This window comes from Argopecten irradians, chromosome 11 (assembly GCF_041381155.1).
Source record: "Argopecten irradians isolate NY chromosome 11, Ai_NY, whole genome shotgun sequence".
NCBI lineage: Eukaryota > Metazoa > Mollusca > Bivalvia > Pectinida > Pectinidae > Argopecten > Argopecten irradians.
The window spans coordinates 14,399,488-14,471,576 of NC_091144.1; the positions used below are offsets into that span (position 1 = coordinate 14,399,488).

Below are 72,089 nucleotides of genomic sequence, written 5' to 3' on the forward strand. Positions count from 1 at the left end.
CATGCTCCATCCTTCCAGTCCATTTTTAAAACAATTTACGAGTTTCCGTGTCAAGCTCTAAAGCCAGGCCATGCTGAGTAATCAAGATGATCCCACTGTACACTCCTGTAGTGCAGGGCGATCGAGCCAGAAATTGTGTGGTATACTATAAAGATAGGGCTTACAATACACAAACTTCCAAAATGTTAGTGACGTCCTCTTTTTTGCAGGACTCAGGTGTTCAAAAGGTCATAGGTTAAACACATACGTATGTAATTGACAAAACCTGTAAACATATATTGTTTTAAAAAATCAATAAGAAATGAAACAATGGCATGCTTAAGATTTTTCACTATGTTTGGACTGCCTTTTTCTGTTTTAGTTAGTTGTGTCCTGATTAATGCACAAAATTAAAGAACTAATCCGATTTTGCTTAACTCGTATTAAACTTTCATTGTCAGTAAATAATGTTGTATATTAATCAAAATCACATGAATTCGCAGGTAATATCGGTCCAAAATAATATCAAATTATAAGAAATAAAATAATATTTTTATTACATGGTCCATCGTGTCGGATTCTAAAAATCTTAATATCATCATATAAATACCATTTACACACTAATTTGCCTCCAATTCTGTAACGAAACAAAACAATTAATACAGCATACCAGTTTTAGTCCATATCCTTTAATCTGAATTACCTGTCTTCTAAATTGAGCCAATTTTACTGTTTTGTTCATTGATATCATTTTTAAAATGAACATATCAATATAAGAAAGTAAACATGGCTCAGTTTAGTCCCTGACCTCTGTTTATATGCAAGTACCATTGCTTTTGGAACCTATGATATGGTATTGTTTTCCTGTCAAACGCACGTATTTATTTCGTAGTTATTCAGGTCCAACCCATGAGTATTCACATTTTTTGTTTGTTTGTATTTTAAAGAGAAAATTTAAATGATAATTATGAATTTCCATTTGCTGTTCAATACTTTAGAAAGTGTCTGCTTGCTGCCTTGTACACAATTGACTATTAGTAGCTCAAACATGTCCAGTAGGCCTCTATGGGCATGACTTGGGAACTGTTTTTTTATAATATTTATCTATGATCTGTACCAGATTTATTACAATTAATATGAGTCTACTGGCGATTATTTCTGGGTGTCCAAGCAACTTGGGTTCCATTGGGCGAGATAGGCTACATTTAGTGTTTGTTTTTTGTACTTATACTAAACTTATGTCAATAACATACAACGTATGCTTTACTAAAAATATTTGCCCTACCCATTAAAGGCCCACTACCTTTCCGGAGGAAAACATAAAGGTTTCTTAAAAACATTAATAACATCAGAAAATATATACCAATGGCCTAAGATGAGGTTACAACACCAAACATATGCAAGATTTCCTGCGTAATGTTTGATAACAGTGGAGAGTTATTTCGCTGTTTTGCCGTCTGGCGCAGTGATAGTCAACTACCGCGCGGTATTTAGGACGACGGCGGGAAACATAAGACGACCCGCGTTATGAAAATTAACATTTTATTTATTTTAATCAAATTGTTTAGAATGTGATGACACGTGTAGTATTAACGGTAAGTTAATAACTTTAGCGACTATACAAAAATATCGATCTCGTTTTACTTTCCCATTTTAGAAACTAAAAGCCGTTTCGGAAAGGTAGTGAGCCTTTAAGCGAATTAGTATGCACCATATACAATATAAGATTACCATTTAATAAACTCGACGCTAAAACAAGATGACATAGTCTTCAAACGAAACAGAACAAAAAGAAACGATAAGGAAGTTCGTAGTACGTGGCCGACAAATATAAAAGCTTTGGATTAAAATATACAAGTTTGCCGTATACCACTGACATAACCTCAAAGATCAACAGTGCGTTCACATAATTACTTGAAAGGTAAATCCTGTATTTATAGATTGATAGAGGACATCGTATCTCCATATCTTAACAATTTCATAACTACTCCAAACTACTGTGTTCAGTTCATACGATACGCTGAATTAAAAAAATGTTATTTTAGAATTATAAAAAATTGGTTTTAATTGTAGTAAATATAGCAACAGAATAAAATGGAGATGAAAACATGAATATTGACAAAGGGAGGGATGAAAATGTTCATTTGATTTTAGGAAACACAAGAGTTGATGATATCCATAGGAGATCTCCACTCTAGATACCACGAGGCGATATATTATCCATCCGGCACAGTCCCTGCAGTACACGTATATGAAAAGGTGAGGTTGTTTGTTACTTTGAAATCCTGAGTTAAAATGATAAAAATTTCCATCTGAATGACTGGTGGATATTGACTTCATATGGATATATATATATATAACGTCATTTCCAATCTTGACGTCGTTTACTTTGCATTCAATGTCTGATTTTTCATAAATGTATATTTATATTATAAGTAACGGCTATTCCCGATTGTCATCGATAATCAATCCGGTTCTACTTTGTACTGTACTTCAAAGTAGTTCATGTCTTTCGTTTTTCGTCACTTTTGAAGTTCTGTTTGGGGAATCCTCATGATATAAATGACGTCATCAATCACCGATCACTACGTGAAGAATCATCGACCCACGGCTGCAGGTTCTGTAGCGCGTGTAGGGAAGAGTTACTCATGCACAATGGGTCACGAATGTCATAGATTGTCTTATTTGCCTCCGCCTGTAGACTTATCATTAAGCGGTTGGCCGCCTGACGTTCAGCCTCTCGTTCCTCAGCTGTCTGACGTCTGTAAAACAAAAGAAACATCATATATCGTATTGGTTCAAATTGGTTAAAGAAATATAAGATAACGTCATTTATCTCCTGGTACTTTTCATTATATAGGTTGGAAGAAACTAATTAATACAATTACCTTTTATTGCATATGTCCTTTCAGTTGTATGCATATTCGACTTTATATTTGAAGTTCAAATTAAACATCAGATAAATTGAAATGTTGTCTCCAGAGTAAGACTGGTGTTAGTTATGAACATCTTTAGATGCATTTGATAACACACTTATTTATCGTACATTCAGAGCTGATACCATCTCGCCTTTAATACACATAGATGTGTATAGAATTATGTGCTCATTACGCTATTAATGGCAAACATTCTGCATAACATCGTTTCAATTAACCAGCAGTGCAAAAACGTGTTTAAATAAGTGCGTATTTAATTAGTTTATGACGTCGATGTTTATATAACATAAAATTCCATTTTTTTAATCATTACTTTTCAAAGAAACTTTCGTTTTTATTCTCTGAATTAATTTAAATTCATAAATCTGTTAAGTTGTCTTTGCATTCATATATATGTTTCATTTAATTTTGTTGTGCTATCAGCATTTCCAAAAGTTTCAGAATGAATATATAATTTATCGATTTCAGGTTTTGTTTAATGGTCATTTTTCTATCCCAACAAGCATGATCTCACTAGAGTTTCGTTTATAAATTAGTATATTGTAGGGGATAAATCAGATACTAGTATTTATCCGATGGTCATTGCTAACGATTGTTTAAATAAGAATGTACGAATACTGTTTGTGATAATTTGTTTAATTAACCTTAATTATTTAGATTTCACTGAATTAAGTAATTCTTGACAAAGGTATTTAGATATCAAAAGCACTTTGAAAATTGCTCGCTGCGTCAAACTTCCCGAAAGTTATAACTTCTATTCCACTATTAAGATGTTAATTTGTGCGAGTGGTTGAATCAGCAACAATGTGATTAAAGCCATACCTTTGATATCCACGCCGTTACGGTAAACCTATAGAGTATGTAGCGACGTGGATAACAAAGATATGATTTAAAATAGATCAAAGTAGCAGCGTTTGGCAAAACATACATCTGACGTCCACTGCTATTATCGTTACACATATTTCTTACAATTAATTACTTTGGTTTACTTACATAAATACGACATATTTGGTATATGTACTATGTAGTTATTTTAAAATGTTTTCTTTTCCTGAATTGGAATGTTGTTCATGTCTTAATTGAAATGTAATTAAATATTACTTGGTAACATAACTTCTCGTCCAGCTACTTGGCAGAGAAATGAAAAGGAAGCTGTTTTATTTTAACTATAAAGGGAAATTACAATGTTTAAAGCGAATACATATTTGGTTTTATTTCGTTATGCATGTACGTCAATACAAACTTTCTTCATAATCGCAATGCCCTGATCATTTTCTGCTGACATCAGTTTAACATAGAGTGTATGATTAGCCTTGCCACAACAAGAGGCAAGCTAAGAGAGTTAATTATCGAATTACTGAGTTGTTAGATAATTTTCATTCAGGAAAATCGAAACAGTTTAATGTTATAACAAGCAATTTCCTCTACGATATTGATACATAATAGGAATTCTTGTAAATGTGAATTACTGTCGATAATTAAGCCCTGTCAGACATTGAACCAATATGGCGTCACAGCGGGAGCCCGGGTCCTTGACTAACGTGAAACAATACAAAGACCGCTCCCGTTTAAATATAGATGAGCCGACGCGTGTCTTTAAACATCACCCATCCGTCGAAGACATTGTAAAAAGGAAACGGATCCGTTCGTCTCAGCAGGGATGTAAAGACATCAGCGACATCCGCAGATAATGTACGAATTCAGTTCCTCACATTGGATTATACCCCAAAGGGAGTAAAGATTTGAAATCATCGAGGCCCTTACCATAGTCCATAAATAACGATTTGCTACCAGCGTTGAAGTAACACTCTTTGTTTGCTTTTAAACATTCAGAGCACGGCCAATACATGTACCGCCCCATTATTTATGTTGCTGACCTGTTGATGGATTAAAACTACATCGAATGTGACTTACACCACAGACACATGAATTCATTAAATAGAAATGCAGACATTAAGCAGTTTATGTATCGGTACCTGGTGTGGTTATGATATTTCATCATATACGGAATACTGTATCACTAGGCATTATTTACGTTGGAATTAAAATTTGGTCTAATGAATACAGCTGTATTTTCAATACAGCGTTCCATCTTGATACAAGACTTTTTAAGATTGCTACCACATTATACACTATAATGAATGTCGAGGAAATAACAAAGTAAAATCGAATCTATGGAGTTAAACAGACAAACCGAATCCTTCTCGTGCATTAAGTTATGCCCCTTCATACTACCCAAATAGTACGCTGATATTAATTTAGCCTGCTTCTTCGTGCGATTTTCGTTGCCAAATCATCGTCTTTTAATATATATTTTATGAAGAATCTCTGTTACAATGTTTTATTTTGCTTAGTGTTTTACGTCTTAAATACATCCTTATTAGGGTGTTATTTGAACTATATTACATAGTACCGTAGTATGTGATTAACTATGCTGTGTATTGCATTCGGCGATGAATAGCAGCATTTTAAGCTAATCATGGTAATCTTACCTCCATTTTTTGTCCGACGGTTTTGGAACCACGTTTTCACCTGTGCATCTGTCATTTTCAGCGCCTTTGCTAATGCCGATCTTTCAGCCGAGGCGAGGTACTTTTGTCGATGGAAACGCTTTTCAAGTTCCATGATTTGAAGCCGTGTAAACGATGTCCGAGGTTTTTTCCGTTTTGGAGGTGTTCTGTTCTGATATGGGTGTCCTATCCGCCGGGTAACTGAAGAATATGATTAAAAAACTATATTGTACATGGTAACCGCATTGACAGATATAAATAATGAAATAGAATCTTGAAGTATGACATTGGGCTTACAGTAGGTTATTATGTAGCCGTCGATAGAGACGCTTCATCTCCCGCATAACCTGGTCCTATACCTCGCTTATGTTCTGTAGAAATGTTTCTGCTAGTCGTTATTTTGTTACGGTTGGTTTAAAATTAATATCTAAAATTACAAAGAAACTGTTTAAACTCTGTATAATGTTTAGACAAGGTAGTACTAACAGTCCCGCGAATGATGCAATGCTTTCCTTAAATGTGATATATTCTATAACTACGTATGAACATGATTTTTTTTTCATTGAGTCTCATATTTATTAGTAAACTCACAATATTAATGTCTTCATAATATATGCACATGAGATATTTTTTTTTTTTTTTTTTTTGCAGACGTTTTGCAAAATTTGACTTCATAAACATTTGCTACAGGAAGGCAAGCTTTTAACATCCAAGGATAGTAATGTTGATGTTATTTATAATATTCGAAATACCTGAAACAGGAAAATCCAATCTTTATTTGTTTCCTTTCATAACATTTAATGTTTAATATAAAACAAATAAACCGGTAGAGTATGTATGTATATTTAACAAAGTACACGTGCATAAGGCCTGTTTGCCCCTTTTCCTATTTTGCTGGTAACATATGAAAATATATTATTGACTCCTACCTCTGCAAACATTTAAAAATACGATTTCTCGTTATCTTGCTTATAGGTGTTCAATGACAATACCACCTTTGGTGATATAATTGGTTTTGTCCATATCTTCGACAATAGATACAGCATATTTTCTCAGTGAAAATCCTCTTGCGTAAACTGCATGCGTGAATATTTTGACAAGTGCTTAATTTTACGATTTGGATTTAGAAAATTTTCACAGAGTTGTTATTTTCGCGAAAGATACACTTTCCGACTTTTAAGAACGAAATTCATTCATGCACAAAAATATAACGCGATGGGAATATTTTCGCGATCAAGCGACCTCCGCATAATTAGAGTAAATTTGCCCTTCGCGTAAATACCCAAGTTCACAGTAACTAGTAGTGTAGCCGTGAAATGTTGGACACAATTTGCATTCACCTTAATGATAATGTTGGTAGTTGTCAATATGTAAGGAAAAATTTTAGAAAATATTTTCAGTGCCAAATAAACAAAAAGGCCATGTTCTTTAATTTGTTGATCAGTTACTATATTGTATATTATGTTCACTCGATTTATACCGTCAAAATCAGTAACAATTATTTTGAAATGTTAAGTTTACTTGGTTAAGCCGTTAATCACCGCTTTTATTTTTCCACAAGATGTACTATTTACAAGTATTGTATTGATTCATAGGTATAAAATAAACGAATTACCTGCCATTTCTGTACATTAATGCCCTCATGTAGATAAGTTAGGCACAGCATATCGTCAAGTCTACAGGGACCTTGTAATTTTATACCAATGACTCCAGCATCTTCGTCTCATGCACCCATAGCAGATGAGCCAACATTAATGACTCCAGCATCTTTGTCTCATGCACCCATAGCAGATGAGCCAACATTAATGACTCTAGCATCTTCGTCTCATGCACCCATAGCAGATGAGCCAACATTAATGACTCTAGCATCTTCGTCTCATGCACCCATAGCAGATGAGCCAACATTAATGACTCTAGCATCTTCGTCTCATGCACCCATAGCAGATGAGCCAACATTAATGACTCCAGCATCTTTGTCTCATGCACCCATAGCAGATGAGCCAACGTTAATGACTCTAGCATCTTCGTCTCATGCACCCATAGCAGATGAGCCAACGTTAATGACTCTAGCATCTTCGTCTCATGCACCCATAGCAGATGAGCCAACATTAATGACTCCAGCATCTTCGTCTCATGCACCCATAGCAGATGAGCCAACATTAATGACTCTAGCATCTTCGTCTCATGCACCCATAGCAGATGAGCCAACATTAATGACTCCAGCATCTTCGTCTCATGCACCCATAGCAGATGAGCCAACATTAATGACTCCAGCATCTTCGTCTCATGCACCCATAGAAGATGAGCCAACATTAATGACTCTACCATCTTTGTCTCATGCAGCCATAGCAGATGAGCCAACATTAATGACTCTAGCATCTTCGTCTCATGCACCCATAGAAGATGAGCCAATGTTAATGACTGTAGCATCTTCGTCTCATGCACCCATAGCAGATGAGCCAACGTTAATGACTCCAGCATCTTCGTCTCATGCACCCATAGCAGATGAGCCAACATTAATGACTCTAGCATCTTTGTCTCATGCACCCATAGCAGATGAGCCAACATTAATGACTCTAGCATCTTCGTCTCATGCACCCATAGCAGATGAGCCAACATTAATGACTCCAGCATCTTTGTCTCATGCACCCATAGCAGATGAGCCAACATTAATGACTCTACCATCTTTGTCTCATGCACCCATAGTAGATGAGCAAATGTTAATGACTCCAGCATCTTTGTCTCATGCACACATAGCAGATGAGCCAACATTAATGACTCTACCATCTTTGTCTCATGCACCCATAGTAGATGAGCAAATGTTAATGACTCTAGCATCTTCGTCTCATGCACCCATAGCAGATGAGCCAACATTAATGACTCTAGCATCTTCGTCTCATTCACCCATAGCAGATGAGCCAACATTAATGACTCCAGCATCTTCGTCTCATGCAGCCATAGCAGATGAGCCAACATTAATGACTCCAGCATATTCGTCTCATGCAGCCATAGCAGATGAGCCAACATTAATGACTCCAGCATCTTCGTCTCATGCAGCCATAGCAGATGAGCCAACATTAATGACTCTAGCATCTTCGTCTCATGCACCCATAGAAGATGAGCCAATGTTAATGACTCTAGCATCTTCGTCTCATGCACCCATAGCAGATGAGCCAACGTTAATGACTCCAGCATCTTCGTCTCATGCACCCATAGCAGATGAGCCAACATTAATGACTCTAGCATCTTTGTCTCATGCACCCATAGCAGATGAGCCAACATTAATGACTCTACCATCTTCGTCTCATGCACCCATAGCAGATGAGCCAACATTAATGACTCCAGCATCTATGTCTCATGCACCCATAGCAGATGAGCCAACATTAATGACTCCAGCATCTTTGTCTCATGCACCCATAGCAGATGAGCCAACATTAATGACTCTAGCATCTTCGTCTCATGCACCCATAGCAGATGAGCCAACATTAATGACTCCAGTATTTTTGTCTCATGCACCCATAGTAGATGAGCAAATGTTAATGACTCTAGCATCCTCGTCTCTAGCATCCTCGTCTCTAGCATCTTCGTCTCATGCACCCATAGCAGATGAGCCAACATTAATGACTCTACCATCTTTGTCTCATGCACCCATAGCAGATGAGCCAACGTTAATGACTCCAGCATCTTCGTCTCATGCACCCATAGCAGATGAGCCAACATTAATGACTCCAGCATCTTCGTCTCATGCACCCATAGCAGATGAACCAACGTTAATGACTCTACCATCTTCGTCTCATGCACCCATAGCAGATGATCCAACGTCTCTTGGATCTTTGACCGTAGATGAGGAGCCTGGATCTTCAACTCACAGGTTTTGTCCTAGAAATATGACATTACCAGATTCTTCTGACTCATCCAAGGTTTCAGAAAATGAAAATGATTCTACATATATCCCATCTAATGATGAGATGTTTTCCCATGTATCTGACTCTTACTCCTCTGAGGAAATAGAATATCAAGGTGCCCCAAAAATCAAGAATGTTACTACAGACAGTGATGATGATGATGATTGTGTGGTCTCTGGCAGCAATAAACTTAAAGAGAAAGATATTGTGCGGGATAAGAAAATGTCTGGTATTTATATGAGAAAACATACACACAAGGAAAAGGGGTCATGTGCCAAACGGGTTTATGATAATTTTCATGCATGCTTCTACTGTGGAAAATTGGTGCTACATATTGCAGTACATATGAAAATACATAGAAAGGAAAAGGAAGTAAAGGAAATCATGAAAGAGGAAAAAAAAGATTTCACAAATCTTAGAAAACGCGGAGACGATAGGCACAATAGAGCGGTGGTTAAATCTGGAATGGGAGAAATGATTCTGGCAAGGAGGCCAAGTAACAACAAGTTCGATGTGTCGCTGTATGGACCATGTCCACACTGTTACGAATGGATTCTTCTAGATAACATAAAGGAGCATCATCGAAAATGCACAGAGACACAAAGGGGAAAGACAATGTATACTGAAAGGAAAAGAGATTTAGTTGTAAAATCGTCAATCATTGCTGGACACTACAGATCAAAACCTTCAGAAATGATGGCAAAAGAAGTTTTTAGTTCCATGCTGAAAGATACTGTGAGTGAAATTGCTCAAAATGACAAACTGATTGTATCTCTTGGAGAAAGCTGGCTGCGTAGAAACCTGGATAATGAGGCAAAACGGAAGTATTATGCCAGCTCAAGAATGCGTCTTTGTGCAAAATTACTGAAAAACCTACGAGAAAGAGATGCAAGTAAAAAGACAGATGGCAGTGAAAGTGATGCTGAGAGTGATCATGGTGAAGCTGAGTCTATGTCAGCTGAAACTTCGAAAAGTCTTTGGCAGTACTTAACAGTCAAAAAATTTGATGATGTCATTGTAGCAGCAATCCAATGTGCAGCGCCATACATGGATGATGAAGAGGATTTAAGATCCCCATCAAACGCAATAAAACTGAAATATGATATTAGGAGATTAGTTAATGCAAAATGGGCATTCATTGTTAAAAGCCAGGGAGAGGCCAAACTAGCAGAGGAATGTAAAGTCTTTCTAAGTCTGATGGATATAGAATGGGCAGAGAAAGTCACTAAAATGGCATATTCAGTTCTTCAACGCAGGAAATACACAGAAGTGAAAGAAGTCCCATCTCCAGCAGATATCAAAACCCTAACCCAACATCTTATGCAGGAATTGAAGGCCATTAAGTTGATTCCAGAGAATTTCACTAGAATTGCTGTCTTGTGTTTGACACGACTAATGATGTACAACAAAAGACGTTCTGGAGAGATCGAGGTTGTGAAGTAAGTAAATTAAAGCATACATTTTGCATGTATTTAATGAGTTGTTTTAACCTCAAAATATTATTATTTTTCATTGATAAACTATTTGTAATTTGAACATCCCACACTTCTTATTTTTATCAATATGTTTGAATACATTTTTTTTTATTTGTTTCATGTATTTAACATTTAATAACTTTCTGATTGAAGAGAAAAGATGGAAATAAATAACATTTATTATCCTCGATGCCATTTTTCAAAAACTATCAAGAAGTTATTGACTAATTGAAAACAATTTTGATGCTTTTTGTTTCTAAAACCTTGTTTGAGCATAACTAAAATAATTTAATCATTTCTTGACCAGAATTTCTTACAGTTGGTTCAGTTACAATCTAAACTTGAGATGATTCAGTGATAATATTATCCATGGTTATTTTAGGCAGAGTAGCTATGCCTCAAGAATTCAAAACATGAGTGATATGGACAAATCTTTGGCAGAAGACCTAACAGATGTTGAGAAATACCTGCTTAACTCGCAAGATTTGATGACCGTGCGCGGAAAGGTTTGTAATTGATCCGTAATTTAATTTCCAGATATTAATGGGATTTATTCTATACACAATGCAAATATGTCATTAAAACTTGAAATATGTAAATATCATAAAAAGAAAGTACCATAGATGTATATAAACAAATGTAATGTAAATATAAATCTATTAAGTTGATATTGTGTAAAAGTATCCAGCTACAGACTGATGCATTTTTTTGATCTAGTAATTTTTCTATTGTTGTTTCTTGCTTGACCATCTCTTATGCATGCCCAAACATTTACCAATCTTATTATGATATCCTGAGTGTCATTTTAAATCAATTTAATGAAAAAGACAGTGGTCTTGTGTAGTAATTATTGATTAAATTAGACTAATGTTGATGCAATTTATTTCAGCGTGGAAGACCTGTGCCTATTATTGTGCCATCAGATGCAAAGAAACCACTGCAGTTTCTGTCATCCAAGGAAATGAGAGACAAGGCAAGGATTTTGCCATGCAATGACTTTCTGTTTCCAAATTCAAGTAAGTAACAGTAATAAGTAGGAAAAGTCTTGCTGTCATTTTAACAGTACATACACCCATTTCAAAGGCATTCTTTACTTATCTCTATTTAAGTATGTTTTGCATTCAAATATATAATTGTTATTGCCGGCATAGAGAAATGAACATAGAAGGGGCTTGTAGAATCATTTTGGCGTTGACGTCGATGTTGCAAGGTTAAAGTTTTACCACTGTTCTATCAAAGAATATCAGTTTACTTGATCTTGATTTATCACAATAAACTGAGAGAGGCGAGCTATGCTTTTCTCAAACATTGAATCTTGGATATTAGGATGAACTCTGTGAAGCATTAAAATAAATTGGAGCACAGTATGTCTTACATTGATATTTGAACTGTTTTTCGGGATGCTGTTCTATATCAAAATAATTTTATATTTTCAGTGAAGTCATACATAAGGGCATATCATTCCCTCAAAACAATATGCAATGAGTGCAGCTTGTCAACACCAAAACAAATTACAAGTGTGTCTCTTAGAAAATATACGGCCACACTAACTCAGGTATCAAGTTTGAATAAATTATATCTGAATCAATTGTCAATCATCAGATAGGTCTCTTCATTCAACATCCTGCCATCATTAACAATGAATTATCTTTTTCGTGTGTGATATGTGAACAAGGTACATGCTAATGAAAATAAGTAACATATTTTTACACCCCAACCACGAAGGAAGGGAAGCGAAATATCATGTCATCGATGGTCATCCTGTCCTTTTGTTTCCTATCCAATTCTATTATACATTGTATTAATTTAATTATAATAATTTCATTTTTCAGATGTTTGACTTAAGCAAATACCAGCTTGAGTGGGTCTGTAAACATTTAGGCCACACTAAAAGAGTGCATAAAGAACATTACCAGCAAACCAGTAGTTTGCTGGAAAGAGTCCATGTCTCAAAACTCTTACTGGTCCAAGACCTTGGACTTACGTCCAAGTATAAAGGCCAAAGTTTGGAGGATTTGGATATTAGAGGTATACTTAATACTGCCAAATATTTGCCTAGACTTTTAGCATGATAAATCAAGACTGTAAAAGGGTTAAATTATTTCATTTGGAAATATGAAGTCTTGAAGATATACTTTACCTGGTAAGTAATATCTTGTAAGACTGTAAGTTTTATTCATATATTTTAAAATGTCATTAATTTTTTCATGACAATGCTTCTAAATTAATGTTGTGATATCTATGAGGTGATGTAATGAATATATTGTGATCACAATTTTATTTTGAATTTTTCATAGAAATTGTGATGCCAAGTGCTGGTGACTTACCTGATTCCAGCAGCAGTCGAACATCAATTGAAGCATCAGTTGAAGCAGTTGAACCATCAGTTGAACCATCAGAACAGAAGAGGTATGTGATTCAATTTTGCTTATACGTTCAGCTTAATTTTTTTATGAAATATCTGAACTCATTGTTCTTGGCACTTTAAGAGGATCCTTACGATAAACTAACTATCCACTGCTAATAAATTCTTTTAAGAGGTGAGTGTGAACACACAAGGAAAACTAATTCAATTAATTGACTATGTCACATATATTCTGTTCCAGTCATGAAAATGTTAGAAATTAATATATTGCTCAAATATGATGAACATTATTTTAAACTGTTGGTGTACAGATGATTCCGCTTATTTGAATAAGTCATTTTCCAGAAGAAAATATGCAAATAACCGGAGTATTCGAATAGGCGGAGATGGCATTAAGCACCTCCGTTTGACCCCCTACATATCCATGTGAACAGGCAGATAGATATCGTTTCTTCTAATGATAAATACGTAAATCATTTACTCTTAAAACGAACAATAGGTGATTATTTTTGAAGTTGTAAATCAATTTTAATTGTTTCATAACAAAAAATATTCCAATATTAGATTCTTTTTTACGCTAGATCGACACGTGAATCTTTGAGAAACAGCTAAACGATCGATATCAAATGCAATAACTAAACACGATTGAATTTGTGTCTGCAATTCTGAACCTAAATAATAAACTAATTTACATACATTTGCCCGGCAAAATGAGCTTACGATCATGATTAAACGATCAACTAGCAGTGTTGTTTTGACACTTGGGTATGAATTCGAAAATGGCGGCGGGTGATGAAGCCATGTGTTCCCTGGACCTAAACTTGTTTTGAGAATTCTTCCTGTAATGTTGATCGATACGGCGAATAGCTTGGTAACATTTCAGAAATTAATGCATATCCAAGTAGCAATGAAACGAGGTAGCAAGTATCTTTTGTATCCATAATATTACATACAAAACTTGCAGTAGTCATTGCACGCCGACTTTGTATGCTTTTATGTCTCGTTCAACGAGACGCTTGATACACACATGTCTCGCGTAGTCATCAAGACTCTTCTGGTTGAACGAGACTACTCATAAATGGCGATTGTTGTAGGGAAGCATGTTTTCTCCAAACGATCGCCAACTAAGGTACGTTATGTTAATAAATAAACATATTTGAAAGTGCAAATGCTTTAATTAGATGTTTGAGTCAGTGATTATTTTACTAAAGTAATGATCTACCTCTGCTGATGTAAATCGTAACAGCGTTGAATACCTTTGCAGATTCATGCATAAAATAACAAGCCATACGATAACATTAATCTGTCTCCATGATGATTTCTAGTAAAAGCGAAGTATCTTGAAACATATATCGGCGAATTTCACTAAATATATATTACAAAATTGATAAATATTCAATTTTATTTTTAGAATTTCCCAAATATTTTATTCGAATAACTGGAGGTCATGTAAAAGTCTATTCAAATACACGGAGTTGAAAAACAAAGATAAAGAAGGAAAAAAATCTGGACCGCAGAATTTTATGTAAAGAACCGAAATATTCAAATAACCGTTATTCGATTATGTGGAGTCCTCTGTATATTCTTTTAATTGTATGCAATTATGAATGCAAAAGGGGCAAGGATGACCTAAAGCCATCATGTTTTGTCTGTCGTCATTCTGTTATTTTCCGGATAGGTCCAAAATCCAAGATGGTCATCAGGTCCACCATTTTGAAAACACATTTTAAAATTATTCTCCAGTTCTTTTGTCGGATTGAGCAAAGTCTCTTTGTATGTTTTGTCTGTATGTTCGTCATTATCTCCCTCATTATTCAAGCTTTAAACTTGTATACAGATGATTGTGTTTTAAAAACACATTTGTATATACAGTCTTACCCACTTATATTGAACTCGGGTATATTGAAATCCTGCTTAACAAGTATACAATCCCCTTCCACAATGCCATATAATCTATGTATTTTTTCCCGGTTAAGTTGAATTGGCTACTATGAAATCCCATGTTGTATGAAGTCTTGTTTGTCCCAGTCACCACTTTTTCAACTAATTTTACCCGGATATTGTGTAAACATTTGACTGATATGAATCGGTGGCTCAAGCCAGACATAGTGTACATTGTTTAAACAAAGGCGAGAATGGGCCGTGCCCTGTATGAATGGAAACTTAATTGACCTTGAAGTTGAGTGTTCACAGATGAGTTTTGATGTTGTGAGTAAAAGTCGTAACAAAAATATAAACCAGTCGTGGAACAAGGACTAAACCTAAAACACAAATAACGAAGGAATTTGACATCAAACCCAGTACATTAGGTGAGATTTTGAACTAAAAGATAGAATAATAGAGACATGTGAAAGAGGAAAGTTTACTCCGAAACGGAAACGGAAGCTGTGACAGGGTCGAGGTTGAGTCCGATAACCCAGATTACCTGATTCCATTAACGAATAACATGGGTATGGAATGTAGTTATTTCTGTAGATAATTACGTTTCTATGGATGATAACGTCACCACAACCACAACATTATCAGATCTATGTACTAACGTCGACATTGACTAGGATGACGATGATGATTAAAAACATGACTAGGCTAATGCTGAGGCACGAAACTGCTGCATCACTAAACTAACAACTTGAAGGTACATTCAAAAAAACAAAACGTTTTTAAAATATTTTTGTCAGTCTTGCTTGCAATAGTTTTATTTGTCAGCAACAAATTTGTTGACAAATAAGAGACAGTCTCGCAAAAGCAATTTCTTTCAAAAATGACAATAAGGCTTAATTACCGGAGAACAGACTGCAGTATCGAGGGTATGATATATTGTAAATGTTAAATGTTTAATGAAATCAATTTTATAAAAAAAATTATGTAAATTAAAACAAATGATTCTAAAATTAGTTTATTAAAATATTTTGATTTTCTTGTTGTCGTTGTTGATGGTCGGATCTACGTCTAACAAGGGAAGTAAACTCGAGATGTCCTACGAAAATGCCAACCCGGTTATATAGAAACCCGCTTATTATAAACAAATTCATACGGTCCCCTGAAATTCATTATATACAGGTCAGACAGTATTCCTCATGGTACAGTAGTTAGATGACCATTAATGCCCTTGTTGTCATCCAGTAGCCTTTTACAAAATTATAATCACAAATTTCAACTCGGGTTAATTTCAATGTTTACAGTTTAACTTGGCTTTAGAAGAGTTTGGAATAATTCTGCAGTATTCACAACATCAATGTTGTAATTTAAGTCATGTTCTGACTGAAGGGAAAAATCTTTAAACAGCGAAAAATGCAACATTTTTTTTATATTGAAAATGTAATTTATGTCTATGTTGCAGTGATGATGAAAATTAAACAGCAAAAAATGCAACATTTTTTTTTATATTAAAAATGTAATTTATGTCTATGTTGCAGTGATGATGAAAATGACAGCTCTGAAGATGCATCTATCTTCAAATCAGAGAGTGACAGTGGTGATGAGGATCATGAGCCCAAAGAAAAAAAACAAAGAAGAGCCCGAAAAACATGGACTCAGCAAGAAGAAGATGAAATTAATCTCTATTTTGAAGACTACCTGAAAGCAGGTATTACTCCAAGGGGTCCTGCGTGCGAAAAGGCTAAGTTAAAAAGCAAAGCTAACAAAGGCCAAATCCAGTTTAGGCAGAACCATTTGATAATAAAAAAAATCAGTGCAATGAATCATAAAAAAAGATTGTGAAGATTGTGATTAAGCATCTTCATCTCTAGAATCTTTGTCTCTAGAATCTTCATCTCTAGAATCTTTGTCTCTAGCATCTTCATCTCTAGAATCTTTGTCTCTAGAATCTTCATCTCTAGAATCTTTGTCTCTAGAATCTTCATCTCTAGAATCTTTGTCTCTAGAATCTTCATCTCTAGAATCTTTGTCTCTAGCATCTTCATCTCTAGAATCTTTTCTCTAGATCTTCATCTCTAGAATCTTGTCTCTAGCATCTTAGAATTTTGTCTCTAGAATCTTTGTCTCTAGCATCTTCATCTCTAGAATCTTTGTCTCTAGCATCTTCATCTCTAGAATCTTTGTCTCTCTAGCATCTTCATCTCTAGAATCTTTGTCTCTAGCATCTTCATCTCTAGAATCTTTGTCTCTAGCATCTTCATCTCTAGAATCTTTGTCTCTAGCATCTTCATCTCTAGAATCTTCATCTCTAGATCTCTCTAGCATCTTCATCTCTAGAATCTTTGTCTCTAGCATCTTCATCTCTAGAATCTTTGTCTCTAGCATCTTCATCTCTAGAATCTTTGTCTCTAGCATCTTCATCTCTAGAATCTTTGTCTCTAGCATCTTCATCTCTAGAATCTTTGTCTCTAGCATCTTCATCTCTAGAATCTTTGTCTCTAGCATCTTCATCTCTAGAATCTTTGTCTCTAGCATCTTCATCTCTAGAATCTTTGTCTCTAGCATCTTCATCTCTAGAATCTTTGTCTCTAGCATCTTTGTCTCTAGCATCTTTGTCTCTAGCATCTTCATCTCTAGAATCTTTGTCTCTAGCATCTTCATCTCTAGAATCTTTGTCTCTAGCATCTTCATCTCTAGAATCTTTGTCTCTAGCATCTTCATCTCTAGAATCTTTGTCTCTAGCATCTTCATCTCATCTTTGTCTCTTCATCTTCTCTAGAATCTTTGTCTCTAGCATCTTCATCTCTAGAATCTTTGTCTCTAGCATCTTCATCTCTAGAATCTTTGTCTCTAGCATCTTCATCTCTAGAATCTTTGTCTCTAGCATCTTCTTCATCTCTAGAATCTCTTTGTCTCTAGCATCTTCATCTCTAGAATCTTTGTCTCTAATCTTCATCTCTAGAATCTCTAGCATCTTCATCTCTAGAATCTCTAGCATCTTCATCTCTAGAATCTTTGTCTCCTAGCATCTTCATCTCTAGAATCTTTGTCTCTAGCATCTTCATCTCTAGAATCTTTGTCTCTAGCATCTTCATCTCTAGAATCTTTGTCTCTAGCATCTTCATCTCCTAGAATCTTTGTCTCTAGCATCTTCATCTCTAGAATCTTTGTCTCTAGCATCTTCATCTCTAGAATCTTTGTCTCTAGCATCTTCATCTCTAGAATCTTTGTCTCTAGCATCTTCATCTCTAGAATCTTTGTCTCTAAGCATCTTCATGTCTCTAGCATCTTGGTCTCTAGCATCATTACATCTCTAGAATCTTTGTCTCTAGCATCTTCATCTCTAGAATCTTTGTCTCTAGATCTTCATCTCTAGAATCTTCGTCTCTAGCATCTTTGTCTCTAGCATCTTCATCTCTAGCATCTTTGTCTCTAGCATCTTCCGAAAGCTGCTAAGGAAACTTGCCGTCTCCTCCAGGTTCAGCAAAACTTCACGCCCAGTTTTGTACACAAGTGTTTGGGTGCATGTGAACGTACACACCGTGTCCTGGCTGAAAAGCTTACACCGTACATGAATCGTGCCAAGAACAACTGGGAAAGCTTATTGCCGTCCATCATATTTGCCATGAATGCTGCAGTCAACCGTATGTCAGGATACTCACCTTTCGAAGTTGTGTTCGGTCAGCGCCCAACCTTTCCATTAGCTGGAGTTCCAGTGGATATGTCGACTATACCGGCTAGCATATCTACTTATGTTGAAGATCTTCAACGTCGTTTGGAGGTGGTTCGGTCACACATGAAGGATGCAGTCTTATTGAATCAGGACAAAATGGTTGCCCAACAACTTGGAAATAACAAGGAAACAGTTCAGACGGGAGATTATGTTTTATTTACAACAAACGCCCACAGGTGCTGGACATAAACTTCAGAACATTTACTCAGACGTACTAGTAGTTAAAGAAAAGCTGTCTGAACATTTAGTGACCCTAAGTGATCCTACCACAGGGAAAGTTGGTACTCGCCCTGTTCACTTAGATCGACTAAAGCCAGCTCATATTCGCGCCCCAACACCCTCAAATTATTTCCGTATTGTTTCAAACAACAGAGTTGAATGTGGTGTCCAAACTGAAGACTTTAGCCCTATCACTTCTTCATCCTCTAACCGCGAGTCTGCTAGTGACTTACAGTCAGATATAAATGAACATTTCCCGCAGATTAATGGAAGCGACTCATCTTCACCGATATCCTCAAACCTCGATTCTTCCAGTGACTTACATTCTGATGTAAATGTATCCTCTCCGCAGGTTGTAGGAAATGACTCATCTCGTTCGATGTCCTTAAACCAGGAGTCTACTAGTGATTCACATTCAGATATTCATGCGCCATCTCCACAGGTTATAGAACGTGATTCCTCTTCATCTACTCCATTACCTGTGTTACCTCAAAGACCTAAACGAACAATAAAAAAGCCAGTGCGCTACCGTGATTCTAGCTTTACAGCTGATTCCGACATGTCTTCGTCAACTGGACAAGATAAATTCTATAAAATCAAACGTGTTCTGGCTCAAAGAGGATCTGGAGCAACGCTTGAATATCTCATCCAATTCAGAGGAGAACCATCACAAAATGCCATGTGGCTGAAACCACGGGACTTGAATACTCATCCTCGGAAAACATGCCTTTTGAAGCCACCTAAAACTGTGTTATAGAGAATGTATTATATGTAGGGGTGCATAATTGTTGTCTTATGCACAGGTTCAGTACTTGTTGTTCTATTGACTTTTTGTATGAAATTGATGACTCAAATACTGATTTTATGAAATCCAATTATCCATATGTAATGCAGTGTATTGAGTGTTTTCATTATTTGATGTTTAAGATGAGGCCGATACTTTTTGCCATAGTTAGATGTTTTTATACTGAAGGACTGTATTGTAAAATGATGACATTCATGTTTTTGTATGGTTTTCATATTTTATGATTGATTTTGAATTGATGATTTCCTTACAACATAACATTTCTCACCTTTTTTTTTAGATTTTTTTAATCAAATGAATACATTGATATATTAGACAGAACTTTGCTATGTTGGAAGTGTGCCACTTCTCAATATTCCAAATTATGTATTGATGCTATAGATTTTTTCATAATGTTGATCTCTGATTAAGAAAATTCATGTTCTATATTTGTTTGTTTGTATATTTTTTGCCATTCCCCATGTCTGATCAGATGACATCTTGATTGGAAATTTATTGATGCAACATAAAAGAGTCCTTGACCAAATATCTCTTTTTAAATTCTAGTCAAAGTGATGAATACCTATAACTATTGATAATTAAATGCACTGAATTAAAGATAATAATATGAGAATCTTATTCTCATGTGAATGATATATTTTCCCAACAGTTTTGTATAGTATGTATTTCATGAATGGGTTTGCATATGAATAAATTTAGATTGAGTTTGATATTTGACATGCAATAATCATAATTTGATATATTCTGATAATGAAATGGATATTACCATGATATTCATTATATGAATTTAAACTTTGACATTAATATGGATTTCTGCAATGTATGGTGAAATGATTAGCTCCCATGTATAGCTATTGCATTGAAATGTTGTGGATTTTTGATAATTGACCATGCACACTCAAATATGTTCATGTTATGTTTATGCATTTATTGTTCAGAGATTTTGTTTTATTGTAAAGGTATCACAATATTACTTATTTGTGAAATAGAGATTTTCAGTGTGCCAATGCCCTAATACTAGTCAAAATATCTGTATTTTTCGCTGTTGTTATTACAACTTATTCCATTCTTATTTTCTGGAAAAATTTCCTTACAACACCTAGAACTCAAAACCAGATTTTAAGCAAAGTTACTTCTATGTAATAGGAAATGCTATGTGTCACGTTACATTATACAGGCCAGAAACTCTCTTGTGCATGTTAAGTATTACCTTTTAAATGGAAATCTTGTTTGTTCCAAATGTATTATTGTAACAGTAGGCATGGTTTAGTCATGCTAGTAGATCTTGTAACCAGACAAGGTCATTTCTTTTTACAATATTACTGTGAGGGTTCATAAACACATTTTTCTGTTTTCCTCTTACTTGCACTTTGTTAAATGTGTCACATTTGAGGATGTTTTCAATATTCTCCTGGTTAATGTAGAGTGCTCCTTTGTTTAAGATGATGTTTGTGATAGTTTGGTGCATTTTGATAATATGCAAAAATGTTAAAATTCAGATATCACTCTATTTCTGTATAATATTACACGTATGACTTGCATTCCTGAACTATGGTTTTGATCGTATTTATTAGTATTTTCTTTGACATGTCGTTTCAAAATTGTATGCACAATTTTTGTTTGGGGGGCGGGGATGTCGTATACGTGTATTTGTACATGTCAAAGAAAATATAAATTAATCCGGAATATAAAAATGTTATATGTTTGGTTCTAATTTTACAATCTCAATTTTCCGGAATTGTTTCTCCGGGTTTCGGTTATTATGTTACTTATGTGAAGAAAATGAAAATAAACGAAGCAGGCAGCAGAACAGAAGATTTTGTCATTGTTTCGACCCTTATTTTGTATGTCTGACGTCGCCTTCACAACAAAATCCTCTCACAAGCCTTTCCCGGCGACGACACTTGACAGCCGATGGGTGCCGAGAATGATAGGGCAGTAGGATTCAAAATTGTACAAATGATATGGGGCTGACCCTCGTGCCCTGTTTGGCGGGCCCAAAAGGGGTCAAATTGGCTATTTCATAAAAACGACTTCTTCTCTGAAACTAAGCATTGCCGGACAGCACTCATAATGCAAATTCAGTGGTAGCATCCTTATAGGGTAGGGATTCAAAACTGTACAAATGATGTGGCTGACCCCCAGGGGCCTGTGGGGTGGGGCCATTAGGGGTCAAATTGCCTATTTCCTTTAAACGGCTTCTTCTCTGAAACTAAGCATAGGATAGCCCTCACAACGTTGTAGGGAAACTTACCATCTATATATGATATGGGACGGCGTGCGCGACCAATCAAACGGCGCGTTTGACCTTGCCCTAAAAGAGGCTATTTTCAGCAACAAGATGGCTGCAGAGTCTGAAGCGATGACCGGCGAATGGTATTTATTTAACACTCTTATTATATATTTCCGTTGTCCATACTTTGTTTTAGTCTAAATATATACATATTAAGAACATGCAAACCAGTGTAGAAAACTAGATGCTCTTTAAAGAGTGTGTTTTCCGCGGAAATTTAAATGAAACACTTGCCCTATGACCAAACCTATTGCGATTTAGGTAGGCTAGGCCTAGATACCACCCGTACTGTTCGATTTTCACCTCGATGTCTTGTAGGAACATGTGTTTAGGATATCAAAAACAAATTGGTATTTTGGAGGCTTCCTAATAAGCAGGAAGCAAGATATCGTTTTAATAATGAAATATGTTGGTAACCCCCCGCCTCCCCCGCACACACAGATCTAACACACTCATAGTTAGGCCTATTACAATGCCGGCACATGATCTTGCGCACCTAAGAGTTTCATAGCCGATAGATAATTCATTAAATATTTATTTATTGTTAAATTATGGTGTCAGCAAGGAACAAACATTTGTTTTTCAGTACCTTCCATCAATAAATGATATCTTTTCAGTTTACCAAAAATAAACGAAAAACATTGACCTTAACAGCTGTTATCCCATGTTTGAACTGTAAACACGGCACATGATCTTGCGCAGTACACTATAATCCAATTTTAATCATACTATGATATTCAATTTATTTAGCTGACCATTCTAATTTCAATGAAAAACAAAATAATTGAATTATAAATCAGACTGCAATTTTTAAAAATGTCAAATAAAAAAACCAATGGAGACTTTTTAAATCAGGAGTCACTTTCCGCCATTCTTCCACTATCGCCCCATTGTAACACGGTACGTCTGCACCTTAGACTAAAAACTGAGATTGTATCAGAATTTACATTGCCATTCTATACTTTTTATGTCTGAATAAGTTTGTTACTTTATTAAAATTAGCTGAATTAAATTACCAGTGCACAAGATCATGTGCCGCGCAAGTAGTCCGCTAAACCTGCCTATATTATGTATATATTATATTTATTTTTAATTTATTTTATTATTTTTTTTTTGCCTAAGATATTAGGCAAAAAAAAAAAAAAAAAAATTAAAAAGCCTAATAATATAGGCAGGTTTAGCGGACTACTGCGCAAGATCATGTTCCTTTCCTGAAAAAATAAACGAAAAACATTGACCTTGCAAAAAATGCGAAAGTTTTTCTCTTTAGCAAATATGAATTTCATTTAGCAAATTGTGAAAAACATTAATTTAAATAACTAAGGAGCATCAAATAAACAGCTGTTATCCCATGTTTGAACTGTAAACACGGCACATGATCTTGCGCAGTACACTATAATCCAATTTTAATCATACTATGATATTCAATTTATTTAGCTGACCATTCTAATTTCAATGAAAAACAAAATAATTGAATTATAAATCAGACTGCAATTTTTAAAAATGTCAAATAAAAAAACCAATGGAGACTTTTTAAATCAGGAGTCACTTTCCGCCATTCTTCCACTATCGCCCCATTGTAACACGGTACGTCTGCACCTTAGACTAAAAACTGAGATTGTATCAGAATTTACATTGCCATTCTATACTTTTTATGTCTGAATAAGTTTGTTACTTTATTAAAATTAGCTGAATTAAATTACCAGTGCACAAGATCATGTGCCGCGCAAGTAGTCCGCTAAACCTGCCTATATTATGTATATATTATATTTATTTTTAATTTATTTTATTATTTTTTTTTTGCCTAAGATATTAGGCAAAAAAAAAAAAAAAAAAAATTAAAAAGCCTAATAATATAGGCAGGTTTAGCGGACTACTGCGCAAGATCATGTTCCTTTCCTGTATGGCTACTGTAGTCGCCTTGCAACAGTATTCGGGGTATTCGACTCATTCGAGGTTGGTCACAATCAACAGTCAAAATGTCCGGTCTCAAACTATGACAAACAATGCACGACAATGACATTTTAATTACCCTATCTTTCAACATTTTGGATTTCTTTATTTAAGTGTTTTATTGATAGCAATATCAAGTTGCAAAAAAAAATGTATAACATAAATTTAGTGTTTGAAAAAGCTAACGAGAAAGCCCTAAATCATTCACAGCAGAGTAAGCGATCGTCATCTAGGTCAATGCAGAATCCATATTGGTCAACAAGAAGTACATTTTGTATTATTTAATTATCATAAATCATTTATAACATTTACAAAATATATACTCACAATAAAGTTATTAACCAGCATATTTACGGACATAAGAAATGATATTTATAGATGTCTATTTAGTAAAAGCGTGACGTTGGGTTATATGAGTTTATAAGTAAAGTTACAAAATACAATTTACGAGATACGGAACGCACTAATAAAATGTACTTTGCATATATCATTTGATATCATTTACATCTTACGATAAATAACATTGTGTAAGCTTGTTGAATGAAACCAACAAAGAAATTTAAAAAAAATAAACTTTTATAATTAGGCGGACGTCAGCAATATCTTCCGCCTCTTTTGTCATTTCACATTATGTGTACTTTCTATTTACCAAGATCAAAAACTTCCATATTTTCGTATTTACAGCGAAAATTATTACGAGAGAAACATCAATAACTTAATGCCTTTTCTGAAATATTCAAATAAAGTTAGCATCAAACAATGACTTGCGATTGTGTAGGTAGGTAATAATGTACAGTAACTGTACAGTAACTGATTAATTTATCAACTGTTTTAACAGTTTTAGACTTGCTATGAAAGTAATGTGACTGAAAAAACTATGTTTGAAGCTTGTGTCTGCGAAACTTAAGCATTTTTATGCCATGGCGCGGCGTCCGTCGTCCGTCCGTCCGTCCGTCCGTCCGTTAACAATTCTTGTTACCGCTAATTCTCAGAAAGTGCTGAAGGGATCTTTCTCAAATTTCATATGTAGGTTCCCCTAGGACTCTAGTTGTGCATATTGCATTTTGGGACCGATCGGTCAACAAGATGGCCGACAGGCAGCCATCTTGGATTTTGATAGTTAAAATTTGTTACCGCTATTTCTCAAAAAGTACTGCAGGGATCTTTCTCAAATTTCATATATAGGTTCCCCTAGGGCCTTAGTTGTGCATATTGCATTTTGGGACTGATTGGTCAACAAGATGGCCGACAGGTGGCCATCTTGGATTTTGATAGTTAAAGTTTGTTACCGCTATTTCTCAAAAAGTGCTGAAGGGATCTTTCTCAAATTTCATATACAGGTTCCCCTAGGACCCTAGTTGTGCATATTACATTTTGGGACCGATCAGTGAACAAGATGGCCGACAGGTGGCCATCTTGGATTTTGACAGTTAAAGTTTGTTACCGCTATTACTCAAAAAGTACTGAAGGGATCTTTCTCAAATTTCATATATAGGTTTCCCTAGGGCCCTAGTTGTGCATATTGCATTTTGGAACCGATCGGTCAACAAGATGGCTTGGATTTTGATAGTTAAAATTTGTTACCGCTATTTCACAAAAAGTAGTGAAGGTATCGTTTACAAATTTCATATGAAGGTTCCCCAAGGACCCTAGTTGTGCATATTGTTAATTGGGACCGATCGGTAAACAAGATGGCCGACCGACGGCCATATTGGATTTTGATTGTTAAAGTTTGTTACCGCTATTTCTCAGAAAGTACTCAAGGGATCTTTCTCAAATTTTATGTGTAGGTTCCCCTTGTACCCTAGTTGTGCATAGTACCTTTTAGGACTGATGCATTTAAATGCCTTTCGGGACTGATCGGTAAACAAGATGGCCAACCGGCCGCCATCTTAGATTTCATTGTTGAAGTTTGTTACCACTATTTCTTAAAAAGTACTATAGCGATCTGTCTCAAATTTTATATGTCATGTGTTTGAAAAAGTTTGAAAAGCAGGGAAAAGATCCCTCTTTCCATTGTCAGACATAGATCTTTCTTTGGTGGGCGCCAAGATCCCTCTGGGATCTCTTGTTGTAAATTGTTTATGCTTACCAATTTGCATTATTTCTATTATAGTAGATCCATGATGTTATTTCACAATTGCATTTAGCATATTGTTAATTAGAAAACCTGCAGATTGTCATGCGTAATAACTTCTGCCTGAATCCTATATATGCTTAAACATATAGTACATACATACTGCATGTACATGTACTGGTGTATAAGTTATTTTGGTATACATGTATTCACAATAACAATTAAGGTACCGTATTTATCATTATTACAATTACCCGGTATATATATCTACAAGTGCATAACATTTTGTCTTAATTTCAGGTTCTGGCTAAAAGTAAACCAGACATTAAAGGTTTTCAAGAAGTTCGCTATGAGTATTCCAAGGGGGGACAACTTGGTCCATGTCAGGTCCAACATTTGGCTGATATGTTAGAAGATTATCAGGCAAGTATTCAAGTATTTCTGAATTTCTAAAAACTTGCTTCAGTTACTTGTATTTCCTCTATGATTAATGCTTAAATATCAATTATGATGTTGTTTATTTTTTTATGAATAATGAAAAAAAAAAACAATTAAGTTATAAAACTGCAGGGTTCAGGTTGATTTTGTTATACACTGTCTTTGCATTTAGCTTCAAATATAAGTGGTCAGTCCAGTTCTAAATATTTGTAATCTGATGTAAAAAAGTATTGATCAACTCACTTGACCACAAATGTTTCCGCCCCAAAAAATGGCTGTCCCTTTTGCCTCCAACATGTGTTAAGTAATGACAAAAATAATAGATGGAACATTGCTTCATCATTATTCAAAATATATGACTTTGGTATTTAAATAGAGTTTTTAGAAAGGTGTTAGTCCAGAGTTTCTCTAATATTTGCAATTTGTGTTATCCTTCAGTTTGTATTCCAACCTGGCCAGCTGCAACCCAACAGTTTGTATGAAGGTCGGACTGAAGAAGGTGTGGCTATCTTCTCTAAGTACCCAATCACATCAGTCAATCATCTACTTCTCTTCAGGTTTGTTATATTCGTTAGTATAATGGACATAAGTCAATTCTATATCCATATTCTACTCTTTAGAAAATGGAGATAATTGATTGACATCCATACATGTTACTTACTTAAGTATTAAAACAATATTTTATTCAATATTAATAGGTTTTGCAATACTTCTATAATGGGATTTAAATAATATCTCTATCCTAAGCTTACTTGTAGCAACTGGGTTGTAATTTTGCATTACAGTTGTAATTTAAGTTAACTTTTCACATCAATATTTTCAACTCACCAAACTATATAAAAGAGAGACAATTGGTTTTGTTTATTTATAAAGCAGATAGCCTGTTTCTTAAAAGCTAAATCATGTAGAGCAGTATTCACATTATGATTTGTTTCTACATACAGGAATAGATCTAATAGTGCTGACACTCATCAGCGTGTTTGTCTTCATGCAGTTATCACTCACCCAACAGGGACACAGGTATGTGCATAAACGATGTCCCAGACAATTCACATTCACTGAAGGATAGAAGGTTCGGGTGTGTTGCCATAACACCATTAATATATGGCTGAGTACAGAGTGGCGAAATTTCTGATCACGATTTTAAGTTGCCTCACCCTTTTTGAGTTCCATGTATCTTTCTGTATGAAGGTTATCTCCCTTTGCCCAATTTATTTGAATATGATGATAAAACCGTATTTATTATAGATCAATGTTTTAAACACACACCTGTCGTTGAGTCATGAAGCTAGAGAGAAAGCGGTCATTGAGATATGGAGATATGTCCAACAACTACAGGGACCAGTGGTTTTTATGGGAGACCTTAATGCAGAGCCAGATGAGCGAGCAATCAAGTAAGCTTATTTTGATTTCCCTTAGCAGCTTTGAGAAATTGCTATTTACATGTAAAAATGGGTGTTTGTATGTGTTTCATTACACATATTAACACTAAAGCCAAGTTTGTTTGCATGTTTTTAATTATACTGTATGAAAATACAAATATAAATAGGGCAAAGAAGTAATTCTATATATACAAATTATAATATATACTTATAGCAGTAAATTGGTTGTGTGCATGCAACAAGATGGTGATGCAGATAATATCAGGATTTGTTCAATTCTAGGTTTTTACGCGGAGAGATTTCTATTGAAAAGCAGCAAACTAAAGGTTTTATAGATGTTTGGCTGGAATCACACGGTAGAGACATACCTGGTTTGACATATAATACATTAAAAAAGGAACTCTCTAAACGGGTATGTATTTATAATTACCTTTAAAGGATTTGTGCAGTCAAAAATGATAATTTCAGTTTATGCTGGAAATGGCTTCATTAGACCATGTAGAAACCTCTCCGTGCCGCGCGTGACCGGAATAACCTGTAAACTGCCGATATCGAGGTCAAATTTTCTGACCACCCGATTATGCATATTTTCTAGCTCTAAACCGTGTGACGTCATAATAGTCCGTGGCTTATAGCTGTACTATAAGTGATGTGCTATCACTTACATCGACGGTCACAGATAAAGCCGATAAAAGTTTTTTTATGATTACTTTTGAGTAGAGTTAATCGTACAATAACATTGGCTCGAATATGAATAACTAAACGAGTGAAATTCGATGTTTCAAATACTCTAGTTTATGCTCTAATAGCAGGTATCTTCGTGTAATTATGAAAGAAAATCCACACAAAAATAAAAGTTTCAGATTTTTTGTCGAGGAGTTCAGCAACGAATTAGCTTTAATTAGATAATATTATCCTGTATCTTTGATACATTGTGAATTGCAATGTTTGTGACTGTAATATGAAATTTTACGTAACAATTTAAGAAATCCTTGATTAAAGCATCAATGATATGATGCTTGACTATATATATATACGTACACACCGATGATTGATCATTACAAACATTGGATTGTGTGTTGCTAACCGAATAAATCGAGATACATTTATTACAATATCGTAAAACGTTTCTACATGTGGTAGAAAGAATTTACTTTTGATAGTATAAAAGATCAAATAATTGAGATATTAAGCAAAACAAACTATTTTTTCAGACCGTGCGGTCGCTTTCAATTTTTAATCGATATACGAGTAGATACACCGATATTATAGATAAATAATTAGCCATGCCTTTGGTTTGATGGTTATGTAATACCTTGACCAGGATGTTGTTTACCTGTACATAACGCCATTCATCGAACTCGCCTGTAATTACCTGGCCTCGGGCAATTTGCTATTCGGTGGACTATATCGGGTATTTGCTATTGTCTTACTGTCAATCGATCAGGTTAGGACATCTGTTAATTGGATTGTGATTTGAATTATGGAAACCCCGTACATCTATACTCTAGGTTTTTTTTGTCACCTCCATTTTTAGAATGAAGATGTAAAAGCAAATGGAAGTAAAATATACCTGATCATACCTAGGAATATATATTGCATACACACATATATACATTGTATGTAGTACACAGATAAAACAAAAATGGAAGGTGACTTATTCAGAAACAAAAATGGTTCTAAGAACTATTTCAACTAAAGGTTTAACCTTAAAAATTATTCCAGTCTAGTACTGTAATTACGGAATCGTGGCATATAGCAATCTTCCGTAATTTATAAGGTATCATTAAAAATTCTAAGTATGTATTTTCACCGTTTTGAATCTAAATGTACATGTATAGTCATACAAGAAGGGTTACAACATTATCACACTAAATATGCTTATTTAAATATCACTTACCGGGTAGTATATTTTTAAAAAGGTACAAGATATTATATCTATTTATAATGCCTGTATACAAGTAATTTCAATTTTCATTTGAACACTTTATGTGGTTACTTTTTGGATTATACGATAAATGTTCATATATCATACTATTAAATCTCGGTAAGATATACAAAACAGTCGACAATGAATATACTATTTTAAGGATTTAGTATAATTTTGAAATAATGAATTTAAATCTACACTGTGATTTAGGAACATATATCAGAAATACCATTGATGTATTTCTGCTTTTTAGTAAACGTTATGGATAAAGTTTCAAAGGCAACAATATAGATATACATATTATTTTCTGTATAAGTTCGGTACTGTTACTCCAATATCACATAACTGATAACCGTCCACATTTTATTTTTACTCAAAAACTGTGCCGTGTTTGCATCGTTATAGCAGAAGTTTGAAATACTAAACACGGATTCTAGATATATTCATGCTAAATTTTGGGATTTCACCCGTAAAAAGATAGTGTTATATTATACTGTTTTTTTTATTACACTGAAATTTACATCATATGCTATCTAAATCTCAGTCCAGACTGATCCGAACATCATTTTGATATCGCTATCAAATTGGACTTATTATCTAATCTAAAGTTAGATATATGCTTGTCTTAACTTTTTGAGTGGTGTAAATTGAATGTTTTGAAACTGAAAATATCTATATCATAAAGCTAGAATAACCATTTACTCGAAAAACTCATATTGTAGATCTAACGTATACGTATATATGCTGTATACATGTATAGTACTAGGCTTACCTTGTGTAGCCGCGGACTACTCTGACATCACAAGACCACGTGACCACCTAGCTCATTATCTCTGAACCGTAGTCGACACTACCCGTAAATCACGACCAAAACCAACCGATAGCAATAAAAGATAGGCGATTCGTTGGGTGGGACTTAATTTTTCATTCACCCAAAGCAATATCCTGATGTATTATCAAAAAAAAAAATATTTGGCTGCACAAATCCTTTAAACTTGATTGTTTCTTATAGATATCAGATAGGAGGGCAATGCATTTAAGGGGTCATCTGAGCTTTAAATCATGGAGGAACAGTGTTATTCAATTTTTAAGCATATTATCAAAAAATAGTGGTAGAGTGGTTAAGATGTCCTGACATATTAATTATCACAAGCCCTCAACCTCTGGGTCTCTAGTTCAATTCCCATGTTGCCAGATACCTGACATTCGTCCGTCTCCTAAACAATGCATGTCCTTAGATGACACTTGTGATGTTAATGTTAAATTAATCAAACCAAACCAAACACTTAATATTACCTCAATTCATCGGTATGCTATTTACATATCTTGTAATTGAGAAGGAGATTTCAATAATTTGACCCCTGAAACTTTTGAAATTAAGTTCAAAGCCATCCACTTTAACAGATGTTTGTTGATCTACTAAATATAGATACAATATGTAGCCAAACATATGTCTCAATAAATTTTTGAACCTTGGATTTCTATATTATGAATCTTGTTTTAGCCTACCATCATCAGATGGTGGCCTATTCAAATCACTCTTTGTCCATGGTCCGCTGTCCATCAGTCAATCCGTCCTTCCATCCATTAACAGTTCTTTTTATTGCTATTTCCCAGAAGTGCTATCTTTCTCAAATTTCATATGTATGCTCCCTTAGCGCCCTAGTTGCGCATATTGCATTTTGTTACCAATCGGTAAACAAGATGGCCGCCAGGCAGCCATCTTAAATTTTGATATGTATGTACATGTGTCCCTTGGGCCCTAGTTGTTTGTACTGATCAGTTAACAAGATAGCCAGCAGGCAGCTACATATTGTATTTTAAAATTTGATTGTAAAAAATTGTTACCGCTATTTCTCAGAAAGTACTGAAAGGATCGTTCTTAGATTACAGATATTGGTTCCCCTTGGACCCTTGTGCAATTTGCATTTTGGGATTGATTGGTCAACAAGATGGCTGACTGGTCGCCATATTGAATTTTAATAGTTGAAGTTTGAAAAGTGGAGAAAAGATCGATCCATCTGACATTTGTCAGACATAGATTAATCTTTGGTGGGCACCAATATCCCTCTGTAATCTCTTGTATGAATTCTACATTCTCTTTTACTGCTGCTTTTCTTTACCAATATAACCTGTTACTGGTATTTCAATTATTATTTTATATGAATATTTCACTTTTCTTTAGATTGATTACATCTTTATAAGAAAGTCTGAAAACTTACAGATTGTTGAAGTCACAACTCCTGATAATAAGAAACGAGGGTGAGTGGAAATACACTGCGTATAATGTATGAAACATTTAATTTCTCATATATCAGCTGGCAATTGAACTCATAAATATAATCAAGATTTATGATTTTTGGAAAGTATAGCCTATACACCATCTTATACATGTAATAAAAATGCTTACACATGTAACTTGTACTTGTGATATCAATTAAGCTTGCTTATAGCAATTGCTTTTTAACTACTTATATGTTTTCTTTTCAGACATAAAGCAGCCTCTGACCATTTACCTGTACATGCCAAGTTTACATTGATTCCTCCGAGTGTGTGACCAGTGTGCTGTCCCTATACCCATCATTAGGTTACATATTGTTTTACATATTATTATAATTCCTTTTTTTATCAAAATTGTGATACTGTAGTCTACAAAACCATATTTAAGAATCAATTGCTATTTTGGATTTACTTTTGATATTTGTGATTGATTTCTTATGGTTAAGTTTTAAATACACTGTTTATAAAATGCATATTTAAATCTGATGTTTTAAAATCATGTAGTTTGAAATTTCAAAATTTAGAAAATGAAATATTTTATAACATTTTAGCTCATATCATTTGTAGATGTTAGATTTTAGAAAAGATGTTAAGGACCTCTTTGTTATTTAATCGGAAGATTTCTGATGTTTAATCAGCCTTAAAAAATGTACGAGTCGTTAAACCGCCCTGTCGGATATTCTTCAAAATCCAATTCAAGATCAGAAATGTTTGGATTAAACTTTAAACATTCCTATTTTGGCTTTAATATCACATTCAGTTTTTGTCAGTGTGCTCAATTTTATTCCCATATACATGTACATATGTATGTATACATTTACCCTGTAGTTTACATATATAAATCATAGAAATCCACCTTAGGGATTGGCCCATGATAATTTAACGGATCACATTTGTTGTAAATCAAGGACTGGAACAGATACAGAGAGTTTTAGGTACATTATAGAGGCCCACTACACCTTTCCGGAATAAAACATAAAGGTTTCTTAAAAACATTAATAACATCAGAAAATATATGCCGATGCCCAAGATGAGCTTACAACACCAAACATATGCAAGATTACCTCCGCAATATATAATAACAGTGGAGAGTCATTTCGCTGTTTTGCCATCCGGCGCAGTGATAGTCAATACCACGCGGTATTTAGGACGACGGCGGGAAACATAAGACGACCCGCGTTATGAAAATTAAAATTTTATTTATGTTAATCAAATTTTTCAAAAAGTGGTGATACGTGTAGTATTAACGGTAAGTTAATAGCTTTTGCGACTCTACAAAATTATCGATCTAGTTTTATATTCTCACTTAAAAAATTAAAAGCCGTTTCGGAAAGGTAGTGGGCCTTTAAACATTATCAATTTCACGCATTTTGTTTTGAAAACATTTTTCGCTTAATCCTATTTTACACTAATTTATATATATCATTTGTAAATATACATGTACTAGTATATGGTTTGCTCTGAATAGAATGTGCGCTTACATATTTTAATTTACATGTAAATCGGGACCATAATACACATGTACAATGTACATACATGTGTACATTTAGTGGAAACATGTACACATAACGGTTATATCTGAAACATGCATCTCATCGTCATAGGATTTTCAACGTGAATGCATCATGAGGGCAAAAATGTCTGTCTAAACTCTTAAAGGGGACCATAAATATGTATTTTTGTTCTAATTTAATTTCTGAAGAATTGCAATATTAGAAACATTACATTTGAAGTTGCATCCTTATTTCATTTTAAGCTGAATCTTTTTAAGTGTTACATATATACTCATTTTCTGGACGTTGATTCTTCATTTGGTCAATTTATTCAACATTGACTTTACGCAAAATGTTATTGTACATGCAGCAATGTATGTATCAATGCAAACAAGTATGCTTACAATGACAGTTTTAATGAGAAAAAGAATGATGTTGTACCGATACCACGTTATATTTTTGATAATTGGTTACTTAAATTGTTAAATATGTTATAGAATATACAAATGTGATATTTGTTATATATGTAGAATTACTAGGAAATAAACATTGTTAATCATTATTTGAATTTTACTTGTCGATATCGTATGGTACCAACCTTTTAGATACATAATGTCCTACTTATAGTTATACGAAACGACACAACATCAGGGGCTAAGACAGTATTCATCTAAGTAGTCCGCTGTATTATAAGGTGTTTTTTAGCCTAAAAAAAGGACAAAAAACCTTTAGTACCAAAACAAACTATGTCTGTTTAGGGTTATATTGGGAAAAAAATAGGGTCCGGAGTCGGAGATCGAAATCCCTACTTTTAATTTTTGTTCGTAGAAAAGTTGGGGAAAATAACTCCAAACAGACATATTTATTGTTGGCCTAATGATATAGGCAGGTTTTGCGGATTATACTCTAAATGTCTGAAGACATATGTTATTATTGTATAATTCAATTTTGCTTGTTACGAGCATTTTCATTGGCCTAAAATTTAACTTTATCAACCCATAAAGGAACGTTGCTTCTGATTGATTTCATAGATAAAAGAGTCCCAAAATGAATTTTGAGTATTGAAGAGATTATCTTTAGAAAATTGAATTATGATTAATTTGAATTTTTTTATGTTATGGAGATATAACACAAAAATCTGAGTGTACTCTCGTCATAAACCGCTTCGCGGTTTATTTAGACCGTAACATAAAATCTATTCAAGTTAATCCTTGAAAACTGTATATAAACTACAGTTAATACAAAACAAAATAATTCGATATTTTCAGTTATTATTGAAATCATGACAAGATTACTCAACGATGACAAATAAAAGGTTGGCCGTATGATTAATACACGACTTACCTGTATTTCTTTTGCAAACAAGTTCATAAAGTTCCATCGGCTTCCTTCGTCACCCATTGTTGGGACAGAGGGAAAACTACTTTGGTCTTCTGGAAACGTGAAAGGCAAAGACAAAAACGAAATATGTGTTAGAAGTTATTCAGGACATGATAGGTCCAATGATCCGGAATTCAGAGTCGTCTAGACCATTGACAAATGATATTAGCCATACTCTCTAGTGGAAAAAAATGCTGAACTATTTGGTATTAATGTGATCGATCTACACATTGCTAAATTGTACATAAAAAATATTGAAGAGTGGCTCAAATCCACTAGAGTTATCTTTCTTTGAGTTATAATGCAATAATTTTCGGTTACCCTCTTCCTTTGAATGACAAGATTGTGTGATTTTTATAGCAATATCTGGAAGGTAAATCACGAACTCGAATTGAAGAGACCTCCGCTTTACCGATCGACCGGAATCATCAAACTCAACAAACGATCACCACAACCAGTGTTCTCCCTTTAAAAGGACATTTTCCAGTTGGTCCTAAGGATCGACTGATCCTAAAACTTACTCGTCCTGAGTACAATGCTACTGCTATTTTTGTTTTGTGTATCTTTAGTACTCTATCAGAAATTGACAAAAAAGTCGCCGGTCAAAGGACCAGTTGCATGACGAAAAATGTCTAATACAATAAAGTTGCTGGTCACGGACAAACGGACAGGCGTTTATTTCGAACAATGACAACAAGAACCCAAACTGTAGACGTAGAGCATTGTGACGTGAGCAGAAACAATGTGATTCCTACCTTATTCATGTCCCAGTCAACACTGACTACAGGTAAATATCAGTCTATTATATGATCCGTCAATGTATTACCGTAAAAAACACGATAATGTGTTAGGGCTATCCTGTCCAAACACTACTTTTATGTGAATGACTGCTGGAAATGACAAGACATAGCTCAACTGTGATCCACCAACAACTAACGTCTGGTAAGAGTCCCATTAGAATATTCTCATTCCAATATTAAAATCTGTGATATCATCAGTAGTAAAGTTCAACTTTTGTCTCCAAAGTCGTTATCATATGTAGTAACTACAAGAACGTTGGTAATATCATACCCCACTACACGAACTGGATAGTTTGATCACAATCGTTTTATACCTGGCTTAAGACTATTGACTATGACCAATTCTCTTCTATGAGAAGATTATATATCTCGGAATCCGTATAGTAAAGTAGTGAAATGAGGACAACACTAACACCGATGGTAATATCTTCGATGTGTTTCCCCAAAGCTTGTAAAGGAAAAATGAGCAACATATCGACGAATGTACAGACTGATACTCACAGAATGTTCCTACTAACTACAGCAACAGGTACAATGTTTTACTGATGATTTATCGAAGAACGTTTTGGCAACATCATAAGAGCAAAAAAGCCCAATCAAGTTATTTGTGCGTCATAGTGGTCGCCATTCGTCCTAAAATGCTATTTTCTTTATTCCAAAGGCACAATTCATCCCGAATCAAAGTAACAAAATTGGACATCCCATCAACCAACGTCTCCATTTATCTGTATTTTCTGAGTTGCTTTACAAAAAATACAAGAACAAGTCAATTAAAACCGACGACAGAAAAAAACAAATCTGCATTGTAATTACTTATTCCAACACATTTGGAAAGTGTTATTTATCTAAAAATAAATTAAATATTACTTATCATTTGGACAATAATTGATGTCTTATCGTGTATATATATAATGTCTAATTAACTCAAAAATCCATTTAAAATAATTCATTTTGCTTTTGTTGCCTACGCAATCTGTTCCTCATTCCAATAATTTCATATAGGGCATAGTTTCATGGATTTTTTTTGGATGAAATTAATTATTTATAGATACACTACTTTGATATTGACATAAAGTAGGACGTTCTTTTCAATGATGGTAATAGTGTGAAGTAAGTATTTTTTGCGACTGCAAAATAGTACTAATTCATCTGCTCCCGATTTTAATAGATAAAATCTTTATGTGTTGCACAAGCATCGTGTGAGGAAAGTTCTGATTTAACATATAACAGTAAAGTCTATACTAATTTGTCTACTACTGCTTAACGCTCACCTACACTACGGGCATCTCAATCCGAGAGCAAGATGTTTACAATCCCCGTGTTGACCTTACAAAACCTCACATCGATACAGAATATCCACTTGTCCGGGATGAGAGAAAACAGTCGAAAAACAGAAGAATCATTCGCCGTCTTTACATTTGATGATAAGGAATTTCAACCCTCGGGATGTGACTCTCATGCTATAAAACACTTGACAGAGCCTCGTGTTTGATAACTTAACTCTTTCTTCTTGGGATGAGATTCTCCTGTCTCGTCCCTAAAGGAGGTGAAAAGTTTTAGTTTCTCTTACCCAGGACAGAGATATCCGCAATTTTACCGGTGTGAGTTTTTTGTTTCATTTTTTATCTCGCTTTGCACAACTTAAGTTGTTTTCAAGTATTTCCATCATACCATCATTTTAGAATCATCATACATATACAATGTTCGTCAAAATTGATGATGCAATCGAAAAACCGTATTGATGACGTCACGTAATTTTTGGCACGTATGAACTGTCATGACATAAAAAAGAATGAAGATGACGTTTCAGCCATGCAAACAAGTATATAAAATGTAACAAGGTATTAATGTGAATGTTGTCGTCGTCGCCGTTGTTGTGACGTCATTCATTCCATTGTTGTCGTAACGCCTTCTATTGCTATTGCTACGTCATGGCATTGTTACCGCCACATAACACTACAAGGATCTTTTTACCGTAAGGTGTGATGAAAAACATGGCAGCTTTTCCTGTGCAGGGTAAGAGAAAGAGTTGTCTTTCACCAAGCAACCGGGGAATATGAAGTTCGGGGGAATATACGTGCTTGTCTGATCACACCAATTTACACCTCACTCATTTGACCTTAGTCGTTGATAGGACGTTACACAAAATAAAGCCAAAACATAAACAATAATATAACAAACTCACAGTAATAAAAGAGGGAAATATCTTTAATTCATTCATTAATAACATTTCAAATTTCAAAAATGGCAACATCTTTACACAAGTACAACAGGTAAATGCACAAAACAGGGAGTTCATATCACATCATCATATGATAATAAAATTGGTTTTTTTCTGATCACAACCACGATGTTACAGCTTTTAGTAAAATTCATACTTAAAAAAAAAACATGACACACATTCCTTTCCATTCTCCATTTTATAACTCTGATTATCCTTATTTCATATTTTCATATTTTTTATGCTTAAAACTTAAACACGGAAACAGAATACCCTATACAGGACTGTGTATTGCATTATCCCAGTAACTCAGACATGAAAAATAGCGCGTTTCAGATATGACTTACAGGAAAATAGCCAGTGAACATTCGAAAATCAAATAACATTTGATTTAAACCACAAATTTCAAATAGTCCTTTTTATCTTAGCAACTTCATTAAGATCTCTTATGACGTACTTATTTTTGCTCTGCTAGTCACACTCTAATATAATGAGCATATATGGTAGATGTTTAGATATCTCCGAGAAATGAAAAAAAAAATGTTAAAACTTGATCTAATTCCGAATACTAACAAGTTTTTTTATTACATTTTTGAATTTTATTGTAATTTTTAACTGAGTCCTTACATGCCGTAATTTTCCTATTGATTGCTGTCTGTCTACATGTACGTTGACATTTTACTAACAACAACAGCAGAATGACCATTAACACTGTTACACGAAAATAATTTATATATACCAAATATTTACACATAAGATAACTGATTACAAAAGTCTCAATGTAAGACATGTAAAGAGCCCCAACTCTCCAATTATCTATACACAATAGGCACAGAGAGGCATATTATTATACCTCACTTTCATTTTAAAATTGACTGTTCAGATCGGATTAAACTTACTCATGTGGCATTGAATAATTTAGATACATGTATTTCACCGAAATTGGAAGATGAGGGAAATAACCCCTTCGCCCTCGAGAAAATAATTCTTTCCAGGGAGACAATTTTAGATGTATCCCTCCACAGAGGGCCGTAATTATATATTAATAATAGTAGTTAACCTGCTTTCTTGAACATGCCGGATTCATTAGACAAATCTAACCCTGAAACTTTCGCTATTTCCAATATAAAACAAGTTCGCGAAGAAAACCATTCGCGGATTATGAAGATGTATAGAAATTTCTATCAATATGAATGGTGTCAATATTAATTCGCGGAGAAAAACTTTCGCGAATTTATTTAGATCGCGAAATTTGGGAACGTAAATCGCACGCGAAAAAGTTGTTTGTTCAATATTTGGTTTTGTAAAGGAGATATGTGTCCCGGTGCGTAATTGCGTTTCTTGTTTGGAAAGAAACACCTGTATACAACGCTAACTGTGCTATCTACAAAACTAGTAAAAATAGGAAAAACCTAGCATACTAACATCTTTTCATTCCAAATAAGGCAGACGATATATCATTTCACTCTTTATAAACTTTTATTTTATATATTTGACATCCATCACAAAATTTACAAAATCTCGTACCGACGTTTTTGTGTTTTTTATTACATCCAACTAAACAAATTGGTAAAATATGATTGATAGATCTTATCCTGCAGAATATAAAATTGTCTTTTAAGTTTCCGCCTTATAAAATATGTGTTACTGTAAATTCTTACACTTTTTCCATGCCACATAACAGAAGCTAAATTTCAGCTTTTTTATAGTTTACCGACTTTGTAGAATTGAAGACCTGCTTAGAACTACTGCGGCCGTCGGCGCATTCGACGGTCCTTTGTCATCATTAAGGGTGAAACTGCGAAACTGTTGTATATGTCTCCACACAACAATCATTCCCGGTATGGAGAAGGTCAATCCGATTGCCAAATGTCATGATCTAAAACGTACCATGCTCCATCCTTCCAGTCCATTTTTAAAACAATTTGCGAGTTTCCGTGTCAAGCTCTAAAGCCAGGCCATGCTGAGTAATCAAGATGATCCCACTGTACACTCCTGTAGTGCAGGGCGATCGAGCCAGAAATTGTGTGGTATACTATAAAGATAGGGCTTACAATACACAAACTTCCAAAATGTTAGTGACGTCCTCTTTTTTGCAGGACTCAGGTGTTCAAAAGGTCATAGGTTAAACACATACGTATGTAATTGACAAAACCTGTAAACATATATTGTTTTAAAAAATCAATAAGAAATGAAACAATGGCATGCTTAAGATTTTTCACTATGTTTGGACTGCCTTTTTCTGTTTTAGTTAGTTGTGTCCTGATTAATGCACAAAATTAAAGAACTAATCCGATTTTGCTTAACTCGTATTAAACTTTCATTGTCAGTAAATAATGTTGTATATTAATCAAAATCACATGAATTCGCAGGTAATATCGGTCCAAAATAATATCAAATTATAAGAAATAAAATAATATTTTTATTACATGGTCCATCGTGTCGGATTCTAAAAATCTTAATATCATCATATAAATACCATTTACACACTAATTTGCCTCCAATTCTGTAACGAAACAAAACAATTAATACAGCATACCAGTTTTAGTCCATATCCTTTAATCTGAATTACCTGTCTTCTAAATTGAGCAAATTTTACTGTTTTGTTCATTGATATAATTTTTAAAATGAACATATCAATATCAGAAAGTAAACATGGCTCAGTTTAGTCCCTGACCTCTGTTTATATGCAACCATTGCTTTTGGAACCTATGATATGGTATCGTTTTCGTGTCAAACGCACGTATTTATTTCGTAATTATTCAGGTCCAACCCATGAGTATTCACATTTTTTGTTTGTATTTTAAAGAGAAAATTTAAATGATAATTATGAATTTCCATTTGCTGTTCAATACTTTAGAAAGTGTCTGCTTGCTGCCTTGTACACAATTGACTATTAGTAGCTCAAACATGTCCAGTAGGCCTCTATGGGCATGACTTGGGAACTGTTTTTTTATAATATCTATCTATGATCTGTACCAGATTTATTACAATTAATATGAGTCTACTGGCGATTATTTCTGGGTGTCCAAGCAACTTGGGTTCCATTGGGCGAGATAGGCTACATTTAGTGTTTGTTTTTTGTACTTATACTAAACTTATGTCAATAACATACAACGTATGCTTTACTAAAAATATTTGCCCTACCCATTAAAGGCCCACTACCTTTCCGGAGGAAAACATAAAGGTTTCTTAAAAACATTAATAACGTCAGAAAATATATACCAATGGCCTAAGATGAGGTTACAACACCAAACATGTGCAAGATTTCCTGCGTAATGTTTGATAACAGTGGAGAGTTATTTCGCTGTTTTGCCGTCTGGCGCAGTGATAGTCAACTACCGCGCGGTATTTAGGACGACGGCGAGAAACATAAGACGACCCGCGTTATGAAAATTAACATTTTATTTATTTTAATCAAATTGTTTAGAATGTGATGACACGTGTAGTATTAACGGTAAGTTAATAACTTTTGCGACTATACAAAAATATCGATCTCGTTTTACTTTCCCATTTTAGAAACTAAAAGCCGTTTCGGAAAGGTAGTGAGCATTTAAGCGAATTAGTATGCACCATATACAATATAAGATTACCATTTAATAAACTCGACGCTAAAACAAGATGACATAGTCTTCAAACGAAACAGAACAAGAAACGATAAAGAAGTTCGTAGTACGTGGCCGACAAATATAAAAGCTTTGGATTAAAATATACAAGTTTGCCATATACCACTGACATAACCTCAAAGATCAACAGTGCGTTTACATAATTACTTGAAAGGTAAATCCTGTATTTATAGAATGATAGAGGACATCGTATTTTCATATCTTAACAATTTCATAACTACTCCAAACTACTGTGTTCAGTTCATACGATACGCTGAATTAAAAAAATGTTATTTTAGAATTATAAAAAATTGGTTTTAATTGTAGTAAATATAGCAACAGAATAAAATGGAATTGAAAACATGAATATTGACAAAGGAAGGGATGAAAATGTTCATTTGATTTTAGGAAACACAAGAGTTGATGATATCCATAGGAGATCTCCACTCTAGATACCACGAGGCGATATATTATCCATCCGGCACAGTCCCTGCAGTACACGTATATGAAAAGGTGAGGTTGTTTGTTACTTTGAAATCCTGAGTTAAAATGATAAAAATTTCCATCTGAATGACTGGTCGATATTGACTTCATATGGATATATATATATAACGTCATTTCCAATCTTGACGTCGTTTACTTTGCATTCAATGTCTGATTTTTCATAAATGTATATTTATATAATAAGTAACGGCTATTCCCGATTGTCATCGATAATCGATCCGGTTCTACTTTGTACTTCAAAGTAGTTCATGTCTTTCGTTTTTCGTCACTTTTGAAGTTCTGTTTGGGGAGTCCTCATGATATAAATGACGTCATCAATCACCGATCACTACGTGAAGAATCATCGACCCACGGCTGCAGGTTCTGTAGCGCGTGTAGGGAAGAGTTACTCATGCACAATGGGTCACGAATGTCATAGATTGTCTTATTTGCCTCCGCCTGTAGACTTATCATTAAGCGGTTGGCCGCCTGACGTTCAGCCTCTCGTTCCTCAGCTGTCTGACGTCTGTAAAACAAAAGAAACATCATATATCGTATTGGTTCAAATTGGTTAAAGAAATATAAGTCTGAACGTCATTTATCTCCTTGTACTTTTCATTATATAGGTTGGAAGAAACTAATTAATACAATTACCTTTTATTGCATATGTCCTTTCAGATGTATGCATATTCGACTTTATATTTGAAGTTCAAATTAAACATCAGATAAATTGAAATGTTGTCTCCAGAGTAAGACTGTTGTTAGTTATAAACATCTTTAGATGCATTTGATAACACACTTATATATCGTACATTCAGAGCTGATACCATCTCGCCTTTAATACACATAGATGTGTATAGAATTATGTGCTCATGACGCTATTAAAGGCAAACATTCTGCATAACATCGTTTCAATTAACCTGCAGTGCAAAAACGTGTTTAAATAAGTGCGTATTTAATTAGTTTATGACGTCGATGTTTATATAACATAAAATTCCATTTTTTTAATCATTACTTTTCAAAGAAACTTTCGTTTTTATTCTCTGAATTAATTTAAATTCATAAATCTGTTAAGTTGTCTTTGCATTCATATATATGTTTCATTTAATTTTGTTGTGCTGTATCAGCATTTCCAAAAGTTTCAGAATGAATATATAATTTATCGATTTCAGGTTTTGTTTAATGATCATTTTTCTATCCCAACAAGGATGTTCTCACTAGAGTTTCGTTTATAAATTAGTATATTGTAGGGGATAAATCAGATACTAGTATTTATCCGATGGTCATTGCTAACGATTGTTTAAATAAGAATGTACGAATACTGTTTGTGATAATTTGTTTAATTAACCTTAATTATTTAGATTTCACTGAATTAAGTAATTCTTGACAAAGGTATTTAGATATCAAAAGCACTTTGAAAATTGCTCGCTGCGTCAAACTTCCCGAAAGTTATAACTTCTATTCCACTATTAAGATGTTAATTTGTGCGAGTGGTTGAATCAGCAACAATGTGATTAAAGCCATACCTTTGATATCCACGCCGTTACGGTAAACCTATAGAGTATGTAGCGACGTGGATAACAAAGATATGATTTAAAATAGATCAAAGTAGCAGCGTTTGGCAAAACATACATCTGACGTCCACTGCTATTATCGTTACACATATTTCTTACAATTAATTACTTTGGTTTACTTACACAAATACGACATATTTGGTATATGTACTATGTAGTTATTTTAAAATGTTTCTTTTCCTGAATTGGAATATTATTCATGTCTTAATTGAAATGTAATTAAATATTACTTGGTAACATAACTTCTCGTCCAGCTACTTGGCAGAGAAATGAAAAGGAAGCTGTTTTATTTTAACTATAAAGGGAAATTACAATGTTTAAAGCGAATACATATTTGGTTTTATTTCGTTATGCATGTACGTCAATACAAACTTTCTTCATAATCGCAATGCCCTGATCATTTTCTGCTGACATCAGTTTAACATAGAGTGTATGATTAGCCTTGCCACAACAAGAGGCAAGCTAAGAGAGTTAATTATCGAATTACTGAGTTGTTAGATAATTTTCATTCAGGAAAATCGAAACAGTTTAATGTTATAACAAGCAATTTCCTCTACGATATTGATACATAATAGGAATTCTTGTAAATGTGAATTACTGTCGATAATTAAGCCCTGTCAGACATTGAACCAATATGGCGTCACAGCGGGAGCCCGGGTCCTTGACTAACGTGAAACAATACAAAGACCGCTCCCGTTTAAATATAGATGAGCCGACGCGTGTCTTTAAACATCACCCATCCGTCGAAGACATTGTAAAAAGGAAACGGATCCGTTCGTCTCAGCAGGGATGTAAAGACATCAGCGACATCCGCAGATAATGTACGAATTCAGTTCCTCACATTGGATTATACCCCAAAGGGAGTAAAGATTTGAAATAATCGAGGCCCTTACCATAGTCCATAAATAACGATTTGCTACCAGCGTTGAAGTAACACTCTTTGTTTGCTTTTAAACATTCAGAGCACGGCCAATACATGTACCGCCCCATTATTTATGTTGCTGACCTGTTGATGGATTAAAACTACATCGAATGTGACTTACACCACAGACACATGAATTCATTAAATAGAAATGCAGACATTAAGCAGTTTATGTATCGGTACCTGGTGTGGTTATGATATTTCATCATATACGGAATACTGTATCACTAGGCATTATTTACGTTGGAATTAAAATTTGGTCTAATGAATACAGCTGTATTTTCAATACAGCGTTCCATCTTGATACAAGACTTTTTAAGATTGCTACCACATTATACACTATAATGAATGTCGAGGAAATAACAAAGTAAAATCGAATCTATGGAGTTAAACAGACAAACCGAATCCTTCTCGTGCATTAAGTTATGCCCCTTCATACTACCCAAATAGTACTCTGATATTAATCTAGCCTGCTTCTTCGTGCGATTTTCGTTGCCAAATCATCGTCTTTTAATATATATTTTATGAAGAATCTCCGTTACAATGTTTTATTTTGCTTAGTGTTTTACGTGTTAAATGCATCCTTATTAGGGTGTTATTTGAACTATATTACATAGTACCGTAGTATGTGATTAACTATGCTGTGTATTGCATTCGGCGATGACTAGCAGCATTTTAAGCTAATCATGGTAATCTTACCTCCATTTTGTCCGACGGTTTTGGAACCACGTTTTCACCTGTGCATCTGTCATTTTCAGCGCCTTTGCTAATGCCGATCTTTCAGCCGAGGCGAGGTACTTTTGTCGATGGAAACGCTTTTCAAGTTCCATGATTTGAAGCCGTGTAAACGATGTCCGAGGTTTTTTTCCGTTTTGGAGGTGTTCTGTTCTGATATGGGTGTCCTATCCGCCGGGTAACTGAAGAATATGATTAAAAAACTATATTGTACATGGTAACCGCATTGACAGACATAAATAATGAAATAGAATCTTGAAGTATGACATTGGGCTTACAGTAGGTTATTATGTAGCCGTCGATAGAGACGCTTCATCTCCCGTATAACCTGGTCCTATACCTCGCTTATGTTCTGTAGAAATGTTTCTGCTAGTCGTTATTTTGTTACGGTTGGTTTAAAATTAATATCTAAAATTACAAAGAAACTGTTTAAACTCTGTATAATGTTTAGACAAGGTAGTACTAACAGTCCCGCGAATGATGCAATGCTTTCCTTAAATGTGATGTATTCTATAACTACGTATGAACATGGATTTTTTTTTTCATTGTGTCTCATATTTAGTAGTAAACTCACAATATTAATGTCTTCATAATATATGCACATGAGGTATTTTTTTTTTGCAGACGTTTTGCAAAATTTGACTTCATAAACATTTGCTACAGGAAGGCAAGCTTTTAACATCCAAGGATAGTAATGTTGATGTTATTTATAATATTCGAAATACCTGAAACAGGAAAATCCAATCTTTATTTGTTTCCTTTCATAACATTTAATGTTTAATATAAAACAAATAAACCGGTAGAGTATGTATGTATCTTTAACAAAGTACACGTGCATAAGGCCTGTTTGCCCCTTTTCCTATTTTGCTGGTAACATATGAAAATATATTATTGACTCCTACCTCTGCAAACATTTAAAAATACGATTTCTCGTTATCTTGCTTATAGGTGTTCAATGACAATACCACCTTTGGTGATATAATTGGTTTTGTCCATATCTTCGACAATAGATACAGCATATTTTCTCAGTGAAAATCCTCTTGCGTAAACTGCATGCGTGAATATTTTGACAAGTGCTTAATTTTACGATTTGGATTTAGAAAATTTTCACAGAGTTGTTATTTTCGCGAAAGATACACTTTCCGACTTTTAAGAACGAAATTCATTCATGCACAAAAATATAACGCGATGGGAATATTTTCGCGATCAAGCGACCTCCGCATAATTAGAGTAAATTTGCCCTTCGCGTAAATACCCAAGTTCACAGTAACTAGTAGTGTAGCCGTGAAATGTTGGACACAATTTGCATTCACCTTAAAGATAATGTTGGTAGTTGTCAATATGTAAGGAAAAATTTTAGAAAATATTTTCAGTGCCAAATAAACAAAAAGGCCATGTTCTTTAATTTGTTGATCAGTTACTATATTGTATATTATGTTCACTCGATTTATACCGTCAAAATCAGTAACAATTATTTTGAAATGTTAAGTTTACTTGGTTAAGCCGTTAATCACCGCTTTTATTTTTCCACAAGATGTACTATTTACAAGTATTGTATTGATTCATAGGTATAAAATAAACGAATTACCTGCCATTTCTGTACATTAATGCCCTCATGTAGATAAGTTAGGCACAGCATATCGTCAAGTCTACAGGGACCTTGTAATTTTATATACAGACATTACTATTTTATACAGGGATATTTTGTATTTATATAAAGAGATCTGATAATTTATATGACAAGTACAGAGGTTGTATTTATTACACCATACTGTAACATTCTGTGAACCTAATATATTTTATATGCCATTTTGTAGCCTTTTGATTTCAGACAATTAAGTTTTATTCGGATACATTTTATAACTCAATCCCATTTTGAGTAAGATACGCAGTGGTATATCTAAAAAGGTATCAAATGTAAGACAATCATTCTTTACCCCACATAAAATCACACCTATAATTCAAGATTACAAGGATCTGAGTATGAAAACGTTTTATATTAGGTCTATAAAAATTCAAAATTATTGTATTCTATATTGTGAACCTATTAAGAATCAAAATGTTCAAGTTATTGAGATTTCCTATATTTGAGGAAACAATAAAATCTTGAGTCGAATTAAATTATCTTTGGAGTTACAAATATTATGCCGTAGGCTATATTTGGTATTGAAGGTATGAAGAAATTTGATATCCGTGTCCTTATTTTTATTATTTTAGGCTATTTCTTTATTAATATGTTACAATGTTACAATAGTCTAGCAACGATCGTATTTAATATCGATAGTTATGTGTTTATTGCTGTGTTTTCTAATTTATTGGAAGGCATTAGTACAATCAAGGTGTAACAGTTCTAATGGATATAAGTCAGTGTACATGAATACTAAATTAATGAAAACAACCCAAACTAAGAAGCAAACAAAACAACATCAGTCAAAATAGGGATTGGATTTCGCTTTTATGTTCACCATGCTTGTATGGAGCAATTCCTCTAAGAATATATTCTATATATTGAATCTAATGATTTAATGATTTAATGAAATTTATAGATTTAATCGATATACATGTATATTTATAAACCAAACTCAGTGCACCTAGCTCCAGCTTAACTATGCAGTTTTTGAGAATATCTTTCCATTTTAAGTAGAATACCTTAGATCCCATTATGTTTTTGACAGTATAAACGAACATTCTCAACATAAAACATCTGTATACCTACCTAATGCATACATCTTCGTTTAGTTTTGTTCAAATCTTCACAAATGACAAAATGTAAATGTGCTCGACTAAACATATTGTTTGTAGCTATATATGTCAGTATTGTAAAAGTAAGATGATTATGGATGGAGTATATGGAGTGTGTCATACTAGCTCTGGATTTCTCAGTTATTGGAACTACGTGTCTGAATAACAGCTCATTGTCAGATGTCATCATACAATTATTGGTTCTATCAGTTGACAATTTTTTTACAATAAAAAAAACAAAAACATAATGTGACTTTTATATCTAATTGAACTGTAAAAAAAATGTGAAAGTGTTTGATATACAACGTATCAACCAACATTACAATTAACGGAGTCACCCGTTATCATCATATGATTTACATTTCGTGGCAAAATAACTGAACGCAATATTAATATTAATAAGTGATAAATATACAATTAATCAACCAACTACGTTGAAATGCCAAATATTATGGAAGCATAAGTGAGCACTTACAATGTAGTTGGCATGCACTTTTGGCACTTCACGAAGACAGAATTAATCCTATTTGTAGCCAATACAGTTCGAACGCAATACAGCACGCGCGGTCAACGTAAGTTATGTGTTTGTAGCCTATGGCCCCTTACGGCATTATCGATTGTTTCCTTCCTGGTATCATTTAACCTTCTTTAAAATAAAACTGTTCTTGTCTATCGCTATTAATTAACTTTTATCTAATTCACTTTCTCTTTTTGCAAAGATAACTTTATTGTCTGCGTTCAAGTTCTATATACCGAAGAAAACACTTACATAAATAAAAACAGAAAAAAGACGAAAATGAAACATTATCGACTCAAAATGAAATAGACAAGCGCTAAAGGAAATTTAATTTTAACTAGGACAAGTTGAAGGCAACCACTAAGATTTAATTATGACTGTTCATTTCATTGCGTAAGACAAGGCACACTACCGACCGGAAATTTAGTGTGGTTGAATGGTTGCGATGGTTCTGAACCCGACAAAGTTATGATGTCTGAGCGATGTTTACTCTAATTGAAAGACGTGACTGGTCTTTAACAACAAAAACAACATATGGGTTTGAACTCATAAAAGGTCATGACCAGGATAAGTACACAAGTGTACCGAGCTAGAGGTTAAATTGTCTCGATTGACTTTAAACGAAATTGAAGTTAATCATTACTTTGAAAGTGTATTGATGGTTTGTACAAACTGTTATATATTGCAATAACCTAATATGGTGCTGTAGAACATTTATTTCATTCATCTGACTTTAAAGGGACAAACAATTTCTTACTTCGTTATTTAAACTGATGCTCGTGACCCCCATTAAAAAACTTATTTTAATGGGAGTTATTTTAGGAACGAGGGTTTTGATTTATTTAATTTTTACTTTAATTTACTTTAATGCAAAATCTGGCCCTCACTCTGAATTGCTTTGAAAAAATAAATATCCCTTCTACTATATGTAGATGTGCATGCGAGAATTTAAATGTTTAAAGAGAGTCAGGCACAGTTAACCTTATCTAGCTCGCAACTTCTGAATCATATGGTGAATGCTGTTATATATGTGTTTTTGGTATGTTATACAATATATCTACATTTTTGTGCGTGCAGCGTCCATCTTATCAAACACTAGACACCCAGGTGTGCCATTTAACAAAGAAAAGTGTCGTTTTCAAGATAGCACAAGACAACATAAGTACTATGTTAATTTAATCAAATTCACGATGTTTGGAATACTTCGATTTACTTCGAAGTATAAAACCGTACTGAAGGAATAAAAGACATCACAAGCTCTAGGTCCATTATAAGTATTATGTAAAGTAAAGGTTTTTAATCGTTTGATAGTAGGAATTTCAAAATTATGAAATTATTAAAAAATAACAATTTACATGGTCCTATTAATGTAACGTTTTTGATGAACGAAAACACATTTGATTTGATAAGTTGTGTATACAAATGGAGTTAAATGCACATACATGTATTTCAATATCTTAATTTATAATAGTAAAGCATACAAATTAAATTAACTTATGAAGTTATTGTAAAAGTATCTAAACGACTATAAAATGTTCGAATTGAAGACTTATGATTTCATACGAGTGGTATAGAACATGAGTCACACAAATGTTTTGTCATAAACCATGTTATCATTATAAATGGTTATAATCAAATATTAAACATAACTATTTTCTATGCATCACTACAGAAAGACAAAAATATCTCGTTTGATTCTTTTGTCAAATACCTACAATAGTTTTCATTGTAAAACATCAATTATTTAAGAAATAAAATGTTAAATTTAGATGTACGAGCTGTCTGGTCGCGATGTCCGAAATAGGCCTCGATTATTTGAATGGATGTAGAACTGAATAAACAATGACTGACAATAAGAGTTTTAACCTTGAACTTCCATCCATGTTCTTGACAGCTGACCCTTAACCTCTGGCCCTTGAAATGGAGAAGAGCATGTAATGTGTATCTTCATTTCTAAACTGCGTCGTTTGACCGGGTCTTTTAAGATGCATTAAATATTTACAGCGGCATATCAAATAAGATTAGAATAGTGTTTAAATCTCTATAGAGGGAATGATTTGGCATCCATCACCTTGACCTTTGATCTGTTGACGATCAACGCTACAATTGGTCGCCAGAGTACTAAATTACATTCAAATATCGACTAAATGTTAAAAGGAGGCTATACATTTGCTAGAAGTCTGAGAAATTAAGAAACAAAACTTTCAATCATTTGGTGAAATTAATAATTACATTTTTTTTTACCATGGATTACTAGTAATGCAATAATACTAATCACAAAAGTCAAAAAATGTTATGTTATTTCATTTCTGGCAATTAATTGATAGTAGAAATATCATCTGCTTAGAAAGAGCTGTGTGTATTTTCGTTCTTCCTATTTTCCTTTTAGAACCATAATCTTAAGACTTGCTGTCAGTTCAGCTAATGTTTTAGCCATTGTGTTAAACGATTCTATGACTACTTTATCAACGAATGCAATAAAACCGTTTTAGGATGTTGAGATGCTCTACCTGACGCCTTACTTCTTGGTTCTCCCGTGAAGGTCTTAAATATATTCACCTCTCTCGTTCTAAACACATATTTGGCTTGTATTGGTCGGTAAGTTTAATGATCCCAAGAGTAATAAATGATCAATTTGGGGATCATAACGATAATGGTAAACTGCATGGTTAAGGGGAGGTGTTCGTTCTATATAACGGGCCTATTAACGGGGCCAGACAATGCTATTGTTGTACAGTGATAAGGAGAAACATGGCCATATACAAACGTTATCATATTTACGGTTCTATATCTGTAAATACATAAATTTATATAATTTCATACCAAACGCATCGAGTGTCCCGTTCATAGGCAAGGAAGAACACTGCTAATATCATGAAATTCCCCGCTGCTACAATGTATTTTAGCCACTTGCTTGTGCAGAAATCTTTAAAAAGGCCAATTGCATTTTGTCTGTCCTGCATACAAATAATCACCATTGCGTATTTGTTGAGCTATGGCAAACCCGTTAGCGGACCTTAAATTATAGCAGTTCAGTATACTAAACTATTAATGAATTGTGATACTAAATTTCAAAAGAAAGATATCACTAGTAACAAAATGATTTGTTATATAATTAACATTCCATGTCGTACTTAACGGGCATAACCGCAAATAAATTAAAGTTTTACCAATCTTAACGATAGAAACAAAAAAACTAGGCTCTCGTAAACATGTATTAGCACCTTCCCAATGCCAAGTGATAGACATCTATGGCTGTCATATCCAGAAATGGCTAGATACTTTTTAAATGCACTCGTCTCTGAATTAATGAGAGCCTTTTCTCCTAGAGTACTCGTATTGCCTAATCGACAGATTGGAGACAGCGCTGGCTAATAAATCACGTATTGTGTTGGGGATTTAATTGCTTGCTGTACATGATGCCCGTATAATCCTTACGTATGCTCAGTGACAATGCTTTACAGTGAGTTACGATTACGACTACAGTGCTCTTAACATTATCAACCCAATTAAATTTCTTCTCCTATACGTAATCGTATATCAAAATGCCTTGGATATTTTTTTCAGTAAATAAAAATGAGCGAGGTTCAGTTATACATTATGTCATTATTGTTTTCAGATGCCAATTGTTATTCTATGTAAAGAGGATTCAATTTATATCAGCTAATCATAGTCCAATCATAAAAAATAATCAATTGATGAAATTGACACTGTTTGGTGGACTATGCCGTTAATCACCAGTTGTTTTCATGTGTCAAATCCGCGGAAAGAGCGACTCACTAAAAGAAATTATTAATCAGACGCCCGCTATGCGAATAACACGAAATCCGATAGACATACGGTAAGTTACATTTTTTTTATTGGAAAATCTTTTTGATATATATATATACATATACAACCTATTTACTTAATTAATAATGCATAGATATCGTTCACTATTGCTCTTATATACTGGACAATTTTATGATATAATTAAAAATGATATATACATATAAATTAAAAAATACTACAATGAAAATGTTGTGAACATGGCAATTGTGTAGAGAACAAAAAAGATAAATGCTTATGGTATGCATAAATGAAAAATATGAATTTTTTTTTGAGTTTTTGAATTTTTTTATGAGTAAATAGGAAACATCTACATAATTATATTAAAACGGGGGATGACGGGATAGAACATAACAGAACTTAACGAAACAGAAGGGAACTTAACGGAACAGAACGGATATTAACGAAACAGAACGGAATTTAACAGAATGTAACGGAACTAGATGAGAAGGGACAGGACAAATCTTGTCTGTTCTCCCAATTCTAATGACGATTCTATACCTGTTGTTAATATGAATTAATGATGTGACAATATTTGTGATTGGTTTAGTTAGTTCAACGTCCTATTAACAGCCACGGTCACCAATTTAAGATTTAATCTACACGTGATCGCGTAGAAATTGCGTTCGTTGCTGTACTGCATAGACTTTATGATTGTATTACGTAAAAATACAGATCTATTGCATATTCTTGAAACAAATATGCTCGAGTCTATATATATATAAAAACTATAACGGCTATTCTCTGTCATTAACACTTTCCTGACACATGAATATGTAAGTTATAAGTTATAGTTTTTTTTAAACTAATAAAACTAATAAACGAATTGATCATGGACCAAATTAATAGTCAGCTGATATACGGACGAAATAATATATAGTGATTTATATAAAATATGTTTTTACAATATAATTTTCGATTATGTTGTTTCTTTTAACTACCGTGCTAAGAAAATCGATATAGTACGTAACCAGAATACTTCTTGTTTTAGCGGTGCACATCAATATAAACCCCATTTATATGCCAACAATATGACTCAGGAAATACCACTTATAATTTAAAATGTAGTTGTCATTGATAAAACAAATCCAAATCATTTTTGAAACCACGAGTCTTGCATACGTTCTATTTCAGAACTTTATTTAAATGAAATGTAGAAAAGACAAAAATGAGATTATTAACTAATAACGTGATAACGCCAATCACTTCTAGGTAACTATTAAAACGAAAAAAACATGCCAGGCTGTAAGGATGAAGGAGATATTGTTAATAATTTATGCAAAGATTTACACATGTATGGATTTATACAATCGAGCTACATTCAATTTAATTGATCAAGTCAAGGTAAGATAAATTAGTTTAAACATACTAAAATAAAATGTTAACGATATTGTAATAAATACTCGTAACAAAAGTAGCATTAATGCATACAGAATAATCAGGTTTGTAGGATCTTTTGATATTCATACTTTAAAAAATCATTTGAACATTTTGTTTTTATATTAGCATAATGATACACTGATCTATCTACTTTCAGTTCTTGAAAATATGTGCAGAGATGTTTTACCACATAAAAGGGGTAATAAACACTCAAAATTAAATTACAAAATGCAACTAAATAATAATTCACAAATAAACAAATGAACAAAAACACGAACAAATTAATTAAAATACCCTGATACGTCCATTATGCTATTATAATGCAATATATAGTACAAAGAGGAAAGATTTAAAAGTGTTAGAAATAGTAATTGGAAATTATAATTGCCGTAACAAAGCAATTGTGGGACAAAACGGTTGATCTAACAAATCGTTTCGAAAACAAATTTATCATGAAAAAAATCCAGATAAAATAATTTATTGCTATTAATTTTTAATAAAAGTAAATACGTCCGAATATTTTTTTTTGCATTTGTTTCTCAAATGAATATAACATGTTATATAAACATGAAAAAAAATCATAATGATTTTTATAGCTAACCCCAAATTAGAAGGTGTTTTTTTATTATATATGTATAATATGTGGGTTGTTTTATAAATTTTATCTTTAGAGAGAGTTTTATTAACTGAGAGTAACAATTAAGAAAGATTGAATTCAAATACGTCAGGACATGTTACGAATACCATAAAGGTTTTCCATATGGGAAATAAGGATGGATGCGTAACAATATGGTACCAATTATCATATACATGATAAACCTGTACTTTGTATTTGATAAAGATTATTCAACATGTCTATCATTAGCTGCTACCATAATTGTATTTTTTTAATGAGAAAGCAAAACATTGAAATAAATAACTTAACATCAGGTCATGCAGTTCTACAACACCACACTATATTAAAAAACAATATATAATGAAGTAAATATAAGCAAACAGATTGTCATCCTCGGCGCCCACTCGGCATTTTCTTGCACTGTGAACATGATGAACATGAAAGGAAAAAATATTGATGTTGGTGCATCCATAAAATAATTTAAGTTTTTTTTATGATGCCTTTAAATGACGTCTTGAATGGTACTATAATTATGTATACAGGATACCTCCATAAAAACGTCTTCGATATGTTTCCCGGTATAACGTCAGTCAATACATCGGTACATAGAAGTAACAGTCTACGATGCTTTTAGCCTTATTTATGTTAACCAATTCAACATTGAAAATGCAATAGTCATGCATGTATAATTCTTCATTACATAACACAACATAACAAATATATAATTTATAACTATAAAATGACACTGTAAGTGTATTATGCAATAGTTATATAGTAATAATAAATTGAATTATATTAAAATAAAAAAGATGATGTTTTCACATCGTTTAAACAGTACTCGACTGTTTGCCCACTATCTCCTTGCGCTATTAAATAATGATAGAAGGAGATGTAATTCCGTTTACGATGGATACTGACATACATTACATAATCAATAGAACATTACGCATATACAATAATGCAATGTTCCTAGCTTGCAATATAATAGAATGAAGGTTTACGAAAATGTGCGGATATGAAAAGGAAATAGGAATGAATCATTACTATAACATAAGATATAAATGCAGTACTGTTATCATTGTCATGAAGCTCTAATCATAATAAGGGTGTAATGATATATTTGGCAAGTGAGGGTGATAACAACACCTTCTAAACACTGGAAAGTTTTCTGAAGGGAAACTGCTTCCTAATATTTGGTATATAAAACTGTTTTATTCTTTATTTGTAGGTAGAAGATGAGCATGTATGATAATTCGAGCTTTTCATTTACCATATTATGTTAGAAATAGCTTATAGCTAAGGAAGGAACCCAAAGGGGACATTTTAACCTACTTGCCCCCCCCCCCAAAAAAAAAAAAAAAAAAAAAATCAAAAAAATCAATAACGATTCGGCAGGTGCGACCTTCGACATATATACACTAAAGATATAGGCAAGGACACATTCCAACAATCTCAGCAAAAGTACAAACACAAGTTTTATTTGCAATAATAATTTATCAAAATCTATGCCGTATACAGGGTGATGGTTGTAATATTTATGATACTTCAGCCCTAACTATTGTGTACCTATAGGACCCTAAAAGAAATGCCTCTAAGAAGATACAATGCATTAAGGACATTTTATTGTGTATGGTTAAGTGTATTGTACTTCTTATCACAGGTTCATCTTCATTGTCTGATGTATAACTGCAATCCACTCTGTTTCTGTTCCCTTCAATGAGTCTGGGTATTGTCTTGAATAAATCTTCTGCTGTGAATATTTCATGACTTCTAGCCTTTGTCATTAATTAAGGACCTATGCATCTTTTTCCCTCGACATGACCTGACAGTTTACTTGACGTGGAACGATGAGACACTGTGTGTTTTCAATATAAAATACGGGTTAGGGGTGTGTAGGGATCGGTTCGAAGGAGTTTTAATTATCGTCATTCCAAAGTAAATACTTTGTACCAAGAAAAATAAATCTAGCCTCAATTTAGAAAAACGGCGAACTTCTAGACAACATACAAATGGTTCAACAAACATTTGAAAATGAGCACGTTTGAGTTGTATTATAAAACAATAAAATCGTTATTTAGCATATATTTGTTGAAGTATTGGTTTTGCATCTAATTACTTGATAAACAATTTTGAAAACAAATTTTAAAAAAAAGAGATTAAAGGGTAGGCAATACAAAAAAATAATGACACATAGCTTATTATCAAATTAATAATAACTAATTGAATTTAATTAAAGGTTTCATTGGCATAGTATATTGTAAAAATTGTAATTTAGACAAAAAACAACCTTAGATAGTAAAACGGTTAATTCGTTACATAAGCATATGAACGTCGTGTCTTGAATTACCCGAATGGAAACTTAGAATTTAGAAAAATGGAATATTCAACTACAAACATTGGTTTTATAATTTTGACATTGTGCGAATCTCAAAAGAAAAATATACAAAATTGAGATAGATTTAATGATTTGTACACGTCTTTGGAACATCATTAGGTAATTTGCGCAGTGAAAAAATTAATATTACTAGAGATATGAATTGCTTAATCACCAAGGCTTTTTAAGTCTTGTAACCATATTTCAAAATTAAATGAATCGGATATACCACATATTCATATATTATATCGCGTTAAGTTGTTTAACATTTTTTGTAAACTTTTCCTACATGATACCGTAAAGTGTTAAATTGTGTATGTCAAATATTACTAATGTTCACCTGAATAAATTCTATGACTATGTATTCTATCTAAATTCAGATAACCATTAGTTTTTTTTCCTCACTATTTTTTAATAAAAAAATCTTAATAAAATGTAAATCAGACAACGTTTTTAATCTCAAACTGTTACTCGTCCGAAGGTATTTCTGAAAATGTCATTACAACTAATTATGATAAATCAGGGTACATCTCAATGTCCATGTTAATTTCACACCATCATATCTTTAATATGGCTTATTGCAAACTTAGGCACTGATCTAAGTAATGTTATTCACTTCTTAAGGTATTATACCTTATTTGTAAACCTTTGTTTTGTTCAATTAAATACATTTTTGAGAAATTACGAATCGTTATCAGATGCAGGTCACTTTCGGAAACAATTAAATGTTTTGACTGTTTGGTAATGTCATTAATACTCAGGGTAGCATCGAGATTGTTACCGATTAACCTTAACAGAAAAACCAACATACAATTGAAAGATGTATAACGAGTCTCATTCCGTCGAGAGTCTATAATTCATTCCAGTAAATTTTATTTAAAGCTGACAATGCCAGGTTAACGTGGCGAATGACTCCCCTCTCCAACCTATCATACTCACGCCGTAACATTGTTTTATAGTTGTCAAATAGCGAAACAGCATTAACAGTGTAAATCTCGGAGTAATTAGGGATAGAATTTATAGCTCAGTGCTGCCAAAAACCAATTAATTAGAGATGCGTGTTACAATGAAACTGTAATTGTGCTATGATCAGAGTACGAGAACTTCACTCTCCAGGTAATATCATTCTTAAATTAAATTACAAATCAGGTCATAGGTTTACGATTGTGATTTCTTAAAGTTTTTAATTAGAATGGAATACAACGATGTAAAGAGGGAATCCTGTGAATTCATATCGGCAATCGAATGTTTAATCTAATATCTTGTTTAAAAAGATGTTGAAGTTTAATAAAATTACTTTTTTTCTTTTGAGAATTAGAAAATTGATTACTTTCTTTCTGTGTTTGATGAATATATGGGTTGTTCAGAAACAATCTTGTTTACTCTTCCTGCGCAGCTTTGGTATTTGTGGTCAGGGCAACATTTAATTTAACTGTATTATAGACAATTATTTCGGGAATCAGTCAGTTGCAAGAGTTCCGCCAATCTCATATAAAAACAAGGATTTATTACTCAGAATATCTGGAACATGTCAATGTCTGTATTGTATCGAGAAATCGTTTCGAAACAAATTATAACAAATATATTTACCAACTGTATTAACGCTATCAAAAATAAAAAAACAACTTTATTATAGAAAGGCAAATGTAATCAACGTTAAGCAGTGCTACCAGTCATAATATTATTACCGACAATAACTCATTTTTCCCATATCGTTAAATTTAACCCATGATTAGATCCGATTAATTTTCAATTATCATTTTATATATATTCTACATTATTTCAAGCACAGTACAAGAAAAATAATATATGATATCTTTCATTTCTGACCCTGCGATATTTGACTGTGTATTAACTCATTATTATATTTCAACAGTGTCCAACTAATAGTCCAATTAAAGCATATGCATCGTCGTAAAACGTGTGTCGAAATGTTCTCAGTTTCTATTAATGTTAAATAATAGCAATTAAAAACAACGTCGATTACATCTTACCACCAAATCTGTCCCGACGTAGGTCTAGCCATCCGGGTAACGTGTATGACGTCATAGTAGGGAAGACGGGGTGTGGTCGGTGTATAGGTACTGTCAGAGGCACGTGGAATCCATGGTAACCGTTTGAAACAGAAGCAAATAATTCAGGAGTAAGTTTAGGAACCTGAATGAAAGGTTTGTCATCATCATCTGTTGATGACTTCACCGTTATACAATGTTTGTCCGGCGTGACGTTTTCGCGCCTTGTACGACTATCACAAGTTCCATTATCCTCGCTACCTGACTGAAAGTCCGAGTCAGAGTTTGTATCATTGTCCAATATTCTGCTGATCCCAAATGAAAGACTTGGGCGTACTTTTGTTGTTCCTGAACTATAAACATGCTGTTTCCCACAACTTTTTTGTTGTTGTTGTTGTTGTTGGTCCTGACGGTGTGTTATTATGATTGGCGATTGTGATCTATCATCTGATTCCTCCATAAGTTCTTTGCCGTCTTTACATGGAATTGAATGAGACACTGTATCCCCTCTATCTTGACACTTGTTCTTGCTGTCCATTCTATTTCCATGGGCTACTGCTGATAAGAGGAACCGTGATGTTCGATCGATTTTAAACGAGTGAGAGGAGATCGACACTTTGGCAAACAGTGTACATTTGGGTAAGCAGCCGCCCGTAAATACTAATACCGGCTCTGTACCATCATTGCTCGGCAGGTGTGGTTCTCCTTTCCCTGCGGTGATGCCTAGCAGTGACAAGTATAAGCGATATATCTTCACATGAGCCAAGTGCTTGCTTTCTTGACAAATGGAGGTGGGTCTTATATTAAATAGTTCCCCGCCCCGACGCCATCGCGTTTTTTCTTCTGTTTACTTGGTAATTTGACGCGCGTACACACAAACCACAAATGGTTTCGCTAGACATAGCAAAGGCACTTTAGTGGAAAATTGCAATGTTTTGTTGTTTATGTTGCCTTTAATGAGGTTATTAATCTATTTTGTCTGCTCTTATATTAGCTACATTTTGCAGATTTACGTGTTTGTGCAACACTTGTGTAAAATGTATTTTTATTTGGCGAAATGTATGCGAAGAAATTAAAATCAATTAGATTCAAAATGTATACATGCAAGTATCAGTTAGAAATACAACGAACATGCTTTTTCTATTTAAAAGTTTCATACAACATGTTAATGGTAATAAAATTTAATGATATATATAAAATATAATAATTTATCAATTAGTTCGGTAGTTATATTAAACAACAGTCTCGTAAATTGGTTGTTTTGACAAACTATACCAGTAATTTGAATTATTCAAGTAGTTTACATACTCTGTATTATATTGAGTATTAAGATTTTAAGTAGTTATTGAAAGGTGTTATCAACAATTGATTTCCGTCCTTTAAATTATAGTGGTTTTTTTTACATGGTGAGAGTACTTCCAAAAGGAAATTTTATTTACTATGAATGACGATTAAAATGACCCTGGTTTCAACCAATCGTTATATGTTCAGGTGTCTTATCCCCAGGAAAACACACAAATTCATAGCCGATGTTAATCCCTGAAGTGAAATAAAAAGGAAAAACATGTCCGTTACGTCTTCCAGTTAGGAATATAAAAAGGAAAAGAAAGCTTTGCAGGGATATTGATTATTGTTTATATAAATGATGCCGAAAAAGGATTTTTTTTAAATTGTATATTACAAATATCTATATACATTCGATCATATTTTATCCTTGTGCCTACTAGAATAAATTGTATAAACCGTACATTTTATGGGTTTTCAGGGATAATATTACATTAGTCAACTTAAAAAGGAAGTATATGTAAACTTAATTTATAAAAGGTAACGTTTTAAACTAAAAGTTTGATGAATTGTTTATCCTTAGGTTTTGCAGTAGCTTTAATGATTCATTTCCATTTGTTTTAGTTGTAAAAATGAAATATAATTACTATCTTAATAACCAGTGGTTTACATCTTGCGACTTCATGTTTTTTATGAGATCTAATTCGATTCCATGGTATCCAGTTATAATTTTAGTAATAAGTATCACCTATGAAGCCCATACAACTGGAGACAATCAACAATGAATTACAATATATTTTAAAATTCTTTCCATAAATACCTTACGTTATTTTATACGATTCCCTGAAGCATTTAAGAAATGATTACAGTACCTGAGACAAATCAATTTGTACAAATGTTATATAACAAGTTTAATAAGTTTTGTCTATTTTATTTCCTTTTTCGGTGTGATTGTTAATTATCTCCTTTCTATGAAATTGCTGGAAGAGAGACAAATACACAGATTCATGCTGGAATTTTGTGTGGGGAGTGTACATGTGCATCATATATTATAGATGGCTTCTCAACAACAATAGTACATATGTATTTCTGTTCTCCTATGATATTTAAGATCATGTGTACTTTGGTATTGATTACATCAGAATTGTTATCTTACATATCACCAGGATTCCTTTTTAATACATGTACTTAAACATATTTTACTTAAGTCGCAAAATAATTTTAATTTTATAACTTGTTTTATAACTGATACCTATGCAATGTTGAGTTGATATAAAACTATTTCGTTATGGATTATTTATCTGATAACGGAAATGAAGCTAGGAAGCTCATCAGTGATGTAATATAGCCTGCCAGTAGTTAATATCCTCTGTCTAGCCTATCATTCCTTTACACACAACCAGATTGATGTAATCCATTATCATCCATGCTTTATCACAGTAGCTTACCTTCGATCAATGTCGATTCCATTTCTACGAAACGTATGTCGATGATTTTAAGAAACCGTTTCTTGAATAGTCATTATAATTATTTTCAGTAATTTCTTATATTTTCGACGACGCACATTGTTAATCCTTTGCTTATAAATGTAGATAATATTTCTAATATAATTATTTCTACTTTTACTAAATCTGACTTTCTGATTTGTAATTTGTTTCCATACCACTATGGAAAAAAATCGGCGAATGCCCCGAAAACTAGATGTTATCATGTTATCACAATTGTGACATTGACGTTGTGTATTAATTCGGAAAAAAATCCTTTAAAAATCACGGGAGATTGCACATCAAAACGGTAAACGATAGATTAAAAACGAAGCATTGATGTCACTATTTTATTTTAGTCTTCATCGGATTATGTATGTGATACACGGATTCATATAATTTGCAAACACATTTTTCCATGCCCCTACAAAATTTATTGTATTAACCATTTTAATCATATCTGTATTTTATTGTATCTGATATGTTACTGTTGTCTAACACCATGGTTGATATCAAGGCATTTGGACAACTTTTCATTCAATCGGATCACTGTAATTTGTTTAATAGAATCGATGCACGAAATATATTATTTGTACAAACAACATTAAATGGAATTGATATTTAGGTATTCTAACGTTAGGTTGTCAACCCCGGCATCTAGAAACTCCGTGTATGATTTGTATTTAATTTACAATTTTTAGATGTGTAATCCAAACGAAAAGTCAATTAATATTATTGGTAGATGGAACATCACGTGGATTTATTACTAATAATTTTAGCAGTTATGAAAATTATTGTGTTTTTCGTTCAGAATTTTTAAGCTCACTTCGTGTCTATTTTTTTAATTTGAATAATCCATTTTCATTGTTGGAAAAAATCATGCAATTGAAATCAAATGCTTATCAATATAATTCTATGTTTCTGAATCAATATATATAAAACAAATCGAACGTTTCTACACTAGTTATACTTCATATGTTGCAGTATATGTAATGTAACAATTTGTTTGTAGTCTATTGTAAATACATTAAACTCAGTTATCGTAATTATCTAACTATTTACCGGCATGTCGATCGGAATAACTTCAAAGATGTTAGCGTGTATAAAACTACATGTTTAGATTTTTGTCTACACAAACGGAACGACCTGTTGTCTAATTCAAAATCATGTTGCATTTCTTTTACAAGATATGTGTTTCGTAAATTATAAATATACTATATATCATAATTTTGTAAATATCCATTACATAAAATTGCACAGGTGTATCAGAATAATTTTTATCTCGGTTAAAGAGTTGTTCCAATAACAGTTTCGGATACTAATCTTACATTATATCGTCCAATACAATGGATTTTGTGGACATAATTCCACATAAATGAACATATTTGACTAAGAATTCCACTCTAAATAATGTATAGATTCATAGATATCAATATATTTAAATATTCTTTAATACATGTTATTTCTAAATACAATGTTAGTAATAGTGTGTGAAAAGAAATGCTTTTTGAAGTGATATTTGAAACTAATTAAACGTATGTGATGACAGGTATACACTAAATGATTTAGAAAGATGATCATTCAATTGCCATAGAGACAAAAACATCAGCATGTTACATTTTGTACTGAACGCATTCTGACGTGGTAGAAATCTATTAATTGGAATAAATAACAGCTTGTTTCGGTATTCTTCACATGCAAGGTTCAATCACTTAACACATCCAACGTTAAAAGGTTTTATCTTACTCTCAAGGTCGCACTAATTGGATAATGTATAAGTGTCTCACTTGAGACATCGAAGCTTCATCACACAAAACAATTAGACATTGTTTTCCAAACTAATTCACTACTGTATATTCATTAACGATTAATTAATGTAACACTACTATTAAGTATAGTTCAGTATTAGATGAAGAGTAAGAGGAAATTTGTGCTCATCTAACATAACTATGTCATCTAATATTTGGAAATTGCAATTTATGTGCTGAATTGTAGAGATTTCCAGATTTATTTTAGGTGAAAACTTCCAGAATTAAAGAAAGAATTATAAATTTTATAAACTGTAACGTTTCCCACACAAACAGTTTGTATACTGGGTAATTTTATCATAGTTGTTTAAATTAAAATGTCACTTTACGTTTTTATTTGTCATGCACGAATAAAATGGTGTCAAGATTGCTATTCACTGACTTTATGATTGATAAGTAGTCACGATAGAAATCTGTACTAGTAACACTTGTAAAATATCCTATCATCTATTTATTTATACTGTATATATAAAGTGGTCTTTCTCTGACAAACTATATACATATATTTCTTACATATGTCCAACGAAAAGTCTATCGCTAAAACAAGCCTTGTTTTATATAAACAAAGTAATCCTAATTAATACAAGAATGCTGTTTTATTTATCCCATATCTATCACGCGAAGTGAAAGGTTATCTCAGAAAGTATTTAATTCCGTTCACAGATAAGTGATATCTCAAAATGAGTTAGAACGATACTGCGGACGGCTTCTGTCAACACTTCGACTTCCACCAATGGTGTTCGCGCAGACAGAGTTCAAGAGGCTGAAGATTAACACACTTCACAAATATACAAGCAGTTAGATGTTCGGCTTCCGTATATATCACAAATTTAGCCTCGCCCTGGCCACCCCTCCCTCTTTCCGAGTAGCAAATGTTTACACGCACAAGGAAAATGTTTATATAACATAGTCAAGAAAGCGATGGGCACGAGCTCACGCGCGCGTGAAAGGGTTAGTGTCATTGATCCTAATTAGGCTATGGAGGTGTACTGTAGTATTGTTCGACAACGCTAATCTGTCAGTCATCGTAAAGAATTAGGAGAAGTTAAAAAGGAAGCACATTGTGTATAATGGTTTAGACAATAAGACAAATCAATAACAAGGTGCTAAACGCCTCTCCGTAAGACAAGTGCGGCCTGATCACAGATTCATCACACTCACCACACTAAAGCTTAATCCGAAACGTCTACCGAATAGACGGAGTCTCCGTCAATCTCTCTTTATTCTATCAAATACCTCACGAGGTCTCTTTATAAAATTCACAAACGGACATTTCAATGTTAAGATGAAATTGTAGTTTGAAACGTGCTTAGTGTTGATTTAGTCTGTCTTTGATATTTATGAATGGAAGCTAACCGTACTGATAGAAAACGGCTTCATGAACGCTAACCAGAGTCTGAGTAAAACAAAACAGTGGGAAGCGAAACGATTAAAGATGCTGTATGGGCTTTATGAGGCACAGAGATCTTTTGTTACAATCTTAATTATTTCAATTATTTACGAGGCTTGTCGAGTCCCGGTAAGTAAATGAAGATTTGTATTAAATAGCCTGTACAATCAATAAAAGCATGCTGTGACACAAACAGGGTTTTAGAGCTTTACGTTTTTTTCGCCGCGTTTACAGTCGGAAATGAGATGTCTAAAGCCTAATTAGAATTGTTATTTCGGTAGTTACTAGAAACGAATCTGTTACCGTTTAATGAAGATGCATGCAATTCCGTCTTGTGAAATTAAATAAATACCCTGCGACAGCGTTTTACATGGATTAATCTTCGTCTTTTGTCTTATACACGTGAGTGTGTAAATACTGATTTAAAGATGATTTTCTGATCGCGTTTCGATGTTCATTACAACCTTCCTACGACAATTAATATCTTTTCAGCATGCTTAGTTTAAATAGCTGTTATTGTTTCCTATTATTTACCCGGGATTTTATCGGTTATTATATTTTACTCGTCACGTCGCAATTGCTTTTGAAAAGTATGATTAAATATAAGACGGAATTATGATATTACTTCCACTGTAATGAAACTCCTCTTGTTTGATTGTTTTACATTTTTTTATTCAAAAACAAATATAGATACAAATACTAATCGTCAAGTCTAAGGCAACTCTTCCGCTTTATTTTGATTTAAATACGTTTTTGTACTATAAATCGTTTCTTAACAAATAGACTGTTGTTGAAATATTAACAATTTCTTCCTCAAATAATTTGCGTTCCTCTTTTTCCATGATGCATCATAATCATTTTAAAACTATTTCCAGAAGAATTTTGGTGTGTTGATTTGATATCGACGTAATCACTACTGAATTACTTTTTATACTTATGAACAATGAAGTATGTTTTTACAAGTATTAGGTCAAGCAGGCGTCTTTCTCATTTTTCACAAATATAAATATTTTGTGTATTTTCGTCATCTAGAAAATCGTATAATGCAAATAAATGTCATGACTGAGAACATCGGAGATATTGTACAAAATCACATTGTCAAGATAGCAAACATACAAATGGAATAAGCATTAAGAACACGGTTAGGAGAATATGATTTATCAAAAAGCGATAAATACAAATAAAGAAACATTCAGCGAAACGTTGAGATGTTGTCGAACTTTCACTAATTGATCCGATCTGTGTTTGGTTTGGTTTTCATATTAGGTTTTCTCCTGTCCCCATAGTTTACATTCACATCATTTCCTCGGTTTTCTTGAAAATGACTTGCTTCTAACACAAAATTACTTCTGGCAGTAGATTTATCAGAAAAGTTATGATAAAACACGTTAATAAGAAATCTCAATAATCAGTAAAGACGCTGGTAAATTAAAACTACCCTCAACCTGGTCTTCAATCAGGTGAAGATGGCAAATACGGGCATTGCACTTCTAGATTAGGGCTTGGTACAATGTAGAGTGTCTCCCTGCCACATTGTGTGTTTTCACTCAAGTATGTCTTTCCCTTCTCTTTTCTAACGTTTCTAACTTTGTTGACGGTATTTAATATTGTATTTATATAAATATAATATGTATTGGTAAAGTGGACCCCCAATAATGCGAACCCTCGAATCCTCAGACTGAACCATCCGGATTGCGAATTTTCCGAATTACTAAATCTATTCCACCTATGTCAGTAATTATATTCATTACCTGATGGTTCCGTCCGTATTGTGAGTCTTCTGGACTATCTACGTACGAAATAGGGTCACTACAATAGTATTATACTAGTGATAAACTATTTACTGTGATCCTACCAGTAGTCGTGAAGGGACGGTACTCATGACTTGGTAAAATTTAAATTGTTTTCATCTTATGAAATAATTACTATTTCCATATAAACAAAACAACACCATCTTTAAGTATTTTTCAGCAGCTCCAGACATTCAGAAATCTGGACACATAGTAGAATATGCACACAATCAGGACTACTGTTCCGTCACGACTGCTGGTTAAGTCCCAGTAGAAAAATATTTTTGTTCAAATAGTGTGCAAGATATCGACATGAAAACACGTAACATTATAGGGACTTTCTATTATCGGATATTACAACTGACATGCACTAGGAGATTTTTCTTTACAATTTATAATTCGAACTCTCGATTACTCTCGATTTTTGTTTACTGCAGTTCCGTCAACTCCGAATCATTATCAAGATTTAACTTACAGTGGTGAAATTCATTTATGTTTATGGGAACAGCTATACAATTGTAGCATTATATTAAGACACTATAACTTGGTATGAGAAACAACTACTGTAATACATAACCAAAGTCTTAAAAAATATTTTCCAAACATTCATCATAAAAGAGAAGTAATAATTTTGATAAACAATTTTAATTTTAAACTTAAAACAAGCGTTTTCATTGGCCTAAAAATTGATGTAATTAATCATATCATAACGTAAAAAATACGTCATCGTTTGTATAGCCGTCTCTGATTGGCTGAAATAACGGCGCAATGGTTTCAAGATTTAAAAAGTCCCTCCAGAAAATTGGAATTAATATATCAGAGTACTAGTGTACGCGGTCTATTTAGAGTACAGATTGATTTTCTGTTATATGTGATATATCATATATTTTATACATCATTCATAAAATATTTATTCAAGTTATCCTTAAATCCATACATGTATTTTATTTTCATTTCAATTACATATTTATCATAATTAAACTATGTATTTATTCCATTAGATGTCACTGCCAATGAAACATTTTATTGATATTATTCCACTATTAAATACTTACATTTCTTCGGGTGTTGAGTTTATTTTGATGTTAGATGTTATAAACTACCTAGTTATGTTTGTTCTCCGCATAGATAACTTTTTAAAACTATTTGTAAATATGATAGCGGTCGTGATCATTGCAGCACTGACCGTAACTAACAAAAACACTTTACTGAAAACTTTATAATAGTAGTAAAGTTCATACAGTATATAAATCTTATTCAAAGAATAATGGACGATAGCTTATTCTTATTCCGATATTTTTGTGCAACGACTAATATAGATTAATTCATCCTTTTAACACACATGTGCACTCTTTCATAATGATAATGTTCAAAATCAACTTTTGATGTCCCCTGAATTGTTCCTGGGTGACTTAAGTCATATATACACGTCACATACTATCGTCGCCAAGTAAATATACATTTGTTTTATTTTGCATTGGCATTGGAGGATATGTTGTTTTTATTTCCATGATATCAATGTATAAATTGCATTAGAATAGTACATAAAAGAACGTAATATCACATTACATTAATGTTAAAGATAACTATATTTATGACGTTTAAACCATTAGTTGTGGTTCTAGCTATCATTTTAAATGTTTGTTTGTTGATTGAATGGTGCTTTTTCAATACTCACATGAAACATTGCTATTTAGAATGATGACTATCGATGTTTCCATCATAACTCGAAATTGGCATGTCTGACAGAACATATATCCCTTTAACAAGGCTTTTGGACGTAAAAGGAACTGCTTATTGTTTCAGAATGCCTTTATAAGAATTAACGATTAAAGAACAGCATATTTCCCATAATGGCTTTGTAAATATTAACGGTAAGCAAATGAAATTATCTGTGAAATCAATGGAAATTAAAATAGCATTCTGATATTTATTTTATCTCCGATATTTTATTATATCAGTAGCTTGTTGCTGCTTCACTATATCTGTTGTGAATTTATATAATTTTATTGCTTTGACTTATAGTAGTGATTTTTTATATACCACCAAAGACAAGTATTATATCCCTTCACTAGAAAGGATCACATGTCATATAAAGATATTTGATTCTTCTGATCATTAGACAACAAGCATGTGTTGTAAAGATATCACATACATGTAATTGAATGGTAGTCTCATGTCTTTGTCTTTAGATCGTTGTAAATTATTAAAAAGTCTACATGTTATGCGAACAACTAAGTGATGCAATACATCTCCTAATCAACAATGGATCAGTAATAAGTTGTTTGTTACTTTACCGAACTTCACAAAGGTACATAATGTATTTGTTCTGTAAGTTTATAGTAATGGTCAATGATTTACAGTCCCTGTGGTCAAGTAATCGTATACTAACGCATTGTTTTCAATACCGCATAAAATAAATAACCCCGACCAGTCTTAGAACAAAGTCTGGTTTATTTGGTATAACCTCCTCTCAACAGCCAAGATGATTTAAGAACGGTCTTCCCGTGTGCATGCACTGTGTATATGGACACCTGTATATTTTAGGAGACTATGGTAATGTGTCACCATGTAATAATGGGACTCTTGCCTTTTGTTATTACTATTGCGCTGAATCGCTAAAGACACCAAGTAACACACCCCACCCGGTCACAACGTACAAGAGAAGCAAGCTTATACTAAAATAAAAAGGGGCTTTCATACCTTTACACCACCTCTTTATTGAGTTCCATTACATGTAGAAAGCTGGAGTTGGTATGAATACTATTTTGTATTTGATTTATTCGTTATTGAAACAGAAGTGATTGTGTACAGACCCAAAGTAAGTAACATTAATTCTGTTTGTCTCTTCTTCTCATGTAACTTTGAAGATACGAGAGATATGTGCTTATCGTAAAAAGAATGAATTTTGCAATGATGTCAACTAAACTTTCCCACGTGGTTCTGTTTCACCCACGTTCCTTTATAACGTTTGTTTTATTAGGTTATCTAATCTATCCCAAAGGAATTCCATTCATAAACAATTCTAAATCAATGACTTTTAAAACAGCAAACTTAAATAAAACCACATTCTATCTTAAACATAATATAATTGGTGAACAATATTTACGACAATTACATACATGATGCATAATGGACAGGCGTTGTGATTGTTATGATACCCACAAATATATACGCTTATGTTAGGTATTACTTTATTACTCTTTTTCTTGTCTTCCACATTTTTAGGGCCCAATAACAAAAGAGTCGCTGCTTCTAGTTCATTATGATTTGGATGCATTTTTTGGGGGGATAGGTAATGATAGTTATAGTAGAATAAGTAATACCATAGTTTAAATGAAATAGGCGATACCGAGAGATAAATAAAGATAGAGAGAAAGTACGATGGAGGGAGAGTTTGTATATAAGCAATAGGATGATTGTATGGAGGTGATGAGGAATATTTGTAAGTTAGGAGGCTGATGATTGAGTTCCATGGGAAATAGAAATAGGGAAAGGGTTATATAAAACTTTTTTACAGAGCCCTTCGCATATGTATAAATTTAACACTGTCATTTTCTTACATTCCCTTTCATTCATGACGTTCCACTACCAGCCTATGCATTAAATGTTTTATTTCGCAATACAATGTAGGTTTTCTATATTTTCAATCAACATTCCAGGTCAAATTTTCCAAACTCGGTGACGTTTTGTTAGATTTTATAATAATTCTCTTTTTTATTCAATCACTTTTTTATATAGTAAGTTTCTTTTATTTAAATGTTTTACAGGAATCTGTTCCACCTTGACGTTATTAGAATTTCTTATGAATTCTGATAATAATTGGCTGTGTATACTATTGCATAGATATGCCATGGCCAGCTTCCATATCAAATGTGTTTATGTTTAAGCCTCAAAGCAATTCAGGATGATTTTTTATTTTGTTATACATTTGTATTTAGAAATTATCTGAACGCATTTTATCGTCATCATTTGGGAAATAAATGACATCAGACACAAGATTTGATATTGATTGAAAACTAACGATAAACGTGTGTTTCATCGAATTCCATAACTACATGTACATACATATTTATGACTATTGAATAAAGTCCACAGCAATGATGGGATTTTGACTTGCATTTGGGCATTCCAAAGATTATGAATAGTACTCCACTGGAACACATCTAGTACTTCAGATCGCATCCTGGAGTACAGATACGACTGGTCAAAGGTTCACGTTACCTATTATTTGTGTCATTTATAATATCAACTCTGCTGCAATAACGACACATGTACGTATTATTATCCTACATGTACGAAATATTTCATGTTAGTCTTGTCTTTTCAAAAAGGTTCAGATTAATGTTTTTTCTTCTTTCAAAATTGCTCATTGTTGCTGTGGTGCTTCTATATTGGATACCTTACTTGAAACAATACCACTGCATGATATAATGTATATATGCACCAGATCTGATATATCGTCTCTGTTAGAAGGTTACAATTTTAGAAACAATTTCAAAACACAAAATGTACAATGATTGGCTAGTTCATTATGTTTAACGTCCGATTATAACAGACGGTCTCCTCTCCTTGTAACAGTTAAACTTTAGGTTTTTTTATAGTGTAATTTCACTGGAGCATGCAAGCATTACACTAACACCAAACAAAATAATCGTCCCAACACTATACGCAGGATCAGAAACAACCGCTGTTCTAAACAATGGTACTTCTCAGCCAGGGGACAGAACCCAGAGCCTTCCTCACAAAGGCGACTATTAGAAAGTTGAGAAAAGTAACAAAGATATGAGATTCTGGTGATTACAATTGATTGGCAGCCGATGAAATATGATATTATGAAGTGAAGGCATGAGATGAGGTGTTATTAGGGTGGATGGCGGGGTATTAAAGGCGACTAAATCAGACGATAAGTACGCTTGTAGTAGTTAGGAACAAGTATACTCTCGTTGTCACACACGAAATGACATATCTCATTAGTCAATAATTATGATTTGCATTTGATTATCTAATGATGTGGTTAATAGGTGTATAAAAAAATCTTTGGATTGCAATAAAAACCCAAAATGTGTCATTAGCATGCAGCTGTCTTCCCCGTATGGCCATATACACTGAATAAAATAGAAATTATCTGACTGTAAACTAGCGAGTCATTACTACCAATCACGTTTCATCTGACCAAACCTAGCAATAAAAAATCTCGGCCTTGAGATATCTACTTCACACTTAAGCTAAAGAAGCAGTTTTAATAGCTTCAGCATAATAAAATTATATACGATTTTATCACATTTTGGGGAGTTCATTTATTTTAGAGATCTGAATATAATTTGACATATATGGTCGTCGTTAGTTCAATCTGAATAAGGCACACCATTCTGTTCCAAAAGGTTCGTGTCAAAAGCACTCAGCACAACATTGGTAAATTTCATAGAATATTATATTTGGTCGAGTCGATGACCACGCTGGGAACGAATGATACTTCCAGCAATGATTCTG

General features: G+C 33.4%; 4 protein-coding genes and 1 pseudogene across 4 annotated transcripts; 2 read left to right on the forward strand and 3 right to left on the reverse strand.

The window, feature by feature from the left end:
• Positions 1-1,504: 1,504 nt before the first annotated feature.
• LOC138334416 (T-cell leukemia homeobox protein 3-like) lies at positions 1,505-7,047 on the reverse strand. The gene is made up of 3 exons (XM_069283084.1): positions 7,041-7,047; positions 5,415-5,626; positions 1,505-2,746 (listed from the first exon to the last, which is right to left on the reverse strand). The coding sequence occupies exons 1-3, from the start codon at positions 7,045-7,047 to the stop codon at positions 2,555-2,557; spliced, it is 411 nt and encodes a 136-aa protein (XP_069139185.1). The 3' UTR covers positions 1,505-2,554.
• An 81-nt stretch (positions 7,048-7,128) lies between these two features.
• Positions 7,129-16,890, forward strand: LOC138334417 (uncharacterized). Its single transcript, XM_069283085.1, has 7 exons — positions 7,129-10,769; positions 11,188-11,311; positions 11,695-11,821; positions 12,242-12,360; positions 12,638-12,833; positions 13,103-13,214; positions 16,587-16,890. Exons 1-7 carry the CDS (start codon positions 7,129-7,131, stop codon positions 16,888-16,890), a joined length of 4,623 nt encoding a protein of 1,540 aa, XP_069139186.1.
• A 255-nt stretch (positions 16,891-17,145) lies between these two features.
• Positions 17,146-17,799, reverse strand: LOC138334418 (DNA ligase 1-like). The gene has a single exon (XM_069283086.1). The coding sequence runs from the start codon at positions 17,797-17,799 to the stop codon at positions 17,146-17,148; it is 654 nt and encodes a 217-aa protein (XP_069139187.1).
• A 699-nt stretch (positions 17,800-18,498) lies between these two features.
• Positions 18,499-34,213, forward strand: LOC138334812 (uncharacterized). The gene is made up of 8 exons (XM_069283571.1): positions 18,499-22,181; positions 26,429-26,551; positions 27,005-27,123; positions 27,511-27,586; positions 27,815-27,960; positions 28,231-28,360; positions 32,064-32,140; positions 32,369-34,213. Exons 1-8 carry the CDS (start codon positions 22,179-22,181, stop codon positions 32,433-32,435), a joined length of 741 nt encoding a protein of 246 aa, XP_069139672.1. The 5' UTR covers positions 18,499-22,178; the 3' UTR covers positions 32,436-34,213.
• Positions 34,214-38,021: 3,808 nt separating this feature from the next.
• On the reverse strand, positions 38,022-59,550 carry LOC138334813 (T-cell leukemia homeobox protein 3-like; annotated as a pseudogene).
• Positions 59,551-72,089: the final 12,539 nt, after the last annotated feature.

What these genes read in the sequence shown, in the direction of transcription:
- LOC138334416 (XM_069283084.1), bottom strand. An exon ending in TCCAAAACCGTCGGACAAAA is followed by an intron (nt 2,747 to 5,414) that starts AATGGAGGTAAG and finishes TTTCTTTTGTTT; the next exon opens with TACAGACGTCAGACAGCTGA.
- LOC138334417 (XM_069283085.1), top strand. Translation starts at nt 7,129, where the DNA reads ATGACTCCAGCATCTTCGTCTCATGCACCCATAGCAGATGAGCCAACA. An exon ending in CTTTCTGTTTCCAAATTCAA is followed by an intron (nt 11,822 to 12,241) that starts GTAAGTAACAGT and finishes TTATATTTTCAG; the next exon opens with TGAAGTCATACATAAGGGCA. An exon ending in ATACGGCCACACTAACTCAG is followed by an intron (nt 12,361 to 12,637) that starts GTATCAAGTTTG and finishes TTCATTTTTCAG; the next exon opens with ATGTTTGACTTAAGCAAATA.
- LOC138334812 (XM_069283571.1), top strand. An exon ending in CTCACCCAACAGGGACACAG is followed by an intron (nt 27,587 to 27,814) that starts GTATGTGCATAA and finishes TATTTATTATAG; the next exon opens with ATCAATGTTTTAAACACACA. An exon ending in CCTGATAATAAGAAACGAGG is followed by an intron (nt 32,141 to 32,368) that starts GTGAGTGGAAAT and finishes TTTTCTTTTCAG; the next exon opens with ACATAAAGCAGCCTCTGACC.
- LOC138334418 (XM_069283086.1), bottom strand. Translation starts at nt 17,799, where the DNA reads ATGAAGATGCTAGAGACAAAGATTCTAGAGATGAAGATGCTAGAGACA.